A 72,089-nucleotide genomic window follows, 5' to 3' on the forward strand; every position below is an offset into this window, starting at 1 on the left:
CGATGCCACAAAATTATCCGTGAGACATCAGCTGCCATCACTCATTATAATGTTTGTGATATCGTCTGCCACGTTTATCACAAAGCATTGTCAGCAGAAAACCTTCAAGTTGGCTTTCGCAAAACAGGACTGTTCCCCCTAAATAAGGATGCAATTCCCAGGGAAAGTATGTTTCCAGCCCAAGTGTATCATTCAGATGACACTGATGATTCTGATTTAACTGTAGAGGGAGGGCTACAAATTGGACCTGAAAATGAACACACCAGCACTTTTTTTGAAACTGTTGAACAAAAAATAAGATCAGTAAAAAATCAAAAAGCTAAGAAACCAAGGAAAACGGTTAGTAGACTGGTGTCTGGAAAAGAACTTACCAGTAATGAGGTAATGGAGGCCATCAAAAATCATGAACAAAATCAAAAACCTATCTTGAAAAAATCTCAGGAAACACAAAAAGGTAAGCTCGCAGTAAAAAAAGGTAAGCAAATTGTTGCAACAACAGCACCTAGTCCAGTAGCAGGCCCATCTTGTGTTGACAGAGCAGTGGACTGTTCCAGTAACAGCAGTGACAGTGATGAGGCTTCTAATGAAAAATGTTGTGTTTGTCATAGATTCCAACCAAAGGAACTGTCCGGCTGTATTTCTCTGGCATTTGTTAAGTGGGTGCAGTGTGATGGTTTAAAAAATGGCATCCCATGCAAGCACTGGACGCACCTAACATTCTGCACACCTGTAAGGTGTGTCAGAAGGGGTGATAAATTCCTGTGCTGCCATTGCAATAGCAATGAAGAATAGTTGAAGTCCAACGAACGCTTGTAAATATGTTGTGTTGAGTTGTGTTGAAACATTTTTATTATTGTACAGTTGACACTCTTTATATGACTAATTAACATTACAACCCAATTACTCAATTCCATTGGCCTAAATAATAAACTGTGTGAATGACGTCAGAGGTCGAGACCTTACATTCATCTGTCAAAATGGCGGACACTGTAAACATGTTGCCAAAAATACTGTTGTTATGGATTAGATAGCGCGAGTTGCAGGAAATAAATATAGTCCATTTACTAATGAAATATTGGTTTCTTTCAACAAGGTAAGTTATACAATGCTTTAGTGTTTGTTTGTTGCTAATTTTAATACAAAACATTAACACCGCGAATCAACATACATCGAGGATATTATAAATCAAGCACCGTTTTTTCAGCAATTTGCTACTTTTGTGAAAATATTATTTTAAAAACAAACAAACGTCTACATTAAAACCACTAAGAATCGATACAAAATATATTTAATCTAGTCATATAGTGTATATAATTTATATTTACATACTTGTTTGCAGTGTTTTCGTGGAAAAATGGCATAAGACGGTAAGATGTAAAGCTGCAGAAATACATTAAAATCTTATGCCAGAAAGCGTTCACTGCTTCATGACGTTTACGTCACATTGGTACGAGGAAAAGTTGAAGCAATCACAAAGTGCTTTAAATACAATTGATGCTCAAATAAATTATTTTAGACGTCACGTGACCGCTGTGTTGTCATTACAACGTCCATTTTCACAACTATGGACACGATCACCTACCCTATCTCTGCGCTTCCCAGTACTTCCTTGACCTTGACATTATCTGTGACTGACCCCTGAGGAACAGTGACCTCCGATAATATGACATTCAGAACGTTGTGAGTACCTTTATCATTAACAAACACATGTGAATCTATTTTTCCCAGAGACTAGACAACTGAAATTAAAATCTACTGATGTTTGTTGATTTTTTTTAAAACTACACTCTAATAAGTATCAGTATAAAAGTCTCTGTTTCGTGACATCTTTCGGACATAAATGCTCGCTTAAATAACGTGAAAATATTTTACGTGGACTTACCGACCGACAAACCGAACCACAGAGTGAATCCCATATAGACTCAACATAAATCATTCTGTTTGAAAGACCTCTCTCGATTCTTTCAACTGGATGGAGACATATACGATATTAATATAGGATGCTTTTAGTAGACACCTTTTAATATAGTCTTTAGAAACCCACGTTGACTGGCCTGCCATCAGCCCCCCCCCCCCCCCGGCTTCATTACATCGGAGATGGTGGACGCTGAACGTCAGATCAGTATGTTCACGCGTACGGACACTGCGGACAGCGTCACGAGCAGCCTCACCGTGACCTCAATCACGACACCGGAATTCTTCGTGACGCGCTTTCTTAGCGGAACTTATATGAACTTGGGTACAGGTTCATTAAGTTATTCACAGTTTCTGAAAAAAAAACACGTTCAGGCTAGATCAGTTGGTAGAGCGATTGAATTAAAATCTCTTAATATTGTGTGGGATTTAATTATTTTATGGCCGTATTCCCCTTACATCTTATACAAGGACATTCCGCAGTTACTGGCATATGTATGGACACTAATTATTGGTAAAATAACGTTCCCTGGAAACGCGTTAGTAGGATTACCCGTTAAGTTTAGAGGTGCTTTTAAAAAGGATGTCATGTTTTTTGTATGATATTTTTATTCTGTATACGAGATTATCATCCCAACACAGTCTGACATCTGGCAGTTGAAGAACGACACGGTCAACTCGTACACGATCGTGGTTAAATGCTCCGACGGCAAACCACTGGACACTGCATCCGCCACCTTGGTGGTCAGTCTGTCACCGAACAAACAACCGAAAATCCCCCAATCTGCCGCCGTCGCTGTTTCGCAGACGACAACCAATAACGCCTTTATTTTCACTGTCCTATATTCTGATCCCGATTAAGATTACACCGTGAGTTTCACACGGGCCTGATGTCCGATCGTTTGTCCTTTAGACTGTAAGTGTGCAATGTTTTGAAGCCATATACAGCGAATTTATACCATTTCAATAATTCATGTAAAACGTGTCTTCAGTTTTAAAAATATGTTGGCCTTGTTGTTATTCGTCCGTGTTTATAACAAAACATTTAAAATGGAAAACAACGATGATGCTTATTCCATTTGAAACACAATCGATTTAGTGTTTCAATCATACATTTATAACAATTTGGACGTGGCGTCGTATAGTACCAACGAATAAGACGGCGATGATAGTTAATGCCTTTATGAGTAATGATTTGTATCACTTTATCGAAAACGCACTTATGTCAATTAGCGGAAATAACTCGCCTCTTGGAGAAGAGTTTCAATAAATGAAAATATCTTGATCTTATTTTTACTTTGGGGATAACGAAACACTTAATATATTATGATAAATAACCCATCTCCATCGGCTTTTTGGTCCGTTAACGTCTGTGCCGTGATGCGTTTCATATTCGAATTCTAATGTATACTAATGCCTTCAAAATGATATATAAATGAATATATATAAATATATAATGATCATCACTAGCAGCAGCAAAAGCACATTTATCAGTTCAGTCTTCGGTATGACATCCAGGGCATATTGATTTATAACTCAGTGATTTTTTTTGATTTTTTTTCTTACAGCCTGTGCCTTTTGGATTGGGAAAATAAGCGCGATAAACCATGAAATTGGGAAAAATAGCGCGATAAACCATGAAATTGGGAAACAAGATAAATGATTATAAGAACAGAATTAAAATTATTAAAGTATGTTTGACAGCATTTTATAAAGTACTAATTTAATGTGTTCTTACAATGAAGACAATGTTAAGTTAATATCCTTCCACATTCATATTGAACTTGCAATAATCTATATAGATTCTTAAATATACCATTTAATCATAACCTCTTTAACAGTAAGAATTTAATTCAGTATTCTTTTAAATTAAATATCATATGGTGAAAACAATAACACATATTTATAAAAAAAACGCTTTAGTGGTCTTGCTATGTTAATGATGTATTATATGGAGTTAAAATAATTGATTTCATTTCTTTACCTTTCAACATCTTGCACTTCAATGCTATTTCAGTAAACTGTAAAGCGTGACAAACATAATAAAGCAGAATATGCATATGAATCTGATTTTACACAGATCCACTAACATATAAATCATATCATGTTTGTCTCTTTCCATTTTCGAACGATACTCATCTTAAATGCATTAACTTTGTGAGAAACGGTAGACTAACTCCAATTTCCCAACACTGATTTCCGTGATGCATATTCACTGTGAAGATTTGTAATAAAAAGTTGTTGTTTTTATCTCAAACGTTATATTTTGCGTTAATTGACACACGCATTAAATTATTCCGTAATAACCATATGATATCCGTTGTTAATTTGAATGTTGTTTATAATTTTCGCCGCGCATCGCAAATTTCTCGTCTGCTTGCCGCCATCTTGGACGTGTGTAAAAACAGGCGTTTACGATCGGGATACATCGACTATCGTCGGTATCCTCCGCAATATAGAGAGAGATGTGGATAGCAACGTAAAATCGTATTCGGCTAAATTCGCGAAAAATACGTAAGTCAGTTGTTGTTCGGCGACGACTCAGCAACTCGATCGGCACTCGTTCGAAATTATTGCTAAATTACACTGTAATCTTATTGGCTTTATAGGGAAAATTTTGTCTTTTTTTGGGAAATTTTAATCAATTTTTTGGGAAAAAACGTCATTTTTTGCAATTGGGAAGCAGCCGAATATCGGCTGTAATTTCTGGCAAAAAAAATCACTGTAACTTCACCGTCACGTTGGTCAAGAATACTACCTTCGTTTACTATATCTAAAGTTCTTATTGTGACGGTTGTATAAAAATACTCGAATCTTGTGTTTGACATTACAATTTCTTATGTTGAATCCGTATATACCTTCTACTGATTAAAAGAAATCATGTTTCGTATACAAGCTATTAACTAAGGGTAATAAATCACATTTTAACATATGTGTGGTGTTGTTGTTGTTGAACAACTTCGAAGAAGTCAACATAATATTGACGGCATTTTTTAAATATAATGTCCAACAGAAAAAGCTACATGGAGTGATCATTTTTGTTAACTTAACAAGGATTTTACTGAAATGTTAATATATTCGGTTTACTGAATACTTGATAACACATAATAAAGAAAAGTTTATAACTATTAATTATATATGACAAAAATACAATTGGTCTGTGTACTTTGATTTATTGATAACTTATTGTCGATCTTCTTTCAACAGTGTTTGGACTTTTCAATAGTTATATGACATGCCAAGATTAAAAACGTGACAGTCTATAGAATACCATTCAAGATTCAATGTGTATTGCTATGCGGCCCCCGGCCCTTGCAAGTACAACTAGCATCGTATAGTCACGAAATTTCAATACACAGACAATGTATAAGCAAACATACATAGGTTGAATATTATTAAAAGAGAAGAATAATTAATATATTGTTCGATCTCATTTTTAAGAGGGATAAAGCGACGATCAGAAGATTTCTGGTAAAATAGTAACATTAAGACCTCAACTATGGGATTATCGCAAATCGCAATTTAGTTGTTCATTTTGGGTGAAGTTTTCATAACCCATTTTTTCTTTACCCCAAATATTGCTCACGACGACTACGCTTCGATATCTCGTTTCAAAGCAAACGTTCATTGTGAATGTTAATTTGTTTCTTAAATTTAGGATTAGGTAGTTGAGAAAGATATGAACGTCGATCGGCCAGCGATATATAGAGAATAACAGGTAACTGTCCCATCGTTTTGTAATATATCAGGCGAGGCTTAAGCTTAGAAAAATATAACGGCGAAGCTTGCCGAGCCGTTATTTTATTCGTGCCGAGTCTGATATATTATCAAACGATGGGACAGTAACCTGTTTTTCTGTTTATCATACCACATTTTCCTAAATATCTGCAAAACAATCCATTTTTTAAATTTAAAATGTACGGATCCTAGTTGATTTTGCTAATCCGTCTTTTAAACGTTGACATTCATGTAGCAACGGCGTTCGAAGAGACCACAGGCAGCAGTATCATAAGTTTGCCCCCTCCCCCCACGGGACCCTACCCCCCCCCCCCCATCCGAGCTTACCCCAGGGGTTCCAGATTGTTAAATGTACACCTATTGTGTATGGTTTGACTTTACAGCAACGAATATTGACAAAAATTCATAGTTTGAAAAAATAACCCTCGTATAGGTATTATATATACACAAGGTATGAAACGCACTTTATGCCTACTATTGCTGAAATATTGTGGAACACTGGACGTGACCTTTTTCATCGAAAACACACATGTTCCCATGCAGTTGCCGACAAAATGCAACTGGATTCGTTAAAAGACAGTAAATGCAACGAGAAGACACTACTAACCGATCTCCTGCTCGGCTAATAACTTTATTATTAAGAACGCTTAGGCCAAGGATCATGAAACTTCATAGGTACATTGATCATGACTCGTAGATGACCCCTATTGATTTTCAGGTCACGAGGTCAAAGGTAAAGGTGACCCGAAATAGTAAAATGGTTTCCGGATGATAACTCAAGAACGCTTATGCCTAGGATCATGAAACTTCATAGGTACAATGATCATAACTCGCAGATGACCCCTATTGGGGGGGGGGGTATAGTATGAGGGTGTGGTGGTCATTTATTAGATATTCTTTAATTTAAAAAAAAATAATGGGGGGGGGGGGAATTGAGGGGGATTCCGGGGGGGGGGGGCATGATTTGGGTGGAGTCTATAGTGGTATGTCAGGTAAGAGTTGTTTTGTCAAAGTATCAATCGAACCAAATCATAAATATAGAAGTTATGGCAATTTTAGCAAAATTTAATAATTTGACCTTGAGAGTCAAGGTCATTCAAAGGTCAAGGTAAAATTCAACTTGCCATGTACTGTACCCTCATGATAGCATGAAAGTATTTCAAATTTAAAAGCAATAGCCTTAATACTTTAGAAGTAAAGTGGATCTAAACACAAAATGTAACCATATATTCAAAAGTTACTAGGTCAAAAAAAGGTCCATAATACGGTAAAAATTACAACCAGAGTTATGCAACTTGTCCTTTAATGTTCCCTTATGATAGTTTGCGAGTGTTCCAAGTATGAAAGCAATATCTATGATACTTTAGGGGTAAAGTGGACCAAAACACAAAACTTAACCAAATTTTCAAGTATAAAGGGCCCATAATTCCATCAAAATGCCAGTCAGAGTTACATAACTTTGCCTGCACAGTCCCCTTATGATAGTTAGTAAGTGTTGCAAGTATGAAAGCAATAGCTTTAATACTTTCGGAAAAAAGTGGACCTAAACACAATACTTAACCAAATTTTCAATTTTCTAAGAATAAAAAGGGCACATAATTCTGTCAAAAGGCCAGTCAGAGTTACATAACTTTGCCTGCACAGTCCCCTTATGATAGTCAGTAAGTGTTGCAAGTATGAAAGCAATAGCTTTGTTACTTAAGGAATAAAATGGACCTAAACACAAAACTTAACCAAAATTTTCAATTTTCAAAGTATAAAAAGGGCACATAATTCTGTCAAAATGCAAGCCAGAGTTATCTAACTTTGCCTGCCCAGTCCCCTCATGATAGTAAGTAAGTGTACCAAGTTTGAATGCAATAGCATTGATACTTTATGAGAAAAGTGGACCTAAACGCAAAACTTAACCGGACGCCGACGCCAACACCGACGCCAAGGTGATGACAATAGCTCTTTTTTTTTTCAAAAAATAGATGAGCTAAAAAATATATCAGGCAACGTTATATCAGGCAGATATCAATGCGGTGGTATGATAAATAGATAATAATGAGACATGTAAACGTCAAGCCAACTAAACAACGACTATCTGTTACCACATCAACCGACCTGTTTGGTCAGCAAAAGATATTCAATTAAACGTGGACAATTCCATATGGGAAAAAACAGGTTTGAAAACTAGTTGGCGACCTACAGCCATCAGCGATACATTTGGGCAAGAACAGAGCTAACATATATGCGACACTTTACTAGCTTAAAAGCAAAACTTAAGCCAGTGAAAGAAAACGAGGAGTCATTTTATTACATCATTTAATTGCACTAGAGTAACGCACATTGTCGGTTGCTCTTTTTTCAGTTTGTCTGATTGCATCTTAAAATTACTTGATAAAGCACAGAACCACAAATTACTTCCTAATATATGAAATGTATTTCCTTATAGTTGGATATAACATATCTTAAAAGTATGTAAAATTACATATAATTATTTTTGTTATTAGTATACTTATTATTATAATCATTTGAATAATTATGCATCCTTGCATCAGTTATATAGACGTTAATGTTGTTTTAACGGTTAATAATAAAAATGTGTCGCAGAGATACAAATGTCTTGGTAAATATTACAAATTTTCCGTTTAAACAATTCTTATATAGGTTCAACCTAGTTGTATCCAATCAATTGTTTCAGCTTATTGTATACACACAGGACCAGTATCACAAAAAAAACATGGATATGAACAGTATAGTGAGCCACCATGATAAGCTGCTGCCGCCCGCTCAGAAGTTCCCATCGATAGACGAGGATCCGAATATATTTTGAGGATTTTATGAAGAAAAATGGAAATATTATATATCATATTGCATTGTACACAACCAATATCATATGGAATGTCGTTCAGGTCCATTTAAATACTTTGTGAACGTTTTGTTAAATGCTGTTTCTACCTTTGATTATTACCACCTCCACCAGAACAATATCCCTTCATTGATTCACCCCCGATACCACTTCCATCAGTACTATCAGTATTATTCCGCGTCAATGATCCACCCCTGTACCAAGTCCGCTAGTTAAACTTCCCGTGATTGATTGGTATCCGATAATGCTTTCACTAGTTACCCTTCCCGTCACTGATCCGCCGACCTTGAAGGATGACCTTGACATCGACTTTTACCACGCAAAACGTGCAGCTCCATGAGATACACAAGCATGCCAAATTTCAAGTTGCTATGTTCAATAATTAAAAAGTTAAACAAGAGATGTGTTCGTCAGAAACACAATGCCCCCTATTGCGCCAATTTGATAAAAAAAATAAATTTTTTTCTTTGACCTTGAAGGATGACCTTGACCTTCCACCACTCAAAATGTGCAGCTTCATGAGAATGCCGCTTTGAAATAAAAAAAAAATATTGACCTTTGACCTTGAAGGATGACCTTGACCTTGAACTTCCACCACTAAAAATGTGCAGCTTCATGAGATACACATGCATGCCAAATATCAAGTTGCTATCTTCAATATTGAAAAAGTTATGGCCAAAGTTAAAGTTTTCGGACGGACAGACCCCATATATTTGACATTTGACCTTGACCTTCCACCACTAAAAATGTTCAGCTCCATGAGATACACATGCATGCCAAATATCAAGTTGCTATCTTCAATAGTGAAAAAGTTATGGCCAATGTTAAAGTTTTTGGACGGACAGACGCCATATATTAGACATTTGACTTTGAAGGATGACCTTGACCTTCACCTCTCACCACTAAAAATGTGCAGCAGTGTGAGATGCACATGCATGCCAAATATCAAGTTGCTATCTTCAAAACTGAAAAAAGTTATGGCCAATGTTCAAGTTTTCGGACGGACAGATGCCATATATTTGACATTTGACCTGGAAGGATGACCTTGACCTTGACCTTTCAACACTCAAAATGTTCAGCTCCATGAGATATACATGCATGCAAAATATCAAATTGCTATCTTCAATAGTGAAAAAGTTATGGACAATGTTAAAGTTTTTTCAGACGGACGGACAGACTGACTGACATACTGACAGACAGTTCAACTGCTATATGCCTTTGACCTTGAAGAATGACCTTGACCTCGACTTTTTACCACTCAAAACGTGCAGCTCCATGAGATACACAAGCATGCCAAATATCAAGTTGCTATGTTCAATATTAAAAAAGGTAAAAAAATAAAATAATAGTTTACCTTTGACCTTGAAAGATGACCTTGACCTCGACTTTTTACCAAGCAAAACGTGCAGCTTCATGAGATACACAAGCATGCCAAATATCAAGTTGCTAAGTTCAATATTAAACAAGTATCGTTGGAAACGATGGATGCTTCCCGATGATGCGCTTTGTCAATCTATGTGTTAATAGCCACCTAATAAAATCTATAATTAGCCTTGGTGACCTTGACCTTGAACCCAGTGACCTCAAACCTCAGCAAAAGGTAGAGGTCCATGCAAGGTACCTACATGCCAAATATGAAAGAGATCGGTAAAGTAGTGAAGGCCCTATGAGAAACTGTAACAAAAGCGTGACGGAAAATCTATTATTAGCCTCGGTCACCTTGACCTTGAACCCAGTGACCTCAAACCACATCAAAAGGTAGAGATCCATGCAAGGTACCTACATGCCAAATATGAAAGAAATCGGTAAAGTATTGAAGGCGCTATGAGAAACGGTATCAAAAGTGTGAGGGAAAGAAGTAAGGAAGGGAGGAAGAAAGAAAGGACAAACTGGCAACTATATGCTCCGCCGAAATTTTATTTCAGGGAGCATAAAAAGGTAAAAAAATACAATAATAGTTGACCTTTGACCTTGACCTCGACTTTTTACCACGCAAAATGTGCAGCTCCATGAGATACATAAGCATGCCAAATATCAAGTTGCTATGTACAATAATTAAAAAGTTAAAAAATACAATGTTATTTGACCTTTGACCTTGAAGGATGACCTTGACCTCAACTTTTTACCACTCAAAATGTGCAGCTCCATGAGATACACAAGCATGCCAAATATCAAGTTGCTATGTTCAATATTAAAAAAAAAAGTAAAAAATACAATGTTTGATGACCTTTGACCTTGAAGGATGACCTTGACCTCGACTTTTTACCACGGAAAACGTGCAGCTCCATGAGCTACACAAGCATGCCAAATATCAAGTTGTTATGGTCAATATTAAAAAATTTATGACCAAACTTTAACGAAGGTTAAAGTTTTAGGAAAGAAAAAAAACAATGATATTTGACCTTTGACCTTGAAGGATGACCTTGACCTTTATTTTTCACCACTCAAAATGTGCAGCTCCATGAGATACACATGCATGCCAAATATAAAGTGGCTATCTTCAATATTGCAAAAGTTATAAAAGTTTAACCAAGGTTAAAGTTTTGTCACACACACATACAATGACTGACTGACACAATGACAGACAGAAAGACAGACAGGCCAATAACAATATACCCCCGATCTTTCGATCCGGGGGCTTAAAAATGGGGGCTTTTATTAATATTTACCATTATGAAATGATTTTTTTGCAATTTAGCAGCCAGGATAGCGTTGTATCAATGTATAACGCACACAAACTTTTTCATTTGAAATTTGGAGGTAAGAAAAATGCGCGCTATAAAAGACAACATACGGTAGATGTGTCAAAACAGCCCCATGGGTTTTACTAGCAAAACGACCCCTTCTACTTATCAACAAGCACAAAGACCAATTAAAGTATAACCGGCACTGGCACTGAGCGCTGGTTCATCAGTATGAGAATGGGTGTAAACAAAACAGCACAAATAATGAAGCAAATGAGCAATTGTGCAGGAATATCTAGAAAACTTACCAACCATTCAGCCAGGAAACACATGAAGCAGAAACTGTAAGATATTGGATGCTGATCCACTGATATTATGCAGTTAAGCAGTCACAAGAACGTACACAGCATCATAAACTACAGCAACATTTGTCTCAAAACGGAGAAAAAAATGATCAAGTAATTTGTCAGGCACTCAAATTTCGAAAAGCAATTAATCCATTATTTAATCAAACCTATCTCACAACACCATGCAAAACTAAAACATCTTCATTTCAACTTCTTTGTCTCACTCATTACTGTCAGCGTTTCTAAATCCTGCACAAAATCAGCTTCCTGAGGAAGTTTCAGCAACTGCAAATCCAGAAACAGTCGTGTTCCCACTTTGAGTCGACAGGTAGAGGGCTGTTTTTCAGGGCAACCGGGAAAATGATTAAACGTTTACTACAGATATTCATCTCAGATGATGTAAAAACAATCTAATATAAATTCGAATGTAAACATGATGTTAAAATCCTGTTTCATTTTGTTATTGATTTTAATTGTTTCAATTTTTCACATAAAATGTACGCTTTGAAAAAAGTCATTTATAGCTAGTATGTACAAGTACATGCTGAATGTGTTATTATAAAAAATATTGTGCATGTATTTTTAGTGAAGAAGTTATAATTTAAAGTTTTGATTTCTCGCTTCAATTTTTGGGGGGTTAAATTATGTGCGGTTAAAGGTTCTTCTTTATTGTTTACTTTTGAACTATTTTTAATGGGTAAATATGCACATACGCTAGCGGATGTTATTAGGCCGCTTCTTATATGCATATTTTACTACTGTACATTAATAAAATTTAGGGTTTATTTTTAGTTATTTTGTTTATATTTTCTATCAATAGTGACTTATGATATAATGTCATATGAGACTTGTTAAATATGTAGGGTGAAAAGCTTGGAAAGCCATGCCTTTTCTACCCCATATCAGCCTTATCTGATATTGCATGATATCAAAAGTCACCAACCATATATTTTCTATTTACTAACAGCATTTTATATGGATTTGGACAACTACATGTACAATGTTATGTGCATGAGCAGAGAGTGCTTGTACAAATTACAGCATAATTAGGATAAAATTTATGGATTGTCAGTAACTTCACTGATTAATTTATGTTTGTTATAATATTAGCCTTATCTTCACTAAATAAAGATATATAAAATGAGGTTTATCATATGTTCTCTTATCTTCAAAGCACTCTTGACATTAATTTGTTTTTAAGTTGCTGTTTTTATAAATGTTTGAAAAATAATGATGGAATAACGTGAATACTACAGGCACAAGTAATGGTAATAGTGATGCACTACATGTAGATCATCAGAAATGATTTCCAATCATTTCCAGTCATGTGTCTATGACCCTATGGCCGAGAATAAATACTAGTTGGGTTTTTTATGCAATAGAAATAATTTATTTTCTATTTCATTAAATAACGATATTCATGGTATTTTCAATTTTGTTGTTAAATTGTTATTTTCTTATTAGGGGAGAGAAATTCAGGACAGCTTTTAAAAACTGAAGACCCTTCCTGCAGTGTTTAATGGTGCCCCGTTCATGGCATTAAGTGGTACATTGACAAGCAATCTGATGAAGGTGCTGTCAAACATTTTGGGTATCAGCAACCTCATCACAGTTCAAGAAAGCCCTGGTTGTACAAATATTATCCTGAAAAAAATCACAAGTCAAAATCTGGTGACACTAATAAAATGTATGAAGCAATTTTCAAATAAGAATGTGATCACCTTAGACAAGACCCATAAAATTATCAAGTTACACTCCTGTTCATGCCTTTGTACTTCATAAGCCAGGCAGCAGCAAATCTAAAGCATTTGTTTGAATATGAGGATTAAAAACATCTTGCTTTGCAATGTTGTTTTCAAGACAATATAATATTGTTTATATTGTTGAAGGAACACAAATTGAAAATCCAAGAATAAGACTTGTTCATACATCATCTGTTCCTGGCATAGGGTTTGATCCCCCAAGTGAGAATTGGATAATACAAGCACGACAACATCATAACCTGTCCCAATACCTCCAGAAGATAGGGAGAGCAGGTTGAAGAGGTAAAAACAGTACAGCAATACTACATTACCAACAAAGAGACCTTGTACAATATGATAATTATTATGATTAATTAACAATCAATTCACAGATAATGACTAATGAACTCTATTTTAACAATGAATTCAGGGTCCATGTTTTTCAGCATAATGTTTATGTTCATATTTATCATCATTTATTGTAAAATTTGAGTAAATTATGCTTTATGCGATATTGTTCTTGAAGTATGACCGTGTATTGTTAAAAGATGATTAGATACTTAGAACACCTAGTGTTTCATCCAGGCTGTTTTAGCGTGGCGCGGCGCCACGCCGCTTTTTTTAAGCGCCTCGCTGCCCCTTTCAAAGCAAATCAGCGCCACGCTGCCCTTTTCAAAGGCCGCCGCCCTGTTTTCCGCCTTGCTCGACCTTACTGATAACATCTTAATTGCCTCTTAACCAAGCTTCTAAGCCGACTATTATCAGCGAAGATTCGCGCAGTTGTGCATTCGTCATGTGTGAATAACCATGTGTCAATATCAATCGATAATTTCAGTGGCTTTGTAATACTAATCGGTCCGGATACAATCGTGTACAGTTACTTAGGAGACTTGATGAAAACCTCGATGTATTCACGTGGAATTGTGCATTTCATGCATAATTCAGTTATAGCAAAACATTTATTTTTACGTGTAATTATATTTTAAAAAAAACACCAGTTGTATCTGTAAAATATTGATTTGATTTCAATTACAGCAAAACAGTTTTAAGTTAATAACAAGGGCTGTTTGTAAAACATGCATGCCCCCCATATGGGCTGTCCGTTGTAGTGGCAGCAATTGTGTGAATACGATTTTTGTCACTGTGACCTTGACCTTTGACCTAGTGACCTGAAAATCAATAGGGGTCATCTGCCAGTCACGATCAATGTACCTATGAAGTGTCATGATCCTAGGCAAAACCGTTCTTGAGTTATCATCTGAAAATCATTTTACTATTTCCGATCACCGTGACCTTGACCTTTGACCTTGTGACCTCAAAATCAATAGGGGTCATCTGCAAGTCATGATCAATCTACCTATGAAGATTCATGATCCTAGGCGTATGGGTTCTTGAGTTATCATCCGAAAACCATTTTACTATTTCGGGTCACCGTGACCTTGACCTTTGACCTAGTGACCTCAAAATCAATAGGGGTCATCTGCGAGTCATGATCAATCAACCTATGAAGTTTCATGATCCTTGGCGTATGTATTCTTGTGTTATCATCCGGAAACCATTTTACTATTTCGGGTCACCGTGACCTTGACCTTTGACCTAGTGACCTCAAAATCAATAGGGGTCATCTGTAAGTCATGATCAATCTACCCATGAAGTTTCATGATCCTAGGCGTATGCGTTCTTGAGTTATCATTCAAAAACCATTTTACTATTTCTGGTCACCTTGACCTTTGACCTAGTGACCTCAAAATCAATAGGGGTCATCTGCAAGTCATGATCAATGTACCTATGAAGTTTCATGATCCTAGGCCCAAACGTTCTCGAGTTATCGTCTGACAACCACCTGGTGGACGGACCGACCGACAGACCGACATGAGCAAAGCAATATACCCCCTCTTCTTCGAAGGGGGGCATAAAAATTAATTTACAGGGCTTGCACTAAGCGGCGTACGGCCGTATATTACGCCTGATAATTGTTTCCATACACCGATTACAAAACCCCATGACGTCCACTGTACTTCCTGAAAATTGGCCATACGCCGAAAGTAGCAACCCGTGACATATTAAAGCTGTCGATTAAAATAACGCTCCGCCTCCTATCCAATACAATTGGCGCAGGCTCACAGTAGATGTGTGTTGATGAATTGTAGCAGACGACAATCTTAACACGTTTGCTGTTCATGGTTAGGCAGACCGCGCTTAGGCCACAATTAAAATATTGTTGGTTTGCCCTTTACCGACCCTAAATTTTACAGGTGGGTAGGTAGGTAGGAAAATTATTTTATTTTATTTGAGAAATTATATTTGTAATACACTAATAGTCTATGAATATTTAAAACACTGTTATTAAAGCTCTATTGGTTATTGTCGGCTCGGGTACTACTTACATGTATCCCGGGTACCCTTTAGTATACTTACATGTACCCCGGGTACAGTTAATATACTTAATATTTAAGTCGATATTAGACTGTACCCGAGGAGTATTTCCTCCCCAAATCCGATGTTGTAAAACGCGCTTTCGATTAGCTTAAACAAACTTCTCTTTAAAAAATTGCATCAACATGCTTTTTGAGTATGAGTTTCGATAATATAGAAGGCCATTTTACAGAAAATTTATATAAATGTCAATATAATTAAAATTTGAAAAAAAATAGCCAACAACGACCGATTTAGCGTCAAATTTCCCGGGTACGATTAAGTATATTTATCGTACCCGGGGTACAAGTAAGTATACTTAAGAGTACCCGGGGTACATGTATTAAGTAGTACCCGAGCCGACAATGACCAATCGAGCGTTATTAAAGCACTGTTGCAGTGTACGAAGCCCTATGTAGCTTTACATTATCTTGTTTGCTGTTTCTTGCATATATCAATATCAAAAGTATGCTGGTGTGTTATAACATCAAATATGTGTTCATTATGATATGATGTTAATTGCTCAAATGCATTTGTCATTATTTAACTGCCAGACAGCTTTTATTTTTAACTTCAACCTTTCCCTTGAATTGGGCTTAATAAGCATGCAACAAGCATTGAAAGAGTGTAGAAAGACAGCCCAAAGCCTTGAATGGAAAAATTCAGACATGGATAAAGACCGTCACATTTTACAGGCCAGACTTGCCTACCAGGAGAAACAATTCACAGGCCAGTTGAAATTTTTACAGGCCTCAATTTCAAGTGTTTGACCGGTTAGTGCATAGTCTCTGCATGGCAAAGTAAATTCACGGAAAGGCAAACTGAACATAAGCATTAGTTCTTCTTGAATGCTCTGAGCTTTAATGAGTACATTCGTACAGCTCAGAAGGTCAATAGCTGGGAGTTGTATTATTGCAAATAACATTAGCATGAAAACTTGATTTGGGGAAATAAATTGAGCGTGTTAGTTTCAGTTTGTGGATATATTAACGCTTTAAACATATATACTTGAGTGTTGTCGATGCATTTAGCTAAGAGACATTAATATATTAAATAAGTTTACCTTTAAATATCCATTTCACTAACATGCCATTACAGTAAACTGTTTAGAGTGGCAAACATAATAAAGCAGAATATGCACATGAATCTGATTAAACACAGATCCACTTGCATATAAATCTAATCATGTTTGTCTTTTATTTTGCATTTTCGAACGATAATCCTGTAACTGTTAGATGTATTTTTCTATGGGAGTAGACTGCATTTCAATTTTCAAACACTTGTTCTGTGACATTCAGTTCATACATTTTCAAAAAAAAGAGTTTTATTTGTATCTAAAACGTATGCTTCATCATAGAATGACTCTTTTTACTAATTATATGATGTCCGTCGTAAATTCGATAGTTATTATTTAATAAGACTACTTTCGCGAACCAATAGTTAAGAATGATGTCGTTCGGCCATTTTCACGGAACACCGCCGATCGCGATGCTGGTTATAGACGCTTGCATTACTGTGTATTCTGGGGTTATGAAATTCCAACTATCGGAGCAACCTAGATTGGTCAGGGGCGATAAGAATGGACAGGGATATAAATATGCGCACAAATAAATATTGCAGTCGGCTCTTTTATGATCGGCGAAAAAACGAAAAAAAAAATACGTTTTCAGAAATCGCAATAAAAATTTTTGGGTCGGGGGGTAAAAAGTGGGTCGGTCGGTAAAGGGCAAACAAACTTAATTTTAATTTAGGCCTTAATTGGAGCACATGCTTGTTTATTGTAACCATGTTTTGATTACAATAACGTGTGATTGTCTGCAAAGAAGTTGATACCCGTCTTGGACCCTGTTTGGCCAAAAGTTGTTAATTGTTGTAACAGTAGTAGGCCTGCACCATTGGTTCAATTAAGAACATTATGACCCGTTTGTAACTTGTCAAAATATGTTAATTGGCAAACACAGATATGAATTTAACAAAAATATTGAACTTGTACCTCTTATCATTAGTGTTTAGAATGTCGCAACGTACGCTTTCCGATTTTGGCATTCCACTTTCGAGGAAACGTAAATTAGAAATTGAGAGAAGGATAATGTAAAATTCTGTAAAAAACAACAACAAACAAATGAAAACAATGTCATTACGCAGAACTTTCTGACTATTCAACAAAGTGTTAGTGTTTGTGAATCTCCATTTAAGATGCATATAAAGGACTTGTTTGTGCCATGTGTGTAACGTTTTAAATATAAATAATAATAAGAGGGTAACTCATTTAACAGTATTCTAAGACTTCTTTGAAAAGCTATAGTTTGTATAAGATATATATCCTATGGTGTTTAATCTTGTTTTTTTGTTACTACATGAAAATATAAAACACATAATAAAACACATAATAAAATATACATTCTGGATTTTGTTGGTTTAATTATTCAACAATAAATTTCACAACTATACATACAATGTTTGTGTGTAACAAAGCTTGTTATTAAGTCACTATACAGATAAATGTGTGCCCTTTTTTTGGATGTCGCGCGCTAAAGTGCCCTTTTTTGAAATTTTGCACCACGCCCCTTTTCCTTCCTGTATAAAACACTAACACCTCTAAGCAACAGTAATAAATATCATATGTAAGTGTTTTGAGCCTCTTAGGGAACTCTGATGTACCATGGGTCTAGAAAAACAAGACTCATCATTTAGTTCATGATGATCTTGCAATATATTATATTGCAAGTTTATGTCTGACAAACTTTTTTTGAGACTAAATAAAAGAAAAAAATAAATATAACAGTCAATCTTTCTTTAAAGGCTTTTGGTTTACATATGTTTAAAATTTTCAGGTTGATCCGGCTCCGTTTACCACAATGCAGCATCTGTTTGGTAACAGAAAGAAGAAGGTTGACTCTGTCACACCATCCGGCATAGACGCTCTTCAAAGTGAAGAGACTCTGAAGGCATTATTTCAGGCTTGCCCCGGCGCGTCCTTCAGCTTTTTTTCCTGTATGTTCCCGGGGCAAAGGAACCCTCTACAGGTTAAAAAAGATTCCTTGCCATTCATGGCCATGAGCTTTTACAGGGAAGATAGTATAGAAATGTCACACATTGAAGTCCTTAGCACAGAGGACAACCTGATTGTTAATACTAAGTTAACAAAAGATCAGGTAGTTGCTCTGTACAACAAGACTAAGACCCAGAACATTTCACCACCATGGTATAATAATAGGTGAGGTCGCATAACAGCCTCAAAAGCCCATTAAGTCTTGACTTTGAGGGACACAATATGCAGAGACAACCTGGCCATGCAGGTAATAAGGTATAGGTCATACAACATAAGCAACAAGGACAGCATCAAGTGGGGACTTGAACATGCATCTCAACTTTGAGTATGTGCAGTCAGGTTTCATCATGCATCTCAACTTTCAGTATGTGCAGTCAGGTTTCATGGTGTATCAGACACATGCCTTCTTTGGTCCTTCAGGTAATAGTTATTAGTGCAGCTGTTGCGGAACATGAGAGATTAAGTGTCCCTATAAGCACCATGGATCCACAATACAAGAGGCTGCAATATTTATAATTTTGTATTGATGACAACACGCAACTAAGAATATCAGTGAAACTGATGGATGCTCCCCGATGATGCACTTTGTCAATCTATGTGTTAATAACCACCTAAACAAATCTATTATCAGCCTCAGTGACCTTGACCCCAGTAACCTCAAATTTCTTCAAAAGGTAGAGGTTTATGCAAGGTACGTACATGTCAAATATGTAAGAGATCAGTAAATTAGTGAAGGCGCTATGAGATACTGTAACAAAAGTGTGACTGAAAAATGTAGTATTAGCCTCGGTGACCTTGACCCCAGTGACCTCAAATCTCATCAAAAGGTAGAGGTCCATGCAAGGTACCTACATGCCAAATATGAAAGCGATTGCTAAAGTATTGAAGGCGCTATGAGAAACGGTAGCAAAAGTTTGACGGAAGGAAGTGTATTACTAGCCTCGGTGACCTTGACCCCATTGACCTCAAACCTCATTAAAAGGTAGAGGTCCATTCAAGGTACCTACATGCCAAATATGAAAGCGATTGGTAAAGTATTGAAGGCGCTATGAGAAACGGTAGCAAAAGTGTGACAGAAGAAAGTGTATTACTAGCCTCTGTGACCTTGACCCCAGTGACCTCAAACCTCATCAAAAGGTAGAGGTCCATGCAAGGTACCTACAAGCCAAATATGATAGCAATTGGTAAAGTATTGAAGGCGCTATGAGAAACGGTAGCAAAATTGTGACGGAAGGTAGTGCATTACTAGCCTCAGTGACCTTGACCTTGACCCCAGTGACCTCAAACCTTATCAAAAGGTAGAGGTCCATGCAAGGTACCTACATGCCAAACATAAAAGCGATTGGTAAAGTATTGAAGTCGCTATGAGAAATGGTAGCAAAAGTGTGACGGAAGGAAGGAAGGAAGTAAGGAATAACGGAAATACAAACTGGCAACTATATGCCCCACCAAAAATATTTTCGGGGAGCATAAAAACTGAACATGAGTACTATATGCAAGTACAGTTCCAACTGTTTGTGTACAAGGCCCAATTTTGTGACTTTGTCATCATGACACAGCCAGCCACTGGAAACTCTATGCTAATCGTACACATCTTTAGGGAAAACACTTTTATTGCAAACCTTGCAAAATGTTTTCGAGAATTTGTGCAGAATCGCCTTTTGCCGGAAGTAGTGCCTTCCAGCATAAATTCCAAGTTATTAACTATACTTGTTTTCTTTATTTTTTGTTGTTGTTTTTTTTAAATTAAAAGCGTATTACAAAATTCTAGCTACAGCTGTATAAATATAGCAGTGTAAAGGTATTTCTTAGAAATCCTTTGTCATGATAAAAGCACGCAAAAAGTATACTTCACAATGTTAATTGCTAAATTAAATTTCGTAGCACAGAGATCATTGATCTACTTTTTTTTTGATTAAAGTGTCATAATGCTTTTGAACAAAATATATAACAAGCAAATTTGAATAATTGATATCCCCCTGTCAATTACATTTTGTTTATGGATGGGTGCAAATCCCAGAATATATGGTATAGTCCTTAAAAACAATTTAGTGTAGGGTAATTGTTTTTGTGCACTGCAAATTTCCTCATTGATATCTTAACATCCTTGAAGTTTCATTTGGAAGTCTTGAAGTGTATCTGATATACATTGTATGGCCTTGAAAAGTAACATCATACAAAAAAAGAAATATTAGTGTCTTATTGTATTTCTATTACATCTAAAATACATCTAACAAAGTATATAACTATAGTTAATATGATCTTGTTTTTCTAATTTAAATTATTATAAAGAGTTTTTATAAAGATAAAACTACATGATTTTGCCCTATCCAAATGTCGCCAGCCCTATTTCCAAAACGGTGAAAAAAGCACTGCATACATTCAGAGCGGTGCGATGTACCGCCCTGCCAGCACGGATCAGGAGGATCAACCTGCCATTTGAAAAAGAAACATAAAAATGATGACGACTTTCTTCCATGTGGCAGCAGTACTTCGGAAGTGTACATGAACTTATCAAATGGAATTAAAAGTAAGGACACAATTGACATATTAAACAATGCCATGAACGGCGAAGTTAGCGAAAAAGTCTCAACAGAAGTGCCTATTAAACTAAAAGGAGGCGAGTTATATTTAATTGACACTGACGTATTACCAAACAGAAAAGATGCTTTTTATGACAGATACTTTTGGAAACATGACGGGACGAAGCAAGAAATGCGGACCAACCTAAAGTTTTCAAATCAATTTACAAGATTAGGGACAAGCAAAATGATAAAGGTATTTCTACGGCGTTTCAAAGACACACTTACAAATTAATTAATTCTGACAGATTCATGTTGATTCAGTATTTAGGTGACGAAACTAAAGTAAAACCAACTCCACATGGAAATAGTAAATCTTCAACAACGGAATTTGTACCAACATAGCCATCAGTAATAGACCAAATTAAGTAAGCAATTGAAAACAATTAGAAATCTAAGAAAATATTCATCAAAATCTGCCACTCTTCTAACATGAAATATTATTTTTAAGAAGAAGCAGGTATGTAGTTAATTTGTATGCAATACAATAGGTTTCTAAAGGTGTTCCATATACTGTAAATTGGGAAATATAGAAAATATATGTGTAAAAGAATAAACTGTTTATGCCTGTATGCTTAGGTGTAATAATAGTCCTTTCAGCCTGTTTTCCTGTTTTCAATTGATTTTTTTTAATTTCTTACAAACCCATATTTTGTACGCACACAGTCATGTACACATCAACATTATTGCAGAAACCACTCAATATAAATGTATTCAAATCTGCAATGTACACATGGACAAACCTCCATTATTCCATGCACACACATTTATCCAAACAAGCAATGCACGCATGGACAAACAAATCAACATTCATCCATGCATGAATTGAATTGGATTGACAAAATTTATTATGTATATTATAATTGCAAACAAAATATGCACACTCAAGATAGTGACTCGCAGTTAACCCTTTTAGCACTGGAACTGAATTTTAAAGGCCTTTGCAAACAGTTTGGATCAAGATCACAAAACCAAGAAGGCAGAAACTAGATCTCCGGTGAATGAGATGAATGCCCTTCCTGCAATCACAGACAATCTTGATATAAGTGACATTGTTGCAAGTAAAAAACAAAGTCTTGTATTTGATCATGTGACATTTGGAACCAGTTACACGCTAGGCAAACAGGTAGCATTTGATTAGGCTAGGCCCTAAAATTATTAAAAGTTCAACAGTTTCAAGTAATGGAAAAACTGCAGAAATCGGTTACATCAGAACATGAAAATCTGAAAAGGCATCAGAAAAGACACAACTCTTTTCGCAATTGGAAAAACCTCATGATTTGCCTTCACATGAAACAAGAAGAAAACTTCATGAAGCAAAAATTATTATTAAACAAGAATGAATCATCATTGACTACATTGACTACAAGAAGTCACAGTGAAAATTATGTGAAAACAACACACGCAATCACATGACAGGAAGATGGACACTAAAATAATTGATGATGTAAACAAATCTCATCTAAACTCAGAAGAGCATGTTAAGCAACTTTTATATGTTAAGCAACTTTTATGCAAAAAAAATTGAAAGTAAACATCTGTGTAGTTCAAAGCAAAAACAGTCAAACTATTTCAAACGCAGTCTCAAAAAGTGAATAGCAATTACAGCGCCGTAGCCACGCTGACGCATGCCATGCAGTTGCCTTGGCTAAAATTTGCAATGTTGAGAAAAAAGGGAAAATTATGTCAAAGAATAAATTTATATAAGAAATTGAGGAAATTTAATGTATTTTAGGCATTATGATATTCACAAACAAATATTATCATTTAGAACAATTGGTTATGTTAGGCAAATAATTATTTCAATTTAATAACTTCAATTGATGCCAAAATGGCTCATCAAAATGATTTGGAAAATCGGTATATTAAACAAAGCGGCACTATGTACACTTCGATGCTATAATCATGGTGGACATCGGCACGTACCGAGCTAGAATCGGGTGTTTTACGGCTAAGTCTGGGACTATTTTGGACCTAGATACACTTTGAGTGGTTGGTGTTTTCGGCTTTATTCTCCTCTTTATTGATATTAAGCTTGCCCGTTAGTTCTTGTACATGTGAGCGGAGTTTTAGCGAATTGTGAAGGCTTAAAGCATGGACACATTCTACTATGAAAAAGAAACAGCTTAATGGAATCGCTTTAATATTTGTGCATAAACACATTCCAGTTGATCAACAAGAGATGTGTTTGTCAGAAACACAATGCCCCCTTTTGCGCCGCTTTGAAGCCATAAATTTGACCTTAAAGGATGACCTTGACCTTTGACCACTCAAAATTTGCAGCTCCATGAGATACATATGCATGCCAAATATCAAGTTGCTATCTTCAATATTGCAAAAGTTATGAAGAAGGTTAAAGTTTTGGTTTAAGTTTTTAATTTTTTTTTTATTTTTACATTTGACCTTAAAGGATGACCTTGACCTTTTACCACTCAAAATGTGCAGCTCCATGAGATACACATGCATGCTGAATATCAAGTTGCTATCTTGAATATTGCAAATGTTATGACCAAGGTTAAAGTTTTGGTTTAAGTTTTGGGACACACACACTCACACACATACAATGACAGACAGGCCAAAAACAATATTCCCCCGATCTTTCGATCCGGGGGCATAAAAACAAATTATTTAAATGTGAGATTCGACTGGAGACACGAGAGTTGAATGAGCGTTCAATATGATTAATATTTAAAAGTTGAAGAATAATAAAACATATTAAGACAGTGAACAAGTTTTTCACAATTCAGAAACATTATTCGCTAAGATATTTGATAGATCAGTTTTCTTCATATTATAAAGTAGATATATATTATTTTAGTATTTCAATACTAAATATATAAAGCACATTCTATTATCCATATACATATTATGTTCAAGAAATGCCCTCAATGTTGGTTGCCTGAAGCAGGACACATCAGCCAACGAAGTGGCTTATACATCGCCATTAGGCAGACATGTGAATGTTGCTACTCACGGCGGTGGTAGTCACAGCCAAAAGTGCAAGACATTCCAGCTGGGAATCTGCTTCTCAGTGCAGCATTACTGTTTGCTGGCTGCACACCTACAATAGTGCTGAGACTTCTTTCATTTATGAATGTATTTTGCATTTCTGTGAGCAGTACATTCTTCAAGCATCAGCGATCATTCCCGTGGCCAGCTGTGGTGGCTGTTTGGCTAGATCATACATCCACTGCCCTGACTGCCATTAATGAAGAGGGCAGGAGTGTCACACTAGCTGGTGATGGAAGATGTGACAGCCCTGGACACTACCCTAAATATGCAAAGTATACCTTTATTGACATGGCAACTGGGCATGTTATTGGCCTTCATTTAGTGCAGGTTAGACATTGGTCTTAGTTCAATGTATTATACCAGGTATTCATTTATTAAATTTAATTATAGATAATTATATCTCTTGCTTCTGTGATTCCATATTTCAGTGCCACATACCAGGCAAATTCTAAATATATAAATGATGAATGTCAAAACTAGATCATACTTTACATACACAGAAAACAAGAACACAAGTGGTTTATTAGACATATATCATGCATATTGTTCTGTTTGTGAAACCGCATATTATTTTTGATCAAAAATAAATTTGTTATAAATTGACATTAAGAGCAACAAAGTGGCGTTAAGCTACCACATGGAGCTAGAAGGTTTGAAGAGAGGCTTTGCAGCCTAACGAGAGGAAGGAATACAAATCAAAGAGATTGTTACAGATCGCCACATGCAAATTAAAAACTGGTTGAAAGATAACCATCGCAACATCAAGGCATGTGACATGTACTGTGCAGCCCATGATGTCATTAGGCGCGAAAAACCTGATTGAACTGAATTTATTTACAAGCATTTGTACTTTATGGGTGCAAAGAATATATTGGACATCCTGACATAACAGGATGGCTATATAGAGAATCTGCTGTGTATTAAGGGTGCACACGCTGCTGTCAAGATTTTGTCTTAATGCTAAAGGCCAATTTAAATAATGATTAACGTTTGGTCATGTAGGCTTGTTAAAAGCAATTTGATAATGTCACAATTTTTATATTAATGCACATATGTGAATGTGCTTTTAATCCCATTTGAGATTATTATAATATGCATTTTTTTTTAATTTGCTATTAATTAATTGTGACTCTACGGACTGAATGAGATCATGGAACAAAAATTCCAAATGAGTGAAATCTTGAAAGGACGAGTGAATTTCCCTAAAGCTCTCGTCCAACAGGATGTGTGAAAAAAGACCTTGACCTTTGACCTAATGACCCAAAAATGGGTGTGGCGTGTAGAACTCATCAAGGTGCTTCTACATATGAAGTTTCAAAGTTGTAGGTGAAAGCACTTTGATTTTAGAGCCAATGTTATGGTTTTATCACGGCGGACGGCAGACGCCGGACGACGAGCTGGCTATGACAATACCTTGGGTTTTCTCCGAAAACAGCCGACTTGATAAAATCATTTTCTTAAAGCATATCTATTCCGAAAGTAGAACGCAAATGAACCGGAAATTGTAATTGTAAATTTCATACAGCAGGTGGGCATGGTTATGCGAGACTGTGTCCCGAGTAAATATTGGCTTTAAGGTGTAAACTTTTCGCGTCCATGTTGACAGGGAACCATCCCACTGCATGCACTATAGTATTGATTTTTAAAGAATTATTTAACTGCAAAATACGTTTTTAAACCAGTCTGAATTTCGTCTGAAAAATGTCTGACATACAAGTGTTCGTTAAAGGGTGATATTTAAACATCCGTTCTTTTGTAATCAGCTGGCATGAATAACTGAGTAAGCAGCATTTTAGCAGTGATATAGGAAACTTTATTAGTCATATCAGCCCTTTGCAATCTTTATTTCATACATATTTGAAGAACAAGTGCATGTGTTTGCAGGACGAGTGAAAATTTTAATACACAATTACAATGCATGACAAGTGCAGTCTAGAAATATTTTTGTCCCCTGGAGATGGAGGAGATTGCCAGCCACTTCAATATAGAGCCAGAGGATCAACAACTACAATGGGAAGATTTTTGCCAACTGATGAACTCCAAGAAGAAGGATCAGAGGACCATGGACAGCATCATCAAGGACTTCAAGAGAGAAGATACCAGCCTCATCACACCGAACTCATTCATCTACAAGCAACTGAGCACCGCCTTGTACTTCCACTGTCTACTGCCAAGGCAGAGAGAGTACTTTCAAAGTTTAAATTAATAAAGACAGCTCACAGGTCCTCCCTCAAGACAGCAAATTTGACCAAATCATTAACATTAAATTGAATTGTAGTGAGGAAATGTTTGAGGGAATCCTGCAAGCTGTGGCCAAAGACTTTATGGGTGCAAAGAAAAGACGGTTTTTAAATATTGATCCATGAAGAGGTTATGTGGCACTCTCGGATGTGATTGTTATTGTGTCCTTATTGACTTTTGTGTTTTTTGTCAGGGTACTGTACTACATGTATAATGTATTTATTTATTCAATATTGAATAATTATCAAAGTATGAGAATAGGTGTATATTTCTGTTTGTCTTCAGATCTTCATTTTGTCTTCATCTTGATTTTCATTCTTTTTCTCATATTTCAATTATCCAAAATACAACACTAGAATAGTAATATATTTATTAATTCATTACACAAAATGAGGAACAGCATACAATTGGTGAAAATATCAAATGCATTAATGTTTACAATTCATTAGAATATAGTATAATCAAAGCATATACTTAAGTATATTTATAATCGAATGCCCTATTTTCCAAAACTACGCGTGAAATGTGCCCTCTTTGGGGAAGCTCCCCTCAATTTTGAAAAGCTGGCTGGAGCACTGAATTAACTTTGGAAGAGCCTTGACTGGTTCTACTATGGACAAGGAAAGGAGATACCCATATTTTACGCTTGAGAAAGGCATTCAGGGGGGCATGCATAAGTGTGTTTTCACTATGGGAAGTGGCACACCAAGCTGTAGCAAGCTGGCATGGCCGGCCCTGATGGCACTGCTGTGTTAACCATTCACAAGAGTTTGTCAGATCCGTTGAATCACATTATTAAACCTGAAACATGTAAGACACTTGTGAACTCTTACTTTGATTTTTTATACGCGAAAGCATTAATAGAAGTTAAATGTAGTATGATAAAGAACAAATGCTATGGATGTCATAAAGACCATCCGTCGTAGTTGCAGCATGATTGTTTGATGCATGATTTATGGGATGATGACGAGCATGCGTACGATTTGTATTTCAATGATATAGTAGAGTCAGTGAACGAAAAGAACATTCTTCTTGCATGGGAAGATATGGTTCAAGGACTCAACCTAAGTAATTCTTTGATTGAGCTGTATAAGAAAGTCATTTCGAGCAAGGACTTTTTACAGATGATGAAACGGATTTATGGAAAAGAAAAATGCACAAAAAGATTCAAACAATATTGCATGCAGAAAGCCGCCTTTTTTAGCAGAAATAAAAGACCTGTTGGCTTGAAAATTTGTTAGTGTCAATTCGAACTTTGTGCGAATGAGAATGGAGCAACCAAAAAAAGGTGATGAGTCTGATGGGAATTTGATTTATGAGCAAACCAAATCGGAACTGTTTAATGTAGAACATGGACTATCTGTATGTTCAAGGACTAGTAAATGCCATTTAATGGTAGTAAAATGGATTGGCATAATTCTGATGTTTATTACAACTGCGTTTCCCGGTTACGTGTTGAAGAGAGCTTCCTCATCCTAAACGAGAACGACGGAAAATTGGAAGCAATCAATGTGTATGAATCTCAAACAGTTTGATCTTACTCAAAATGTGTATTTAACTGTGTGCAAACAACAGAGATATACGTTAATAGACATAAGGAAGTTTGTGAATGGAACAACTTCCATACTCAGTATCCACTTGAATATGTTTCAATGGAGCACTTTCAAGTGATATGTATCTTTGATTGATGATGCCATTACTAATGAATAAATGCTGTACATTTATATATAGAATGTGTTATATTTTGTCATATTGATGTTGTACATGTAGTATGTTGTATTTGTGTGTTTTGATGTAATATGATGCGAATAAAACTATTATTGTCAGATATTGCATATGTTTGCTTTATTTAAAGAATGGTTTGTTATTATATTAACAACACTGCGTTTACTTTTAGGAATGGATGCATCGCAAAACAAGAGCACCGCCTTGCGGGTGCAGACCGCTCATATATTTTCTTTTTAAAGGTGAAGGGACTCTCATTTTCAATCACAAAGGAGGGAGGGGTGGAGTGAAGAGGGGTGCATTGTGTGGGGGTGTGGACATTTATTACATTATGTTCCAAAAATGCAAAAAAAAGGGAAAAAAAAATTCGGGGGGTGGGGGGGGGGTGGTGGGAGGTGGTGAGGGGGTGGGGATTCATGGGTGCGATGGTTGGAGGGTATTTCAAACATAAAATAATAAAAATAAGCAATAGCTTTGATACTTAAGGAATAAAATGGACCTAAACACAAAACTTAACCAAAATTTTCAATTTTCTAAGTATAAAAAAAGCACATAATTCTGTCAAAATGCACGCCAGAGTTATCTAACTTTGCCTGCCCAGTCCCCTCATGTTATTAAGTAAGTGTACCAAGTTTGAATGCAATAGCATTGATACTTTCTGAAAAAAGTGGACCGAAACGCAAAACTTAACCAAAATTTTCAATTTTCTGAGTATAAAAAAAGCACTCCAGCCTGACAGTTAAATAATGACTATGAAAACTTAACCACCTGAGCAATTGCATAAGCAGTTCAGAACAATGCCGAAGACAATTGCAAGAAAACATCAGTAGCCGTTTTGATGAAAAGTGGATGGTAGCTGTCTTACACGCGCACCTCTGCCTCAACCATCTCACACGCGCACCTCCGCCTCAACCGCCTTCAAAATGGCTGCGAGTTTCTTACTTTTAACCTACTTACTCACTGGCCTGAAGTGCATAAAACAGGAGACCATCAAGGGCTGTCCGGAAGCAAAAGGACTTTTAAATTAAATAACAGTGGACAATTGTATTGCTGACTGGTTCATATAAGTACATGCATGTCCAATAAGCAGTTGAACAACCTGATAGTCCAACTTCAAAATGATCATACTGTCATTAGTTTTTTGGACACTCAGAGATTGAAACAACACAACACAGACTAGAAAATCTGTCTTCCAAGGGCATTGAAGTTCAAAGCTACTATGACAAACTGAAGTCAAGTGCACTACTTGTGGTGAGTGGGGTCACTGTGACTCTTCATCGTGAGCCTGCCCCAAAGGTACAGGTGGTAGGAACCCTTCATCAAGTGTGTAAAAGGGGTCAACTAAGAACTTAGAGCATGACAGCGTAGGTTACGTCTTTGATCAGTTGTTTGCAACAAGAGAGCAACAAGCAAATTCGTTGAATTGATATTCCCCGATATAGCTTCTGGCATTTTTTTGTGCCTTACCAGCCATGCCAGCACTGATTGCCACCATGCCAGGCACTCCAGTCGCACCAGGCAGTCCACCTGACCCAGGCACTCCAGTGAAAGGCACTCCAGCCGCCCCAGGCACTCCAGTGACAGGCACTCCAGCCGCCCAGGCACTCCAGCGACAGGCACTCCAGCCGCCCCAGGCACTCCAGTAATATTTTTCAATGAAATCCGCCAAAGCACTTCCAAGATATGGATCCGGACACAAAAGTTCAGGACGGACGGAATGACAGATGGACGAATGGCAAACAACGCGAAAACAATATCCCTCCGCCTATGGCGAGGGATAATGAAGATCAAAAGCGGGGCAAATGCGGGAGGTTTTGGAAAATAATCCAAGGTAGCAGTCATAAATGACAGACAAATTCCTTGATCACTTTTATTTCAAATGATTGACTGCTACCTGCAATACATAATGATTGATGATTAGTTAAATAATGACTATGAAAACTTAACCACCAGAGCAATTGCATAAGCAGTTCAGAACAATGCCGAAGACAATTGCAAGAAAACATCAGTAGCCGTTTTGATGAAAAGTGGATGGTAACTGTCTTACACGCGCACCTCTGCCTCAACCATTTCACACGCGCACCTCCGCCTCAACCGCCTTCAAAATGGCTGCGAGTTTCTTACTTTTAACCTATTTACTCACTGGCCTGAAGTGCATAAAACAGGAGACCATCAAGGGCTGTCCGGAAGCAAAAGGACTTTTAAATTAAATAACAGTGGACAATTGTATTGCTGACTGGTTCATATAAGTACATGCATGTCCAATAAGCAGTTGAACAACCTGATAGTCCAACTTCAAAATGATCATACTGTGATTAGTTTTGTGAACACTCAGATTGAAACAACACAACACAGACTAGAAAATCTGTCTTCCAAGGGCATTGAAGTTCAAAGCAACTATGACAAACTGAAGTCAAGTGCACTACTTGTGGTGAGTGGGGTCACTGTGACTCTTCATCGTGAGCCTGCCCCAAAGGTACAGGTGGTAGGAACCCTGCGTCAAGTGTGTAAAAGGGGTCAACTAAGAACTTAGAGCATGACAGTGTAGGTTACGTCTTTGATCACTTGTTTGCAACAAGAGAGCAACAAGCAAATTCATTGAATTAATATTCCCCGAAATAGCTTCTGGCATTTTTTTGTGCCTTACCAGCCATGCCAGGCACGCCAGCACTGATTGCCACCATGCCAGGCAATCCAGTCGCACCAGGCAGTCCATCCGACCCAGGCACTCCAGCTGCCCCAGGCACTCCAGTGAAAGGCACTCCAGCCGCCCCAGGCACTCCAGTGACAGGCACTCCAGCTGCCCAGGCACTCCAGCGACAGACACTCCAGCCGCTCCAGGCACTCCAGTAATATTTTTCCATGAAATCCGCCAAAGCACTTCCAAGATATGGCTCCGGACACAAAAGTTCCGGACGGACATAATGATTGATGATTAGTTAAATAATGACTATGAAAACTTAACCACCTGAGCAATTGCATAAGCAGTTCAGAACAATGCCGAAGACAATTGCAAGAAAACATCAGTAGCCGTTTTGATGAAAAGTGGATGGTAACACTGCAGCTTTTGAGGATGAAAACTTAACCACCTGTATACCCCTCGGTCTCATGTGGGAAAAGTGTAGAATATGCAAGTAAAGTTATGCATCTTAAAAAAAAATATTAGTGTACATGCTATTGTCAAATAATGATGGGAAATTGGGTGAAATATTTGGGTTTTCTTTATGTACGAAATATTGACAAGTATATCAGTGGCGAGTATGCATGACGGTCAAAAGATTAAATATTTGGACCTGGTGTATGAAGCCTTAGGCTGTATTTGCATTATTTATTTTTTGTACCACAACGCTCATTAACGTGTGCATACTTGAATAGTGACTTCTCCAGTAGGTTGAAATTCAGCCAATCAGGAACAAGCACGTATAGAACACTGACCAATGGGATTCATAATTGAGTTTCACGGGCCAGATGTTAGAGGGAAACAAGACAGTTAGCGTTTAGACTTGGAGTCGTACGGATCGAGAAAGACACAATCATGTAGCAATCACAACGTATTTGTATAACTGAAAATATTAAGTATGTTAGACATTAAATTGGACTAGAAACTGATATGTGGTGTTGTTGAATATTTTATCCTATATTATGCAGAGAAATTAACATAAATAGAGAGGGACCGACTTGTCCCATGCGCGGCACGAGAAAATGGTAGTTAATGCAAAACTCGTCATCTTGACATTATGCGCATGACGAGATATCGAATGATAGGCTACACACTAGTAATTTAAGAGATTGAACATTGTTAGTAACTATGTGTCGTCCATGAACTATGAACGATTACGTGACACCATATTTTGTTTTACTTCAAAATATTTCTTCACAATTATTAAATGAAACATCGACATCGAGAATTCTTAAAAGATTGGACAGACTAATCAACATCAAGAAGTCTAAAAAGATTGGACAGACTTGAAGACAATGTATTCAGGATTCGAAAGGCTCTGAAAGAAGAAAGCAAATATATGTAGAAAGGACATGCCTACACTTTCTTAAGAATAGTGATACATGTACTACACTGTACTGTTCACAAGGGAAGCAACCCTTAAAAAAAAAATTCTTTGCCAAGATAACAAGAATATTCTCCCTTGTAAAGAATATGCATTTTACGACACCGGTACACACCGATCTTACAGACAATTAACGTAGTGACATCATCTCTATGTATAGAAAGATATTTTTTAAAATATCAGTTAAGTACTTTACATATACATCACTTTAACATTTTCTGTTTTATGGTGGCAACACACAAGTTTTTGTCAGGTATTATGGCTTTGTATAATGTTTAAAAATCAATAATCTTGAGTTTTCCTGTTATTCTAGTCAGTTATTTTTGTATTGAAATTGCCTACAATTATGTTTACATGTATTTTGAACGATTCGAGTCTTTATGATTTGAGCATTTTGTATTATTTCATTATTTTTCAAAGTACTGAGCAGAATAATATATAATTGTCAGGACAAGTTGCTTTTTGGTCAGTACAAGTGAAATTATGGTCTACTTGTCCGACTGGACAAGTGGCTTCAAAAGTTAATGTCGAGCCCTGGGCTGAATCTGAAATGGATTCAATACAAGAAATAGTGCTACAGAGAGCTCGGGAACTTAAAAGGTTTAAAGCTGGGAACGCCAGTGAAACCGCTTCATATGTGGACTTAGAAGGGGGAAATCCCCGACCACAACAGATCCAGCTTAATACAGACTCGGGAAACCCCGATACGTAACCCGCTGTATTTGGTACTGACGGGGAGGAGGCTGCGGACGTGCGTATTACGTCACAGGATGTGCATTCTACACTGGGAAACCAAAATTCAGAACCAGAGGCAAATCATGATGGAAATGCATCACAGTCCATAAACTGTCCATAATGGAGGAAAGAATGACAGTCCGAGGAGCAAAGTATGGATATTCTTTCTCGACTTGTTTTTAGTGTTTCTGCATTACAAAATACTATAGAAACAAAAGCTACAACTAACATTTCGTCAAAGGAAGTTACTGACGATAGCGATCGTGAGGACGTCAACGATTTGGACGCACTTATGGCCTCCAAACAAACAGATCAAACTGAAACCGTAAGTGTCAAGTTTCTTAGAGATTCAGGAGTGCTACGCTGAAAAAGTGCAATTCGGACCAGCGGTGAGTGAAAAACTCGGCGATCTCATGAATAATGCCATTGATGGGCCTCTTCATGATAAAGCTTTCAAATTGCTGGAAGAGAAACACCAAACCCCCAGCAATCCATACGGTCCCTAAAGTCAACAAGGAACTGTGGCAGGCTTTCAAGACAGCTAGACCTGCTGATCTAGCTATGCAAGCATGCCAGAAGTACATGGCATTGGCCATGGTTCCAATTATTAAAACTCTGGACATTTTTGTTAACAATGGGGATAAAGATGAAGTGAAATAGCTTACAAAAGATTCATATCGCATCTTAAGGCACAAGGAACTGCACAGGTTTTGGTTCTGGTGACTGCCTATGAACAAGGGACAATGACGCTGGAAGCACATAATGCAGCCGCAATTCTTGAGGCCATCATGGATTCAGGTGTGCAGATTGACCATGAGGATTCTTTCCCCCCATCTCCCTTCGTATCCAAATCTGCCACTGCGGCAGTCACTACGCAGTCACATAATGCTGTGCTTATCCATGGCACTATCAGGGCTTAACACTAACTATTTTTCAACTAGCCCATTCGGGCTTGTAAATGCAGAACCTACTAGCCCTGACCAATCTTTCATATGCCCTGACCCAAGTATATCAAAACCTTTATATTTATCATTCAACTTGTATTTTCTTGTGCGTAGAGATGCGCAATTATGATTCAATAATTCTTATTAGCTTTCCTAATTAATGCTAATGAATTCAATATTTATCTACTTAAGACATCTATTTTAATCTTCACACAATTTTGGAAGATCTTTTCTTATCTGAGGAACCCCCATTCCTACCAGTAAAGCCAAACCTTTTTTACATAGATTGCCGCAGTTACCGTCTGACAACAAATGGTAAGTGAATCTTAGGTTTCGCAAAATAACATGTTACGGTAGTTGTAACAATTGTACATGGTTAACTCTCTACTAAAAGCCGGGATCGACCATTAATATTAGTTTTGCTAATTGAATTGCGTAAAAAAGATTGTCAAAACACTTCTAATCGATCAAACAAATTACAATTATTTAAAATTGATAAATAACTAATAATTTTATAGTAACTTTGTGTTAATGTCGAGTTGCCTTCATCCACCCCGGACGATCCTGGGCGATCCCGGCTTTTAGATTATAACGTATTTTTATCGAGAAAACACGTCACTACGAGGAAACCAATCAAAAACCGTATATAGCGGAATTCCGTTTAAAAATAGGTACTGACGTGTTTTACCAGGAAACTGCCGGGGATTTTCTGAATTATCGGCCTGTTTTTGATTGCAATGAGGGGGTTCCAAATCTATTTTGAGATACGATCCGTTTGTTGTCTCCGACTTCACTCTGCGATTTAATTGTCATCTGATCGTACTGTATTAAGATTGTTGCATCTTTGAAAAGCTTATTTAAAATGCAGTTTATTGATATAGAACACATTATCTCTCCCAAAATACACACGACCGGTCGGGCATGTTCCTGGAACATTGGCTAGCCCGGACCTTAGGGTACAGGCAGTGAATGTCGTTCGGACGTGCCTTAGTGTTAAGCCCTGACTATGATACCACTGACATCTGCAAGTGAAGAGATTTACCAACTGTTCCAACTTCCATCGCTGCAACCTGGTTCCGACCCAAAACCATCAAAACGGAAATTGACATCACATAGGTAAGATGCGTTTTATTAATTTATAAGCATGCGTAATTTATAAACTTGATTAAGGAAACAATATAAAGGGACATAATGTACTTTATTTGACTGTGATTCTCATTTAATCCCCCCATCCCCCAATGCTTTATGGAAATTTGCTAATTAAAAGTACTTGCGACCGAAAACAGAAATCTCAATCCAACTAAAGTCATCCAACTGTAGTCACGCGCAAAACTTTAACAAGAGCACCGCCTTGCGGGTGCAGACCGCTCATCTATTTTCTTTTTAAAGGTGAAGGGACTCTCATTTTCAATCACAAAGGAGGGAGGAGTGGAGTGAAGAGGGGTGTATAGTGTGGGGTTGTGGACATTTATTACACTATCTTCCAAAAAAGCGAAAAAAAAAAAAAAAAAAAAAAAAAATGGGGGGGGGGGGTATAGTGTGAGGGTGTGGTGATAATTTGTGAGATGATCTTAAAAAAAAAAAAAAAAAAAAAAATCAAAAAAAAAAAAATTTGGGGGGTGGGGTGGGGTGGGGGGGGGTGGGGTGGGGGTATAGTGTGAGGGTGTGGTGGTCATTTGTGAGATGATCTTAAAAAAAAAAAAAAAAAAAAAAAATTAAAAAAAATTGGGGGGGGGGGGGTATAGTGTGAGGGTGTGGTGATAATTTGTGAGATGATCTTAAAAAAAAAAAAAAAAAATCAAAAAAAAAAAAATTGGGGGGTGGGGTGGGGTGGGGGGGTGGGGTGGGGGTATAGTGTGAGGGTGTGGTGGTCATTTGTGAGATGATCTTAAAAAAAAAAAAATTAAAAAAAATTGGGGGGGGGGAGGGGGGGAGGGGGGGGAGGGGGGGGAGGGCACGGGGGATGGTTTGGGTGAAGTCTATAGTGGTATGTCAGGTAAGAGTAGTTTCATCAAAGTATCAATCAAATCTAATCATAAATAAAGAAGTTATGGCAATTTTAGCAAAATTTAATAATTTGACCTTGAGAGTCAAGGTCATTCAAAGGTCAAAGTAAAATTCAAGTTGCCAGGTACAGTAACCTCATGATAGCATGTAAGTATTTGAAGTTTGAAAGCAATAGCCTTGATACTTCGAGTGGATCGAAACACAAAATTTAACCATATATTAAAAGTTACTAAGTCAAAAAGGGCCATAATTCCGTAACAATGACAACCAGAGTTATGCAACTTGTCCTTTTACTGTACCCTTATGATAGTTTGTGAGTGTTCCAAGTATGAAAGCAGTATCTATGATACTTTAGGGGTAAAGTGACCAAAACATAAATCTTAACCAAATTTTCAATTTTCTAAGTATAAAGGGCCCATAATTCCGTCCAAATGCCAGTATGAGTTACATAACTTTGCCTGCACCGTCCCCTTATGATAGTTCATAAATCTTGCAAGTATGAAAGCAATAGCTTTGATACTGTAGGAATAAAGTGGACCTAAACACAAAACTTAATCATATTTTCGATTTTCTAAGTATAAAAAGGGCACATAATTCTGTCAAAATGCCAGTCAGAGTTACATTACTTTGCCTGCACAGTCCCCTTATGATAGTTAGTAAGTGTTGCAAGTATGAAAGCAATAGCTTTGATGCTTAAGGAATAAAATGGACCTAAACACAAAACTTAACCAAAATTGTCAATTTTCTAAGTATAAAAAGGGCACATAATTCTGTCAAAATGCATGCCAGAGTTATCTAACTTTGCCTGCCCAGTCCCCTCATGATAGTTAGTAAGTGTACCAAGTTTGAATGCAATAGCATTGATACTTACTGAGAAAAGTGGAACTAAACGCAAAACTTAACCAAAATTTTCCATTTTTTAAGTATAAAAAGGGCACATAATTCTGTCAAAATGCACGCCAGAGTTATCTAACTTTGCCTGCCTAGTCCCCTCATGATAGTAAGTAAGTGTACCAAGTTTGAATGCAATAGCATTGATACTTTCTGAGAAAAGTGGACCTAAACGCAAAACTTAACCGGACGCCGACGCCAACGCCAACGCCAACGCCAACGCCGACGCCGACGCCAAGGTGATGACAATAGCTCATAATTTTTTTTCAAAAAATAGATGAGCTAATAAAAACTATTCGTGAGAAAATAAGTAACACTTCTTTTTCAGGTCTTTTTTCAGCTTTTTGGGAAGATAGCCCATGGCTTTGAAATTGAGAATTTTATCAGCATTTTCTAGAAATTAGGAAAATAAATTGGGATTTAAAACTACATGAATCAGTTCAGTATCTTTTATCACAAACACCACCATGATCAACAGTTTTCCACATAATACATTGTAAGCTCACACAAAGTCTTCAGTCACATTAGGCACCATTTAATTAGGAGGCGCTTCATGTTCTTCTGAAGAACTACTGCTTTCAACTTATTGAATATCAGACAGCACTTTGCTTTCGGAAATCAACGATGACGATGCAAAAGAGTCACTTGATATTAAATTACTATCATTAACAATGGTAGGAGTTTCAATGGGAAGACTTGTACTTCTTGACGATGTTTGTTTATTTAATGACGCTTGCTTAACAAAATCAACAGTTGCCATTTTTCCGCCAGAGTTTTGCAATCACAAAACGCTGAATTTCATCGCAAATATAATAAGCGCCTGCCTTCTCAAAATAAAATGCACTTTTTAAAAAGTTTACTTTTTTTGCATTTTTACTTAAAAGTGTATTTTTTCTGCACTTTTTTCATAATTAAGTTTTTATAAAATTTATAATATTATTATTATTTGTTAACACCATTCAGTATGTTATATTGAAATATTCACAATTAAATATAATATGCTAAGTGTGCTGTTTATTATTCAATAAATATCAGATAAGATCAGGATCAGATAAGAGATCCATTAGCATCATAAACACTTATCCCTCTATCAGTGCTCCATCTAGCCCAAACAAAGGGGTGTTTATAGACTTTTGATTGGTTCTGGCACCATCTATTTGAAAACAAACCACTTTTGATTGGTTAGAGCACAGCAAGTTATTTGGAGCACAGGAAGTTATTTTTTGTAAACAATTTGGTTTCAGCAACTTAAATTATTGAGCAACATTAAGACTTAGGCCTAAATTAAAATTAAGTTTGTTTGCCCTTTACCGACCGACCCACTTTTTACCCCCCGACCCAAAAATATTTATTGCGATTTCTGAAAACGTATTTTTTTTTTTTTCGTTTTCTTTCGCCGATCATAAAAGAGCCGACTGCAATAGTGTGTGTGTTGTTGTAGGTTATTTACAGGTCGTTCCCACGTCTTCATGACTACATTTGGTATCGACCTGCCCCTGTGATGTTTCAGGGGAGACAATCTCAAGATAAATTCTTGTCTGGACGCAGCTTTGCCGAGGGAGTGCAGCAAGCAGCTCTGCCTTTATGGCCACTCTCGTCACCGGCCATCGTCTTCAACCCCGAGACGGTTTCCCCAGTGCGTTGAGCGCACTGAGTACCGCCGCCCCGGGTCCACTCTCTAGGGCCACACCCTCGATGTTCTGATGCCAACACCAGGTCCACCCCGTACGTCCTCCACACTGGTAAGCTCCCTGTCCCGCTCTCTCCAGTCCCTCTCTTGGAAAGTATAGTGTGAAAGCCACACTACCTCCTAGGCCCTTGCATACAGAGTGGCTCGGGCCCCCGGTCTTCAAGATCCTGGAGATAGCCAACCCCCGTCGATGTACCAGTCCCTCTCTTGGAAAGTATAGTGTGAAAGCCACACTACCTCCTTGACCCTTGCAAACAGATTGGCTCGGGCCCCCGGTCTTCAAGGTCCTGTATCAGCGGTTGACGAGACCACTGTATCTTCGGGGAGACAGCGAACATAGCAGTATAGAACACGTCCGGCTCGAGGGTGGCGGACTCAGCTGGATTAGCAGAGCCGCCCGCAGAAGTTCCCTCTATAAGGAAATATGTACAGGTGAGAAGATCTTCTGCGGGTGACTCTCGCCTCGGTCGCGACGCGCACGCTCCAGCTGAGGCCGACTGCAATATTTATTCGTGCGAGTATTTATATCCCTGTCCATTATTATCGCCCCTGACCGATCTAGGTCGCTCCGATGGTTGGAATTTCATATGCCCCAGAATAGACAGTAATCAGGCTGTCAAGTGACCTTTTTTCAAAAAGTAGGAAAAAATAGGAACTACTTTTGCAAGAAAAGTAGGAAAAAAGTAGGAAAAAGTAGGAACTTTTCCCTCAAAAGTAGGAATACATAATACTAATTTTTTAGACACAGGTCCAGGAAACATAGCTTGAAACAGAGCAGGAGTGCCATCACATGTTCTGTATGGATACCCACTTGAAGCTACCTTAAAGGGATCTTTTCACGCTTTGGTAAATTGACAAAATTGAAAAAAGTTGTTTCAGATTCGTAAGTTTTCGTTTTAGTTATGATATTTGTGAGGAAACAGTAATACTGAACATTAACCATGCTCTAATATAGCCATTATATGCATCTTTTGACGATTTTAAAACCTAAAAATTATAAAGCGTTGCAACGCGAAACGATTGAATAATTTGGAGAGTTCTGTTTTTGTCGTTAAATTTTGTGAAACTACGAAGAGTGCTTATATAAGGTATAAAATACGTCAATAATGTGTACTTGTCGGAATAGCTCAGTAGGCTAAAGCGTTTTTACTTCAGGACTCTGACGGACTCCAGGGGTCACTGGTTCGAAACCTGCTCCGGGCAATGTTCTTTTCCTTTTTTTTTTTTTTTCTTGATTTTTTACTGGAGCTTTTACGATCCAATGTTTACATTTATCAATATAAAGCATTTAATGAATAAGTTAAACAAATGCCAAAATCTGTGAAAAGGCCCCTTTAAGGCCCCAGAAGATTTCAGCCTTTTGTACCTGTTCCTTGTGTGATGGATGTACTTGCATACAGATAGATTTATCCCCACCACCCTGAGAGCTGCTTGGCTTTGGGGCACTTCCAAACAAACGCTTTTGTGAATTATCATGCATGTATTTCATGTTTTGCTTGTGTTTTTCATCCATCTGCATGACTTATCAGTTGATTAGCACCAGAATTACTACAAGATGGACTTCATTCAGACAGTACAAGATCTTGCAAACTAATTGCAAGTATCTCTCTTGCACCATGATCCAAGTGTTTTTCCACTGTTGTCCAACTTCTCCATCCATGAAGAGTTAAACTTTGTTTTCCCACTAGGCATTTTAGCACTTATAGTGTATCTATGATAATTAAGTTTCAAACAAAGCTACCCTGATAAAGAAGTAATTAGATGCTGTTCATTTTGGTGTATCATCAAATAAGTGGTTAGAGGTCTTCTGTGTATCGATATAAAAATGGTAATATATTGTGCATGTTATATCCTTAAGTATGCCAAATATCAAGTTGCTATCTTCAATATTGCAAAAGTTATGGCCCATATTAAAGTTTTCGGACGGACACACAGACAGACAGACAGACGGACTGACAGTACAACTGCTATATGCCACCCTACCGGGAGCATAAAAATGTATCAGGGCATTTAGGCTCTGTGCATTTATCTTTAATTACTAAACATGATGTACCTATGATATCAATAGAACATCATATCTGTGGTCATGTAATACAGAATTTATTACATTATATTTGTAAATGATGAAAACTCGGCAAAGCATCATTTCATCTTTTTCCAATAACTTGTGTAATAAATTCCATTTTACATAACCACTCATACAATACATGTATCTCAATATCTCTACATTCCAAACAGCAATATCATGTAAACATGCATAAGATTTGGTCAAATTGTTGTCAATGGAAACAAAATAAAACTGGAATAAACAATGCTCTTGCATCACTGGGAACTGTGTAAGGTAGTGAAGTCTGCTGTGTACAAATGCTAAGGAAGTAAACAAGGCACTATTGTTACTTCAAAAAAACTTGTCAATAATTTTAAAAAATACATAAGAAATAAATATCTATGCTTCCTGAAGAGGTACTAGCAGACAGTCAGCATGGGTTGTCAGGTCTCATCTAGATGAATGCACATTAACAGGGATACAGTCATGCCATAGATTCATTCATCCTGCAAGTTTACTAAATAAACTCTTTAAAAAAAAATTCTCCATTGAAAATAAAAAAGTAGGAATAGTAGGAAGATTTGGTAAAAAAATAGGAAAAAGTAGGAACCTGATGAAAAAGTAGGAAATAGTAGGAAAAAGTAGGAAAAAGTATGACCGCTTGACAGCCTGAGTAATGCAAGCGTCTAAAACCAGCAACGCGATCGGCAGTGTTCCGTGAAAATGGCCGAACGACATCATACTTAACTATTGGTTCGCGAAAGTAGTCGGACATATACGAGTTTACGTGGTCGCACACATGTTGTTAACGTGATCCAAGATGGCGGACAATTAAAAGAAATAACGATGCTCTGCGAGGACAAATGACTATCGAATTTACGACGGACATCATATAATTAATATGGATTAATGAAAAGAGCGTGTCATTCTACGATGGAGCATACGTTTTAGATACAAATAAAACTCTCTTTTTTGGAAATGTATGAACTGAACGTCACAGAACAAGTGTTTGAAAATTGCAGTCTACTCGCAAAGAAAAATACATCTAACAGTTACAGGATTATCGTTCGAAAATGCAAAATAAAAGACAAACATGATTTGATTTATATGCAAGTGGATCTGTGTTTAATCAGATTCATGTGCATATTCTGCTTTATTATGTTTGCCACTCTAAACAGTTTACTGTAATGGCATGTTAGTGAAATGGATATGTAAAGGTAAACTTATTTAATATATTAATGTCTCTTAGGTAAATACATTGACAACACTCAAGTATATATGTTTAAAGCTTTAATATATCCACAAACTGAAACTAACACCCTTAATTTATTTCCCCAAATCAAGTTTTCATGCTTATGGTAGTTGAAATAATACAACTCCCAGCTATTGACCCTCTGAGCTGTACGTATGTACTCATAAAAGCTCAGAGCATTCAAGAAGAACTTATAATGCTTATGTTCAGTTTGCCCTTTTATGAATTTACTTTGCCATGCCTAGACTATGCTCTAACCGGTCAAACACTTAAAATTGAGGCCTGTAAAAATTCCAACTGGCCTGTAATTTGTTTCTCCTGGTAGGCAAGTATGGCCTGTAAAATGTGACGTTTTTTGGCCATGTCTGAATTTTTCCATTAAAGGCTTTGGGCTGTCTTTCTACACTCCTACACTCCTTCAATGCTTGTTGCATGCTAATTAAGCCCAATTTAAGGGAAAGGTTTAAGTTAAAAATAAAAGCTGCCTGGCAGTTAAATAACGACAAATGCATTTGAGCAATTAACATCATATAATGAACACATATTTGATGTAATAACACACAAGCATGCATTTAATATTAATATATGCAAGAAACAGCAAACAAGATAATGTTAAGCTACATAGGGTTTCGTACACTGCAACAGTGCTTTAAAAACAGTGTTTTAAATATTCATAGACTATTAGTGTATTAAAAATATAAAATCTCAAATAAAATAAAATAATTTTCCTACCTACCTACCCAACTGTAAAATTAAGGGTCGGTAAAGGGCAAACCAACAATATTTTAATTGTGGCCTTATAATCAGCACCTATCGATTCAGCTTCCGGTCGCCATAAACGCAAAGAAAAAATTGTAAACAAAGATAAAACCGCCATATAAAAAGAAAACGAAGAAAACAGACGAAACAGAGAGGGCCGACCATTACAACATCACCTAAACACTACGCTGTATTGTCCCTTGCCCGTCCATTGATTCTTTTTTTTTTCTTTTCGTAATTTTCTATAAACTTGTAGCATTTTGGACGTCATTTGGTATTCGGAATTACTTTTGGCTCTTTCATCATATAAATTAAAAATTACCAAATGACTAATTAACCATCTTTATTTACTTATATATACTATATTGGGTTGTTTACCGGTGCGGTGCCTACATTTAATGCTTTACACGTACTGTGAACTGTGCTAATTAAAAATCATTGTGATATTCACACACATTACATTTAGGATTGCCACTAAACCAGCATTATTCCTTTCTTTTTAATTTCTTTTCAAACAATCTTGTGTAAACCACTCAAAGTGTCGTCTCACAAAAGATCATCCAACAAACCATCCAAGGGGCAGTGTCAAAACCTGACCCCTTTACTGGGGGAGGCACGTTCAGGGTCGGATAGGCATCACCTATCCCACAACACCATGCCCTTTAAGTGCCTCCTCCAGTCAGCTGGAAGTGTAGCCCCCATCATGTTCTTTCTCACCATTTTCCAACTGGCCTAATGTTTGGCGGGGGTACTCCCCGGACTAGTTGAGCGGACGGTGCCCTTGGCGTCTAGCTGCATGCTATTGCAGCTCAAGTCCGCTCAAGCGCTTGCCACCCTTCTTTCTAGGGGTACTTTTTTCCTTGGTAATGTCGCAGTCCGGGCCTTATCCCCCGTCGAACATGAGGACGGTTCACGGTCATAAAGCAGGGATCCTGGAAAGCCAGGACTTGATGGAACTTCAGACATCTCTTTCTTTCAAACCTGCGATCCCTATTTCTGATATTCTCATCACCAATTTGGAAAGGGTTGAACCTTATCGCCCTACCCCATCTGGCTTTCCGAGACTGGTCAAAATCTCTTTCTTAACGTCCATACCAGTCCCAAATAAAAAATTTGTCAAGGACACTAGTATAGCCCTCGACATTCGTCCCTGCCCTGTCACACCTGCCTGTTATTTTAATTGCCAGGGCTTTGGACATGTAGCCAGCAGGGGTAAATGCTCAAATATCACCTCTTGCTGCCGCTGTGCTGGCGCTACTTGCCAAAGAAGGTGAACAAACAAATTTCGTTTGTGCGCCAACTGTGACGACCAGCACTCCGCATCCTACCAGAGGTGCCCCTCCTATAAGAGGGCTATCCATATAGCCACCTTTGCCAATTTTTATGGGGTCACCTGGTCCGAGGCGGAGAGCAGGCTACTTGCACCTGACACTGTGAGCCACAGTGTGGGCGCCCAAAACACCATCATCACAACCAGTTCCGCTTTTTCACCTAAACATTCCTCTCCCGGTACTATCTCGCCCCAAGCCGGGAGGACATGCACCATAGTTGAGGGGCTAGCGGGTTAGAGTACCCCCCCTCAGCCTATTAATAGAGAACCCTCCCCAAAGGTTACTTTTGTGGAACCGGTACTCAATCATAACCTGACATACACACCACCCCCCCTGTATCGCCTATCCAGGGGGATTCACCCACACAGAGACGCCCTCCTGTGGCTACCAGGGTGTCCTCCCCGTCCAACATGTTGATCGACGGTGCTAGCGACACCACCTGTAGTGGCCTTACACTGTCTGACGACTCTATGTTTGATGTGACGGGGAGAGACTCTCTGGTGTCGGTGCACTCCAATATATTGGAGAATCTTACTATCTCTGGTGTCTGTGAAATAGAGGAGGAACCCCGAATTAGTGTCCCCCCTAACCGTCCCAGAATGGTCGCCTCCCAGACATCCCCAATGAGCTCCCCTACCGACAACACCAGCAGACGTAACTCGTTTGCTGGGGACTCATTTATCAAAATCAAGGATCCGCCAGCAACAGGTCCCACATATAGGAAAATATATCTCACGAGCTGGCAGATCTGGTTGCTGAGATACTAAAAGACCAGAAAAGGCCCACTGGGAGTCGTGTTATATCCTACATCTATAACAAAATTGATGCTCGATTAAAAAAATGCAGAGAATCACTAGCAAAGGTCATCCCCCATGATAAATCCCTAACTAATAAAATCCATTCTGGAACTGGGGATCTTCCAATAGTAGCAGATCCAGGATGCCCCCCCCCCCCCCCCCCCCCCCCCCCCCCCCCCCCCCGGCCAGCGGTACCCTCTCCGTTAATAAGAAACATGTTCGACTTACCAGGACTCCCGCGAAACTCAAAGAGGCCTGTGCAGGCCATAAACTAGGAGTTAAATCTCCTCATCATAAATTAAATCAGTTTAAACGCAAGTTAATTTCACACCACTATGGACAGTAACCTGCAAATCATTTCATTCAATGGTACCTCCTATGCCTACAGGAAACCAAATTTTCCAATAGTACTGTAAAACATATACCTGGGTATAACTGTGAATTTAAGAATTTTGTTAATTTAAACCATAATATTGCCGGTGGCCTTGTTTTGGGCGAAAATAGGAATTTTAGATCTTTTCACCAACCATTCAACACCTACAATTGCTATATTTTAATGTGATTTACATAAATATACATTTAATCAAAGGTTAGTAGCATGATACCAGCTGGCATCATAGGTTAAAAAAAATAAAAATTGAAGGGGGAATTTTTAGCTGAAATAAGGGAAAAAAAGTATACTTTTTTCATGGGGGAAGCCAGTGATATTCGGCAGTAAAAAAAGTGCAAAACGAGGGCCCTGCCCTGGATGATGTGAATGAAGTGCTCATGATACTGAAGGCTGATGAGAAATGGGGGCCATGTATTTCAAACAGAAGCAGTGTTCGACACTTACTAATCTGAGTAAGGAGTCCAAGGACTCCTAACTTTTGAAATTTAGGAGTCCGGACAAATTTCAAGGAGTCCAACAATTAAAACACTTTTTTATATCATATTTTTGGCCATTAACACATGTCAATCCATGAAATGTTAAATGTTTATTGTATATTTGTTTTTAGATCGAAGTTGTAAGAGACTGCCGTTCAATATTTGTTATATCACATTGCAATATTTAACGCATTCCTAAGTTAATCATTAAAATTCATCGTAAGATTTCAACATATACTATTTGCTGTTATGCATTATGAATGCTTGTTTAACCTCAACATTAGGGTTAAAAATCATTATCGGAGCATTCTGCTTTGTTAGTGTAATAATAACTAAACCATATCGAAAGGGTGTTAACAACCCTGTATTTCCCATGGCTTTATATATATTCTTTATAATATTTCCACGAACGTGAAAATTGGGAAACACAATACAATTCTAATTTTATTGTAATTTCTTCATAGGGTTTTTACACCATAAAAAAACATGTTTAGACAATATTTTGCATGCAAATCACAATTTCCACGAGGATTACACCCTGTTGTCATCATCAGTCTCTTAAGTAACTTGCCACGATTTTATCGTGGAGGAGTACACAGTAGGAACCGATTAGTGTGGTTGGTATGACAATGCCTACAGACTGCAATAAACCACTGAAATCATCGATATTGATAGTGACATGGGTCATTCACGCTCAAATAATTCACAACCAGTCTGATCTTCAATACCTTGGGGCCATAAAACATACAATGTGTAAAAAAAATTGGGTATTAATTGTGATGATTGTTATAGTAATGAGAAACTGTTCGGCGAAGCTAATTTCCTACAGCAAAAATATCAGTGAAAAAAAACGACCACAACCGTTTCATAGTTTGCATGTTCCCCTATTACTACACGCACAGACAGTGACAGGGAACCAAAATAAATATTTCAGATTCTTTTGTTTTTGTCCATGTGTTCAAGCAAAATGATGTGGGGCACATTTTTCAGACCCACAAAAGTTCGGACATTCTGATCTTGCGAAACAATAAGGAAATCAACTGATTTTTTTTAATTCCAAGATGATTTTGAAGGAGTTCAACGGACTCCCCTGACGCAAAAACAAGGAGTCTGAGTCTCATTTTAATGAAGGAGTCTCGGACTCCCGATAGTGTCAAACGCCGAGTAGAAGAGAAAGCAGTTCAGAGGAAAGGGTCATGAAGTAGGTCGAAGAATTGAGAGACAATAAATTATAGAAGAAAAATAGATGTGTTTGTCAGAAACACAATGCCCCCTATTGCGCCTCTTTGAAATTAAATTTCAACATATCATTTGAGAGACTTCCAAATTATCTCCCTTTTAAAGTTTATTACTTCCCTTGGATTGTATTTTTTTTACTTTTGACCTTGAAGGATGACCTTGACCTTTCACCACTCAAAATGCGTAGCTATTTGAGATACAAATGCATGCCAAATATCAAGTTGCTATCTTCAATATTCAAAAAGTTATGACCAAACTTAAGCAAAGGTTAAAGTTTTGGTAAAAGTTTTAGGACACACACAACAGGGCTCACGCAGGGCTCAAATTTTAGGGAGAAGTGACTTCTCCCTGGACACTGATTTAGGGAGAAGTGAGGAGACTTGAGGGAGAAGTGGAGAGACTTGGACACAAGGGTTTGCATGTAGGGCGTTACAACACACATATATGCGTATCACATTATTGAAGTATACCACTGTTGTACACATTATTTAAAATTTCTTTTGTGTATCTTAATTTTTCCAGCAGTTCTAATTTACTAAGTAATAATAGACACAACAGATAAATAACTAAAATTTTACTAGCTCTATATTCAATCTATTTTGATGTAAATATCATATCATACTGACTAAAGTATTTCAATGATAATATGTTTATGAAGCAGCAGATACAGCACAGACACCGAGTACTTAAACAAACGCCACTCGCCGCGGTGTTCATTTTACGGTGTTCATTTACCAAACGACCCCCGCGATGGGTGTTCAGATCAAATATTCGCGGGGGCCATTTTCCATAAGGTGGACACCCGAATCACCGCGGACCCATAATATCTACCGCGGTGTTCATCGTGTTCGCTAAAAATAAAATAATTAAATATAAACGTAAATTATTGATTCCTTTTTATTTAAAGCGATAATGAATACATGTAAATATAGTCTATTTTTATGTACATGCTGGTCGAAGGATATTTTAAGTATTTAATGTGATATGCGCATCTAACAATATATGCAATGTTTATAGGTGTCTATCGCAACCGTCCGTTATTTTCTGGTGTTGTCACTTCACATAAACTTATATGTATTAACGAAGCATCAACATTCTAAAATGATATCCCGGAAAAATAAAAAAATCATATTCATATGACACAAAGACACAAATTTGTTTTACGGATCATTTTGGCGGCTTAGAGGACTGGACTGTCATGAAAAATATCGAATATTATATGTTTTTTAAAAACAACTGGAAGCAAGACGAGTTGTAGATAATTGGTCAGTTACCACATTTTAACTGAATATTTTGACCAGTTTCCTTTTTTCAGCTCAATTCAACAGTAAAAAATGCGCATAATATCAGTCTAAAACATATTGGCGACAATAAAATGCCACATGACAGATATTTAATAAAATGCTGTTTTAGCAAAAGCAGTACATGTATGATGTATCCATACATATATGCTAATAAATACGCTAATAAATGCTGTTGTAGGTTCTCAACATATGTTGCCACAATGTCAACAACACATTGAGACAAACTGTGAAAAATAAAGCTCAACACCTCCTGTTTTTTTTTTATAGTTTGCCTTCTGGAGACAAACTGTTTTCAAAAAGGTGTTGACACTGTACTCAACACCCACTGTACTCAACACCCAATGTACTCAACACCCACTGTACATATATGATCTGCTGTTGTACTATTTGTTCTAAAAAGCATCGTGTTTCCGGCCGCCATGTTGGCTGTTTGTAAATAAAGAATATATTAAAGCTTCTGAAATTAACCGCCAAAGTTACAGGAAAACAGAGAGGCCCTGCAAGAACAGAGAAATCCAAATCCACTACACTACCGCTATTGATTCCTTGCCCGTTCATGACTAATTTTTTTTCTTTTTCGTAAATTCTTTAATAGCACTATTTCGGACGTCATTTGGTTTTCGGAAACTTTTTTCTTGGTTTTATATTACAGTATATAGCAACTACCAAATGACTTAACATAGCATTATTATTTATTTATATAAACTTTTTGGGTTATTTACCGGTGCGGTGCGTGTTATTTATGCTATACTGTCAGGTTATTAACGGCAATTAGATTAAATTTATATATATTGGTTGATTGTCCCAGGATTGCGTTTGTAGTGATTATTCTTTCTTTATACCTTGTCGATTTCTTTTTCTCATTCAATTCCTACAATGTCCTTTCACAACAAAACATCCAAGGGGCAGAGCAAGAACCTGGCCCCTTTACTAGGGGAGGCACTTTCAGGGTTAGATTCCCATCATCTTACAGGGCTCGAAATTAACACTCGCACACTCGCAAAATGCGAGTGAAAAATATTAATTGCGAGTTAAGTTTTAAGCCACTAGTATTTTTTTGCGAGTAATGAAATAGTGGGGAAAAAACTAGTAATATAAATGCACTTGACGTCATGAACGCTAAACCGTAGGTCAATTTATAGAACGTCTGAATACCTGTATGCGGAAGCGCGCACCTTCCCCTGGTATACTTATAGTACAGATACGCGGATAGTATTGGAACAAAGAACGTGAAACAGTTGACTATTCACATTTGCTCATTGAACTTGAACAGACATGGCATCGAAGCCAAACATAATTAGTTTCTATTTGCCTGCAGACGGAAATAAAAATACGAAAGATAAAGTAAAGTTAACCGTTGATTTGTATTTTGGTGACGTCGCACTCAACACACGATATCATAGCTGATTTTTTTCAATATTTGAAAACCCATTACAAATATGCCGAACTGACACTTACACTTTGTTTTCTGACTGAACACGACACACTTATATTTGAAAACAATATGGTCCAAGGAACTGATATATTTGTATGATTGCAGAAATAAAATGTGTATGTTAAGTACTTTTTATTTTGTTTTAATAGTACTAAATTATTGTCCAAACGTTTGTATGTTTCCTGCAAAATTTGCGAGAATGTTTTTGATTTTGCGAGTTGGTATTAAAGCAGCTCGCAATGTTTTGCAAGTAGAAAAAAACGTTAATTTCGAGCCCTGTCTTACTCACAACATCATGCCCTTTAAGTGCCTCCTCCAGTCAGTTGGAAGCGTAGGCCCCATTATGTCTTTTTTCACTATTTTTCAACTGGCTTCGTGTTTGGCTAAGGAGCTCCCTGGACTCGTTGAGTGGACTGTGCCTCTTGCGTCCGGTTGCATTTTACTGCAACTCAAGTCCGCTCAGGCGCTTGCCACCCTACTCTCTAGGGGGACTTTCCACCTTGGCAGCGTCGCAGTCCGGGCCTTATCACCTTCAAACATGAGGTCAGTTTCAGGTTTCATAGCAGGGATCCCGGAAAGTCAGGAACTCATGGAACTTCAAGGAAATCTTATATTTAGCCCTGCGATTCCCCTTTCCGAACTCTCTATAACTAACTTGGAAAGGGTTAACCCCTATCGCCCTGCGCCCCCTGGCTTTCCGAGACTGGTCAAAATAACTTTCCTTACGTCTATCCCAGTCCCTAACAAAATCCTTGTGAAGGGCACGAATATTGCCCTTGACATTCGTCCCTGCCCGGTCCAACCTGCCCGGTGTTTTAACTGCCAGGGTTTTGGACACATAGCCAGCAGGGGTAAATGCTCCAGCATCACTACCTGTTGCCGCTGCGCCGGAACTACTTGCCAGAGAAGGTGCACCAACATAACACGTTGGTGCGCCAACTGTGGCGGCCCGCACTCTGCTTCCTACCAGGGGTGCCCCTCCTATAAGAAGGCTGTCTCCTTAGCCACCTTCGCTCATTTTTATGGGGTCACCTGGTCCGAGGCGGAGAGCAGGCTATTTATGCCTGACACTGCGAGCCACAGCGTGGGCGCCCGTAACACAATCAACACAACCGGTTCCAAGTCATCAACCAAACATGCCTCTGCCGGTATTATCACGCCCCAAACTGAGAGGTCATGTCCTTTAGTTGAGGGGCTAGTGGGTAAGAGTACCCCCCCTCAACCTTTAAATAGGGAATCCCCCCCTAAGGTTACTATTGTGGAACCGGTAACCAAACACACACCCGATTTATGCACCACCCCCCCTGTATCGCCTATCCAGGGGGATCCACCCACTCAGAGACGCCTTCCTGTGGCTACCAGGGTGTCCTCCCCGTCCACCACGTTGACCGACGGTGCTAGCGACACCACCTGTAGTGGTCCTACACTGTCGGACGACTCTATGTTTGATATCACGGGGAGAGACTCTCTGGTGTCAGTGCACTCCAGTATATTGGAGAACCTTTCTATCTCTGGTATCTGTGAAATAGAGGAGGAACCCCGAGTTAGTGTCCCCCCTAACCGTCCCAGAATGGTCGACTCCCAGACATCCCCAATGAGCTCCCCTTTCGACAACACCAGCAGACGTAACTCGTTTGCTGGGGACTCATTTATTAAAATCAAGGATCCGCCAGCAACAGGTCCCACATATAGGAAAATATATCTCAGCGAGCTGGCGGATCTGGTTGCTGAGATAATAAAGGACCAGAAAAGGCCCACTGGGAGTCGAGTTACATCTTACATTTATAACAAAATTGATTCTCGATTCAAAAATTGCAGAGAATCAATAACAAAGGTTATCCCCCCTGATAAAATTTTAACTAATAAAATCCATCCTGGAACTGGGGATCCTCCAATAGTAGTAGCAGATCTAGGATGCCCCCCTGGCCAGCGGTACCCTCCCCGCAAATAAGAAACACGTTCGGCTTGCCAGGACCCCCGCGAAACTCAAAGGGGCCTGTGCAGGCCACAAACTAGGAGTTAAATCTCCTCACCACTCAATAAATCAGATTAAACGCAAGTTAATTTCGCACCACTATGGACAGTAACCTGCAAATAATTTCATTCAATGTTGGTGGTCTTTCCGCCAACAAATTTACTGAATTAAAATATTTTATTGACTGCAACCCTAATACCCATATCATATGTTTACAGGAAACTAAATTTTCAAATATTTCTGTAAAACAAATACCAGGGTATAACTGCGAATTTAAGAATTATGTTACTTCAAACCAAAATATTGCTGGTGGTCTTGCCATATATATTAAAAATACAATTAATTATGAACACCTGGGAGTGAACAACCAATTTAAATCTGATGGTAGCACTGCTATTGAGGCATTAGCAATTAAATTGGTTATTGACAAGAACCGGCCTCTTATCCTGGTCAACTTATATTCAAGAGGATGTGATCTTGAAACCCTGAACGGCCTCTTTAAGGAATTAAGGACCATTAAAGGACCCTTTGATGTAATATTCACAGGCGACTTTAATGCACATCACCCTGCTTGGGGTTCTATAAATTCAGATGCAGAAGGTCGGGCGGTAATAGAATGGTTGGACGAGCAAGATCTTATACTGCTCAATGACGGTTCTCCAACCAGGCTTAACCCCACTGGTTTAAACTCCCACATTGACCTTACTGCTGTTAATGCCAGGATAGCAAGTGCGTCTGCATGGGCAACTGTTAAAGATACCATGGGATCTGATCACCTCCCACAACAGGTTACCCTGCTCAACTTTATTGCACAGGGAACTGAGGCCCAATGCTCAGGGGAGCAAAAGTTTTTATTGGAAAAAGCTAATTGGGCTCAGTTTAGGGACCTCTGCTCAGATCTCTCCCTTGCAGATGTTCACTCCCAGGATCCAAATCTGTTTTGTATTAATTTAACCAGCAGGATACTGTCCATAGCGGAATGTGGCATACCGGTCTCCTCCGGCAAGGTCAAAGCCAGAAATAGGGTCCCGTGGTGGAATGAGGCGTGCTCCAATGCGGTACAGGATCGTAAAAATGCTTTAAAAATCCTTAAAAAGAACCCCGCTGAGCATAATCTTCTTAATTATAGGTCCCTCGAAAATCAGGCAAAGCGGGTTATTTTGGACGCAAAAACTCAAAATTGGAAAGAATTCTGTGATTCAGCTATCATTAATAAGAAAAATACTAGGGATTTTTGGCAAAAAATTCACAGAATTAAAGGAAATTCATTCACCCCTGTACCGCTACTTAAATACAAAGGCGAAATTGCCACTACCCCAAGGGACAAGGCTCAATTTTTGGTACGACATTTCCAATCTGTCTCCAGTGACTCAAACCTTCCCGTTGAAACTCTGAATTATCAAAAGCGGTTTGAGACTGAGCACCGAAATATTTTAAATGAGCCTGGGGATAATAGCACGCCTCTCAATTTACCTTTCACTATTACAGAATTATTAAGTGCCATTAACAGCAGGAGCAACACCGCCACGGGGCCTGACAAAATAGCATATTTAATGTTTAAAAATATGCCAGCCATAACTCTAAAAATCTGGCTTAACCTATTCAATCAGGTGTATAGGACAGGCAGGATACCACCCGAGTGGAAGCAGGCCACAGTGATTCCAATTCCTAAACCTGGTAAAGACAAAAATGATCCAAACTCATATCGACCAATAAGTCTAACATCACATGCAGGTAAATTACTAGAAATAATGGTCAAAAATAGATTAGAACACTTATTGGAATCAAATAACATACTAAACCCCTTCCAGTCTGGCTTTAGGAAGGGGCGATCTACTCTTGATCAGCTAGCTAGATTAAAACATGATATTCTTTCTGCAAAAAATCAAGGGCAATCAGTATTAGCAATTTTTTTGGACCTTCAGGCCGCCTTTGATTTAACATGGACCTTCTGCATACTAAAAAAGCTAGCTGACTATGGAATCACTGGATACTGTTTCCACTACCTCAGAGCATTCCTAGAGGGCCGTAAAATCCAGGTCAGGGTCGATGGGGAGTTATCAGAGGTAGCCATAACTGACCACGGAACCCCTCAGGGGTCCGTAATATCCCCAACTCTGTTCTCCCTCATCGTAAACGGTCTACCTGATGCCGTAAAAGACTCAGGAATGGTTATCTCCCAGTTTGCCGATGACTCAGGCACTTGGTTAAAGGGGTCTAACATGTTACGCCTGCAAAAGAGGGCTCAAGCAGGCTTAGACTCCATATGGAAATGGGCAATTGAATGGGGATTCAAAATTTCTCCAACCAAAACAGTAGGAGTACTATTTGGCGAACAATTTCAGCACTCTTTGGACTTAAATTTAGGCGGCACCAAAATTATCTTTGAAAAAGTGGTGAAATTTCTAGGTATGTACCTAGATAAACAGTTAACTTTTACTCACCACTTCAAATATTTGGCAGAAAGGTGCGAAAGGGACCTAAATTTAATGAGAATGTTAAGAGGCACAGGTTTCGGATCAGATAAAAATAGCCTCTTAACACTCTACAAGTCCCTTATACGTCCAAAGCTAGATTATGGAGCCCAAATCTATGCATTTGCTAAGCCAAACGCCCTAAAAATGGTTGATGCCATTCAACACAAGGCCCTAAGGATAGCTCTGAGAGCCCTAAACTGTACACCGGGTGCACTGCTAGAGGAGTAGGCCGGTGTGTTACCTCTTGACTTGCGTAGAAAACAACAGTCCCTCAATTTCTGGGCCAGGGTTAAGTCTCGGCATGGTTCAAACCCCGTAAACAAACTTGTCGGGACTGGCACCTTCGTCAAGGGGAAAATACTTAAGCATAAGCATGTCGCCCTACCTTTTGGTGCGAGTATTAGGACCCTGGTTGAGGATGCCGGTCTCGACAAGGTACATGTAGCAGACCTGAGGCCCTCCAAGGCCCCCCCCTGGACGCTTGGATCCATTGATGTTGACCTATCACTCTCTAATAAAATAACGAAAACTGACTTGCCACAACTCATCAAGTCAGAAGCTCTCTCTCTTATAGATAATATGTATGCTGAGCATCTAAAAATCTACACTGACGGCTCCAAATGCCCTAACTCTGGTTTGGTAGCCAACTCTTTTGTAATCCCTTCAAAAAACATTAGTAAAACGCACAGGCTCAGCAACAATCTCTCTATTTTTACAGCAGAACTTTTGGCAATTAAATTCTCTCTGTGCTGGATATTGGTCAATAAACCTACTAAAACTGCGATTTTATCAGACTCAATGTCATCTCTTGAGTCCATAAAAAACAGAAATAGCAGATCTAGGCCTGATATTTTAGCTAGCATTTTGGAACTTCATCAACAGTGCCTAGATAAATCTTTAAAGGTCACATTAGTATGGTGTCCAGCACATGTCAACATCAGTGGGAATGAACAGGCCGACAGGGGGGCCAAAGAGGGCCTCTTGAGGGGGGCCGTAGATGTTGGGGAACCCCTGGCACCTTCTGAGATCTACTCCCTGACAAAGAAATTTGTTTTGGGCGAGTGGAATCTCCGGACCGACAATTTGTCTTCCCGTCGACATACTTTTACTAGACCTGCGAAAACCCTCAGGCCGCCTGACAGATACTCAGCAAGCATTGTGCTTGACAGAGCCATCACGCGCCTGAGGATGGGAACCACCCTATTACCCGGTGGCGCAGGAAAGTATGTCCTCGGAATAGACCCTGCATGTCCTAGGTGCCAGGAACCTCTCACTGCGCCCCACATGCTGCTACACTGTCCTAACCATAAGGCGCAGAGGGACCACCTTGAAGCTGCATTGCACTCCCATGGACTAGTTTTTAACCTTACCAACGTGCTAGACCCCAAGGGAGCAGCTAGGGGCCCGGTCTTCTCTGCCCTCGCCAAATACTTACTAGATTGTCAAATAACTGACAAAATCTAGGTCATTGGGGGAGGGAGAGCAGCCAACACCCACCTAATTATACAGTCTTGTGACTGTTTTCTTTTAAAAATGTGTAATCTCTGCACAAACCTGATGTAATCAAATAATTGTGTTGGATTTGTGTCGCTTTTACACAACCTTTATTTTAGTTTTTAATGGGTTTATTGTTCTACCCCGCCCTTTCTAAATCAGGCCAATGGCATTGACCTGGTCTTCTTTATTTTAATACATTTTTTATGAGAGCATGACGTTAGTCCACCATTTACATTTTTCAGTTTTTTAATATAATCATATTTTATGGCATTTCTTACTACAAGAAAGGACGAGGCTGTCCAGTAACCTGGGATTGTTGGCTGCATTGCACCCCCTCCCTTCCTCTTTGACACCCCACCCTTTCCCCTTCAAACTCGAAGAACCATGTCGGACTGGAGTGCACGGTGCAGGGCCTTATACCATTATAAACACCTATTTAGCCCTATCTAGGACAAAGTATTGTCGACCTTGTTGAAAGTACTAATCTTGTACCTTGGAGTACATTAAGGATTATTATAACTGCTATCTTGTGTAGCAATTTCCTTATTTTTGTGAAAACTGCTATTTTATATAGCAAATTGCCTTAATTTTATTATTATTGCATTAACTCATGTTAAAATTGCTACTTTTATAGCAAATATCCTAATTGTTATATTAAATTGCTACTTTATATAGCAAATTGCCTCGGTTTTACTGTCTAATTGTCATTTTGGATACCATATAAGGTACTTTAGTATTATTTCCTCCAATGTTATCATCAGTATACTAATAATATTGGATAGATTAGAGCTTTTTGGGTTTATTTTAACGTATCTAGGTAATATTTGGTCTTTTTACCATTTTACATCTTACCATTATCAATTTTCCTTCAATAGTATACAAACTATTTTTCATTTACCGTGCACTCCCTCTGGTCCAGGGGAAACAACCATTGTAGACTTCATCATCACAATTACCTCCCTTAGTACAACTGAGTGACACCACCCCTGCTGGCTCTTCTTTTCCCCCACCCACATCGGCCTACACTTCCATAAAATCTCTCCTTCTTTCAACCCTCCAGGGTGGCAACATGTATTTTAAATATATAAATGCATATAGTCCTGTACATATTGTAAATAATGTACATCTTGTACAAATTTAGCTGTCTTTGACTTATTTTTAACTGTAAAGTACATTGTCTTACCCTTAATTTTTATGTGGCCCTATGAAGGTGACCGTTTGGAGACACGTAAGTTATTGCCCTTAACATATAAGGGTTTATTACTAAACCCACTTTTAAATATTGTTTTAATGCCACTCTGGGGGGATCTCTCTTTTCCATAGCCCAATCCTACTTAAGTTCCATACAGACAGGGTCTTATGTTGGAGCATTACGGCTATATTCCCTGTCTGCAAGTGCTCAACATTGAGCCACATACATGAACTTGTACTCATTAATTTTTTATCAACTCAATACTCAATTGCAATATTAATATATAATTGAGAGTTACACACTCTATGTGATATCATATATTGTCTCTTTTTTTTCCTTTCCTTCTCATATAATTGCATTTGCACATGCAACTTAACTCTACATTTGAGAGCTGTTAAATCAGGCTCTGGCATCCCTATTAATAAATGTTCTTAGATATAAACATATCTCTCTTATGATTAGATCTTGTTGTTTGGCGTTTAGTTTAAACTTTAAACATACACATAAAAATGGTACTTGACTATGCATGTAAACATATTGTGGCAATGTTCAACCACTTTGTGATCTGGAAAACCCTCAAATATTATTATTTTGTTACACAAACATATTACACATCTGTGTATTCCTTTTTCTATAATTAATATATTAAAATAGTCCTATTTGGATTCAAATTTTTAAACCACAGATCACAAAGTCTAAAGACTCCAACAAACCCATTGCAGTATATACTGAACAGTGGGTCTGGTAATGATGCTGCCACATACAACAGTATGTGTGTTTTCACCATCTTTACTTATAAAAATTGGGCTATTCTTTCTCTCTCTCCTCCTTAAAAAACAATACAAAGAATAACATACAATAACAACATCATATGAATGATATAAATTAATAATAAGTACAGTAACGTAACAAAAACATAGTAATCTAATACTATAAAACAACTCCAAGTTCTTTTGGATTAACTCATTCTTTTTCTTTCATTTATATTTTTGCATATAAACCATTATTGTTTACTTTTTCTTAAAAGTACAAAGTCAGCCGTGGGAAAATCTATTTTAAAACGGATTGACCTACTGGCAATCCTTAATAAGAAATTTCGGCCAATCAGCGCCATCGTTATATAAGCGCATCAACCAATTAAAACGCCGCTTTTTTAACCGCGTTAGGCCTATTCACTGTATAGCACTGCGTCTTTTTAACGCTTCATATAAAGGTTATATATTTTTAAACCAATAGATTTTTATTAAGGCACCGCACCAACACTGCAAAGTTTTATATTTATACCAATGGTACAGCCCAGTAAAATCGGGCTGTCCATTTTATAGCCGTTTTCGGCTTTTTATGCAGAGTTCTATGTTAAGCAGTGTGCTCGGGCAATGGTTTTTAACCGAAGTCCTGAGGGTAAATAACCCCATTAGTCAGACTATTTGTTCACGAGACCTTGTGATAATTTCAGACTTGCAATTGCATACGAGTATGGATATTTACGTGCGGCTTGGATATATTTTAATATATGTATTTGTTTTAGTTGTAATATTATAATAGTGTGCTTGGAATACTGTGATAATGTTGCGGCAGCTGACAAGACAAGACTCGTACTACCTTGTGAGGTACCATTGCGACGGCAAGCTACAGATTCGCACATCAGGGTTTTTCCAGACAACCGATGAGGTAAGCACTCACTCAGAAATCGCTTATTCAAAGTACTACTATACTACATGTACATGTACTATATCGATATTCCTCTGTTATGATCCGATTGATATTCTCATAAAGGACTCGACTTTCATTGTATGACGAGATTGATGTTGATTGAAATTTGAAATTGATATGAACTGCATGGTACTTACTAAATTACGTCACGATACACATTTCATGAATGAAAAAATAATAAAACGGTTACGTTCTTGAGCGACTTGCATCGTAAGGTACATGAACGACGTCTGATGACGTTAAATAAGAAGGGCATCATATTGTCCCTTCTTACGTTGTTTTAATATCGTGATGATACAATTAGGCACTGATCTGTATTAAGAACATCCGCATACTGTGAAACCATTATTAATCGTCAGGCATTAATTTTCATAAATTTCGTCAGTCGGCTGATCGGCGAATTTAAGATCCTAACGAACAATCATGCTCTATGTTTGAACAAAAACAAACACTAAGTTGAACAATATTTTAAAACTTTACCGTAGACATGAGGCATTAAATTACAACATAATCCATGCACACATTCACTGCTGTTTCGTAATTTAGATTAATCCGGTTTTGACACAAAGGGATGTAGATTACACAAGGTACTTAACTGACACGTTACACTTCTTTAAAACGCGTATGCAGTACAGCTGTATCTAATGCGTTGACTTCATTTATGTAGAATGGTAATGAATTAGCGCTAATTGTTTATAACTTTATTACGCATTAGGTGCATTGTGTTTTTCAGGGGTGTTGCATAATAGCCATCACGCAGCGAATGCCGATGAAAGACAATAAACCAAATGAAAAGATGACGATGTGTGATCAATAGATTAAGACTAATTGGCAATTGGCTTCGTTGTTGCAAACACTCGTTAACGGTTATTCGATCCCACTTGTCCGCTAATCATAACAATGAACGTGTGAATGGCATACATTAAGAGGGTCCATTACTGTCCCTTGATAACAAAAGACTAGTTAATTGGCATGTGACAAACAGGCCCCACCTCCTGCAGTGATTCTCAAGTGTGTTCCCGCATTCTTACCACGATTTTTCGCACTTGCGATTAATCGCGAATATGTATTACACACAAATCGGATATTGACTGACGCATTTTTTTTTATTAAAAATCAGAAATCGGCGAATTTAAGTGCTGACGAAATAGTCATTTTTATAAAAAAGACAAAATTTTGTGCTGTCGAAAATAAATGGTTTCACAGTATGTATTAATTACAATACAATTATAGTATGGATTAATATATAATTGTATTATGACAAGTGTCTCTACTCTGTCGTACGTTATTGAAACTGAATGTGCATTACCTACATATAATACAGTTTATTCCGCCAGAATATGCAGAATAAAGAACATAATAAAAAAGCAAGACATGTTTGAAGGAACATTCGTGATACATTCACATAAAATCAATAGCATGATTTTACAGACGCTAGATATACAAGCCGATTACTTTAATGTACGTGGGTCGTGTTCTGAGAAAACTGCACATAATGTAGTGCGTAAAGTGTCGTCCCAGATTAGCCTGTGCAGTCCGCTTTTTAGTTTCATTGAAGTCACTCTTACCGAAAAGTTTAAGCGGAAAGTGTCGTCCCTGGTTAGTCTGTGCGGGCGTCAGAGGCTAACCTGCGACGACACTTTACGCACATGCATTAAGCCCAGTTTTCTCAGAACAAGAATAAATATATCTTGATATAAATATACAGGTCGACAAGCTAGCATAGTTATACCGAAATTAACAATCCAACAACTGCTTGAAAATACTGTGAATTTACATGGAGGACCTGCACAGCATGCTTCCCAAGATTAACACCTCATGCGACATGACTACGGCTGCATTTATGTCACTTCTTAACAGCAACATATGAAACCATCTACAGTTGGAAGACTGAATGTAAATTATGTAAATACTGTATGTATTAGATATTCACAGTGCTTATCAGGGTAGATATGACATTTTGAAAAAAAGTCAAACATGTATATTGTTAGAAATGCAATCATGTAATTATGTAAATTCTGCAAAAAACACAAATTTGTTTGAAACCATATTTTGAATAGGATTGTTGTCTTACTTTACCTTACTTAGCTTTCACAGTTTAAATACTAAACAAGGTTTCATATGTATAAGATATATTTATACGTATGAAGTGCATTTTAAATAAATACCGAATATATTGTTGTTGTTATTACGTACATGCATGTATATACAGGATTCTATGTATTAAATACTGCAATGTTATAGGCTAAGGGGAAGACGCAGGAAAAACAACAACAAACAATTAAATCAACATGAACGAAAGTAACAAGTTGTAATCAAATATTGATAACATGATATGTAGATTTATAACCGGTAACATCAATTTATAAAATCTTACTAACTTGAAAACGAACGATGACAAGGGCTACGTAAGAAAGTAAATATTGATTAGATCAATATAAAATGTCTTATCTTACATCAGATATTGGTCACAACTCGCCATGCAAAGCATTGATAACCAGCGAAAATGTCAGCAGAAGAAGCATAAAAAGTTACAAACGAACAAAACAAACTCTAACAAAAATACCGCATGAAAGAGAATGATATAGAAATAAGTATACTAGACATCCCTAATTTTGGAAATAAATTGATCCAATTTAGAAGGATGAGAGAGTCCACTAGGCATAAATGGGTTAACTAGGGTTGAATGTCATCATTCGGTTTTGCGTTCATTTCTGAATCATAATAGAAAATTTCATCCAGTTACCAATTGCAAATGGAGACATGTTAATCTATATGTCCCAGTGCATATTGAAATCTTCAGCAATGTTAGCTCATTTGTCAAAATCACCACCATTATTTCAAGCATATAAATCTACTATGGCACTGTAATCCATCTAAAACATCCATGCCATGAATTTTTCATAGTTTCCAATTTTAAATGAACGTCTCACACTTATGAACGGTTAAACTGAAATGGTCGTTAGCGGGTGATGACCCGCTTTTGCACACGGTCCAATATCATTGGTTGATGTCACTATTTCAGTTTACACAGCATGTCATGAGAATGTGTAATGAGTTTTTTTTTAACATTTCAGTTTTGTTAATCGTATTGTCAACACAGTTCATTTTGTAATGCATTAATAGTTATCAAATGTTAATACTATTGAATAACATACGCGCTAATTTTAAGTTATGAACAAATTAACATTTGTAAAATGAACTGTCCCAAATTGAGTATACGGAGCATTCCATGTAACATTAATGGGTGTATTCAGTATATTCATAACTAAGCCGTATTGCATTATCGTATTATTGGAAAAAAGTTTTATGGAGACAATGCAAAGCAAATATCATTATATGAACTTCATAGCGTTATTATAGCGTTTGTTAGAGGGACTATGGCAACGAAAAAAAAATTCCAATTTTAATTTCAAATATTTAATAAATGTGCTAAGCAAATACATATTTGTTGGAGAACCACATGTAGTAAAAGACAACAAGAGAAATTCGGTAAACACCAAGAAAAGGGCCAAACAAACAAAAACCAATTCATGAAATCTTTTGTATGTCAAAATGCCTCAAACATTTCATGTGAAATATACCCAGTTTAAACCGTGGATATATACACTTGCATTATATTATTATTTTCATTTGCCAAAGCCCTTTAAAATTTTCAAAATAAATAGCTCGATTCCGGCTCCCTGAAAATGAGATTTTTGTTTGTGGCAGTTGGTGTTTTCTCTGGGTTATATGCACCCCCCCACACACACATACCGCATAAGATCACATCATAGTTAAAAAAAATAGTAAAAAAAGTAGATTGATCATTCACAATTGATCACAGTATTCCTTAGTCTAGGCTAAGTAGATATAGTTTATTTAGAGTGCTGGTACATGCACTGATTCCACACATAATGCAGCCTCATGTCGGAATCGCCTCATTTATTCGGACTCACGGAACAGAGTTCGGCTGGCGGTCACCATACCGGACCGGTGGAGTTTCTCCCAAATCATGGAATGCCCGATTATGCTAAAAAGCTAATAACGTCAATTTAAATGAATAAAACGCAATTACACTACAATTAAATATCTATATGATTGCGCATCAAAATGAGATCTCATTTCAGTGCGAAGTAAAGTCGACGATTCCAGATCAACTGGCCATGGAAGGGTGGACTTCTCCATTGAATAAGAGATCGTGGCCGGTATAATAATTCTTCGCGATCGAAATCCCACCAACTGGACGGAATACCGGGGGGTGTGGAAAGTAAGTAATTTGCATAGTGTTTGTAAATTATTGTACAATCAGGCATCATTTACATCAAATGTCCCTGTGCACCTAGCTACTGTAATTCAGTCAATAAATTGTCTACTGGGTTATGAGGCCAGAGCGGGTGAGAATGTATGGCTTGGCATAAATCGGGCCTGGCAATAACTGAGGATAGAACCAGCGATCACTGGATTTGTATTCCATTAATATACAAGCTAAGGAATCTGGCTTGATTGTGAAGAATTTTAGTAATAATAACTTTTGCTTGTTTTAATCTTATGAATCACTGTGTGATTATGTAGGCACATTCGAGAAGGAGAACAGGCCGCCAAAAGAGGGTCAACCATCCTCTTTAACAGCCACCTGCAGCATGCAGAAATGCTCCCCACCTGCAGCTGTCACCACGGAGCCATGTTCCAGTGGCATATCGAACGGGAATGTACTGTAAGTTCACAAAGCTGGATAAACTATGTCTGTCTTCCGTTGTAATAAAGGCAAGTTAGTGTGATGAAGTTTCGTAAAACATGGACAACTGTGCAAAATTTAACACTTTGTAAATTTCCCTTGTTTTATTTCTGTGGAAAAAATACATTAAATATGGTTTACTAATTGTAGAAATATGTTTCTTTCAATATCAATAATTTTCTAACAGATACGAGATACTCTTGGAGTCGGATGTTTCAACAGGAGTGACACCAGAGAAAAACAGAGGTGATTATATGCCATTTGAATACTAATTAAAACAATACATGTATTATTAAATGTTAAGTAATTGATACCACGCTTTTAATAAGAAATCACCATAATCAAAACAGAACTTGTTTAAAAACAAGAGGGCCAAGATGTCCCTAGTTTGCTCACCCTATTTATTATGCGATTTTGCTCATTATCAAACTTTACTCAGATCTTGTAGCCATATAGCTTCGATTAAGAATGCTTGGGAAATGTGAATGCAAGAGTGTTAAAAAACCAAATGTGGACGGACAAACATGCAACAGACAACGACCAACCCCAAAACCTCACCTGAGCAATCAGGTGAGCTAAAAAGTGTGTGTTTTTTTGCACATAACTGAGACCTTTTCCAACTTGTCTGAGATATCAATTAAACCAAAGTCTTGACTAAGTTTCACGATATCACAAGGTTTCTCTATACTCATATAATAAAAACTGTCCCACTCCCCTGGCGATCATGTTTTTAGACCAATCGAGAACATCTTCGACCACATCTGACATATATACTAAACCAGTGTTCTCACCAAGTTTTATGATGATTGGGCAAAAATTGTGACTTCAAGAGTGTTCACAAGCTTTTTTTACTATCTAAATATAAGAAAAATGCGCCAGCCCCCACCCCTGGCAGCCATGTTTTTCAACCAACATGTCATTAAGACAAACATTTTGACAAGTTTCATGAAGATTGTGCATGAAATGTGACTTCTACAGTGTTTAAAAGGTTTTTCTTATTTTTGACCTACTGACCTAGTTTTTGACCCAGCATGACCAAGTTTCGAACTCGATCAAAGTATCATTCGGACAAATCTTCTGACCAGGTTTAATGAAGATCGGACAAGAAATGTGGCCTCTAGAGTGTTTTCAAGCCAAATGTGGACGATAAATGGACGGTGTTTCACAATTTATGAGAAATGTACGCAAACAAGTATTCGGTTGATTAAAACAACGTAATCCGTAAAAAAAGTTGTAATGCTACTATAGGGCACGAACGGCATCGTATAAGAAAATACGTTTAACAACAATAGGGTAATTGATATTACGAAAAAATTTCATCTAATTTACAAAGCCATTTAATATCCGTCATGCACTTCGTTTGTAATAGGGCTTTGTTACCATTGTCACTTTCATTTTATAATAAGTTGTATTATTTCATTTATTTTTGTTCTTTTACAAAAAGCATACTTCCAATGCATAAACTAAACTATATTTGCACTATTTCCAAAAAAATATAGGTGTCGTTTTTTCCGAGATTCTTTTCGGTTTAATGACTGAACATGAGGCCTTATCACAATGCTATACGTTACTGTAACTCGTACTTTGCCAACTGGTAAATCTTCAGTTTCATGTCGCTATGTTTTTGAAACAACATTTAGGCTTGTCAATTTTCGTTGCATTTTGTCTGTACTTAACAGATTTGCGAAGTGGTGGAAACTTTTCCCCCTTGACCACTCACTAAACAATCTGCTAGGAATGTCCCCTGTAGCCTTGCCCTTCATTGCGACCCAAACTGGAGCCACTTTAAAACAGTGGTCGATGTATCTGTTGAATTGCTCAACAGTCATTTCTTTTCCCCAGAATTCTTGAGACTCGCTTGCAGTTCATCTTTTGTTCGCAGACCTTCCTTTGCCATGTATCGTTTCATATTTGTATCATTGTTGTTCAAGAAATCGGTAAACTAATCATCATTCTTATTTTAGACTGCCGTCGGCAAGACTGTGGCACAAGTTATGAGTTGGAGACCTCATACTTCCGTTATCTCCCAGAACCAGCGCAAGAAGCCTCCTCAACGTCAACGGAGTTAGTTCAACTTGGAGCGATTTCTGTGCCACCTGGTACAGATTCTCGTGTACCCGAAACGCCGGAACCATTGTTAGAGGCGACGTCATCTTCAACGCCTCCCGTTGAAAAAACTGTTGTGGGAGAGGTTCATAGGCAGTGGATGTCTGGAGGCACGTTCGTTCGTTCAATGGGACCGACTTCAGAGCAGGTTGTTCCTCTACCACTCCCTGTTGGAGCTACATATGTGCCGCCTTCCGTTGAAGAGACTGTTGTGAGAGAGGTTCTAGGGCCGTGGATGTCTCTGTTAGCAGAGCCACTATCTGTCACTCCAACGGGAGCAGCAGTATTGTTGGATCTGTCAACGACGCCAACTCCAACCCGGACATCATTCCTGGCAACGCGGCCGACCCAAACCAGATCAATGACGTCGATCCTGAATCAGATTATTGAAATGCAAAAGACCAATTTGCGAGAGCAGGAAAAGCTCCGGCGGCAGGTCGAGTTCTTGACTAGAGGTTACGCGTTGCTGCTGCTGGAGATGGCCTCAATGAAAGACCTGATGTCGTCCATTGTCATGGGATTGTACAATAATGCTGCTACTTCAACAATACAGCCTACAGTGGCGCAGGCCACAATAGAGTAGCCCATGATGGCACAGCCCATCGCTGCACAGTCCACAACTGCGCAGCCCACATATGTGCAGTCCACATATGTGCAGCCCACATATGCACAACCCACAGCTTCGCAGCCCACATATCCTCCTCGTCCTGAAAGTGAGGCTATTGCCTTTAATGCCTTACTTTCAGACGAGGAGGTAAGGATGATTTGACAAGCTTCCCATGGCCCGGGTAATTTCGTTGCTCGCCTGACAAAACGGCTGTACCCTTAACGGTTTACTGCTGCCAACGTGAGGCTCCACTTCAACTACCATGGTGGCGGCTGGGACAAAAAACAGGCACTGAGCCCTAGACGGAAGAGCGCCATAAGAATGTATGTTATTCATCACTTCACAAGCATGAGCGACGAACAGAATTGGGGACACGAAGGCATCATCAAAATGAATGAACTACTACGCCGCCCAGCAAGACGAATGAGATATATATATATATATATTGCATCACATCGAAATCTTAGTAGTGTTCTTTCCAATTACAAAGATGCCACTAATACAGGTTGTGGAACAGACAACTGTAATTACATGTATATAATGCTTGCATTATTTTAGTTTATTAATGCATTATAAATGTTTATCTGAACTGAAAACTGTGTTACCAATTAAATTTATGCTTCAAATGCGTCATGTGCATACATATATATATATACACATCTCTTGTATGTAATTTATCAAGAACAGAAAAAGTATTGGTTTATGTTTTACATTAACAAAATAATAAGTCGAATAAAAATTACCACACGTTTTATAATTGATTTATTATACGTCACTCGGCATGAAATATCCGGGAAGTTTAAACGAGTGCGTACGAAGCAAACATCAAACAAACATTAAAATAAAACATAACGATTGTTAGAATAACTCAGTTCATATAAACTGGCCAACAAGCAAAACTGTGACGATATACATGTTGTACCTACCATTTTCATACGCAACTTACTACTATCTGCAAAAGAATGTGTAAGGCAAAATGACAATATGTGTAGAACGTTATATTGCATGTGTAAACAAGTTGACGTATGTATATTATTATTCAGTTCTGATTATTTATTTTTGAATTCAGAAATAAATGTTTCTTGCGGTCAATTAATAATAATAATATGTGTATTTGCATATAAATTTCTGTCGTTTGGCTAGAATAACCGACGTTCTTACATTGTAGTAATCCGAAAGCAAAAATTAGTATGGAGTTTAGGCGAATTGAGTACTCTTCCTTTGGAGATGCAAACATGTTGCAAAGTAGTAGACTATGTAAATAGTATTTGGATCGACCCATCCTTTTGTAAATTATTTTATAACGTAGTAAAAAAAAATTCACTGTGTTCCACTGTGAATCTTGGTACAATTTACATGTATATCTTCTCGAAGATTACATGTATACATGAAACGTAGGATCATCGGCCTCCACCGCGATCCAACGCGAACAAGGTGAATCGCGGTGAATCACCGCGGAGATCATTTTGATAACATTCGCGATGATCAAGCCCGATTGCGGGTGACACTGGGTGATAATGTGCGCTAAATCACGGTGAATTTTCACCCCAAAAAAATAATGTCCACCGCGTGTCGGTGATTTAGGCAAAAATCGCTCGCTGCGTAGTGTATTTGACATTTGACCCTGAAGGATGACCTTCACCTTCACCTTTCACCACTCAAAATGTGCAGCTCCATGAGATGCACATGCATGCCAAATATCAAGTTTCTATCTTCAATAGTGAAAAAGTTATGACTAATGTTTAAGTTTCGGACAGACAGACGCCATTTATTTGACATTTGAAGTTGAAGGATAACCTTGACCTTGACCTTTCACCACTCAAAATGTTAAGCTCCATGAGATACACATGCATGCCAAATATCAAGTTGCTATCTTCAATAGTGAAAAAGTTATGGCCAACGTTAAAGTTTTTTTCGGACGGACGGACAGACTGACACGCACACATACACACATACTGACATACTGACTGACGGACAGTTCAACTGCTATATGCCACCCTACCGGGGGCATAAAAATATAGCCTGAATTCAACTCTGCGCGTTTCAATATTAGTTTCTGCGAGGCTATTTTATTTTTTAAATAATTTGTTTTTACATTTTAAAAAACCTGCATTGTTAGTTATTTCACCTTCACCAATTAAGGGTAATCTTTTTAAGCAAGATTATGGTTTTGCAAAAAGTGATAAGAGGCGCGATCGCTATCTCAATATTAGACAATGCCACCAGTTGAGATTACAAGAGTAAATTGGTATGCATTTGACATTATTGTGTAGATAAGATGTATGGTTGATTACTGAGTCAGTTAATTATTAGTAAAAGTTTATTGTTGATTCATCAACTTCATTAAGTCGTTTTTAGATTTCACATACGAGCGTTTGATTATTATAATTATCCATAAAGTAGTTCCTTTGTGACAGCCATATTTTTAAAACGTGTATTCAAAAAAACAACATTTTTTTATAAATATGTCAAGCACGTACACTTAACAAAAAAACACTTTATTTATTTGTTTAATGCATAACATATAATTTCTGTACATAATTTATAACAAGGGCTGTTTGTAAAACATGCATGCCCCCTATATGGGCTGTCAGTTGTAGAGGCAGCCATTGTGTGAATACGTTTTTGTCACTGTGACCTTGGCCTTTGACCTAGTGACCTGAAAATCAATAGGGGTCATCTGCCAGTCATGATCAATGTACCTATGAAGTTTCATTATCCTAGGCGTAATCATTCTTGAGTAATCATCCGGAAACCATTTTAATATTTTTCTGGTCACCGTGACCTTGACCTAGTGACCTCAAAATCAATAGGGGTCATCTGTGAGTCATGATCAATGTACCTATGAAGTTTCATGATCCTAGACCTAAGCTTCATGAGTTATCATCCGGAAACCATCTGGTGGACGGACATACGGACGGACATACGGACCGACATGTGCAAAACAATATACCCCCTCTCAGAGCTCCAGATAAGGTTTTGTGAAATTCTAAACGTTACTACCAGATTTTCAAAAATAATTCTTAACTCTGAAATTTTATTCTTAACGTTACTACTAAGTTTTGGAGAATAATTCTTAACTTTTCTTAATGACCTAAAAATAAATAATAATGGTTATTTTCAAGCAAAAAAATCAAAACAAACATACTAGCAACTTAATTTAAACGAGTTCAACAGTGTCTATTCAGTATTATACAATTTTATTTTTCAAATACCTTCATATGCCCAAACTGTGCTTAGATTGCATGCCTTCAATGAATTTTTACATATTTTACAATTAAAACGGGTCTCCCCTTCAATCTTTTCAACGAATGACCACAGAAATTGTCCCTTCCACTCGTTCAATGTTTTTTTGTTTGGACCCGGCGTGTCGCGTTTTTATAGCTTTTACGACTGTTTCGGCAACTGAACATCTTATAAGATCTTTTCCATAATGTCTTTCTTAACATTCAACTTCGGCTCACTTTGCGTACAATATGTTAAAAGCGTGTTTTTGCACGCTTTGCAGTTTTTTAGGACGCTCTCTGGGCGCCGCCATTGTTTTTTGACAGAAGGACTGTACACGCCGCTTTTATTGGAAAAAATGCGCTTTGTTAAACAAACCCTATAACCATTTTATATAAGCACCGAAAAGATCTTTAATACGCGAAAAGAACTCAATAAATATCAATACGAACCAATGTAAAAATAATATTCGTAACTTGATTTTGTTATTCTTAATGGTACGACAAGATTTTAAAATAAATAGGTAACGGACTTTAAAATAATTCGTAATTACGAAAATACCTCCCTTATCTGGAGCTCTGCCCTCTTCTTCCAAGGAGGGCGTAATAAAGAACTGAATAACAATCATTTGTTTATTATCTGTTTGTTTTGTCTGCAGATCACGGTGGGTAACAGATACCAAGTTAAGTGGGGAAACGCCAGACAGGTTACCCAAGCAGTCGTTCTGGCGACGAGTTTGCAAAATGACATAAAAGCCCGGGAGACTAAAGAGGTACAGATCAGTCGGAATCCCTCAGTGGCCGTGGGCGCTCCAGCCGCGTCGACTAATCCACCAGCAAAACGACGCAGGGTTGAAAAGAACGAAAAAGGGAAGGAGTTGGCGCATATGTTTGCTGTAGGCCAGGGACAGGTGACAGGGCTGATCGGTCCAGTGGGAGTGCTTGCCCATGTTGCGCTGACAGCAACGGTGTCCTTGGAAGTGTCCGCCACGCTTGCGCTGACCATGTCCTTGGAAGTACCTGTCGCGGTTGCGCCGTCTGCTGTACTGGTGACTGCGCCTGCCCGGATTGTACCCACTCCTACTACGCCGTCTGGCCCGTCAGTGGAAGTCCCCCGCCGCGGTTGCGTCGACCGTGTCCATGGAGGTACCCGCCGCTGTTGCACCGTCTGCTTTTTCCGGTGACTGCGTCCGCCCTGATTGCACCCGCTCCTACCACGCCGTCTGGCCGGTCAGTGGAAGTTCCCTCCGCTTTGACCACGCCCTCTGTTCATTGGAAGTGCCAGGATCAACACTGACCGTACGCAGGCCCACCATCAGGTTCCAGCGTCAAACTTATGACACAGTGGCGGCGATCCTGACAGGGGTCCAGGCCTTGCTAGTCGCCCAAAATGGAAGATTTGACGCACATGCGATCATGATACAGGACCTGCACAGTGATGTGCGGGACCTTCGCCACCAGCTGAATGCAGCACAAGCCCTCAACCGCCGTGCAGTGTCGTCAGAACCGTCGACAGTGGTAGATCTGTCTACCCTAGGACTACCGGAAGAAGAGGTCCGGAGAATCCACGGGGAGAGCCACAACGCGGGCCACTTCGCATGCCTGCTTGTGAAGCGAGTGTTCCCCGAGCTCTTTGGGCCCAGAAATCTTCGCTCTCTCTACAATTGGCATGGCGGTGGCCAGAATAATTAGTTGACACTGGACGAACCCCGGAGGGAAGCTGTTCGCAATGCGGTATTGGCCTATCACGCGGATGTGCGGGGTGTCGAGCCATTACAGGATCGGGTCGTTATAAAGGTGAACGAGATGTTGCGGAGAAAAGACAGGAGGCTGCTGGCAAGAAGGGAGCTCAACATCGACACGCCACTGTTGGATGGGTTCATGTCCTACATGAACAGTGAAAACATGTAAACTAATGGGTTGTGTGATGAGTGATGTAAATAGTGACTGTGTGTATGTATATTCGTGTATATTCTTGTATATATTTGTTATTTTGTGTATATATTTATCGTTCATTCATTTATATAAACATGTATATAAAACATGTATATAAAACATAATTTTGTTTTCTATTTGCCTTCTTCGAAAGATGAATTATTCAAAGTTTATCGTTGGGTGATCATGATATGATGCAATGTACGCGTAAAGCCACACATAAAGGACCATCACAACTGTATTAGAATTAAACATAGCGTTTATTTCATTAAATTGAAATTAAATCGATTGAGCGACCTGAGTACAAATGTACTCACATATTATACAAATGTAGCATAATGGGAGCTGCGTGATTACATGCAGTCGTTTTTTTTAAATTTAAACTGTATGTCAACTTCATAAGTTTCAAATTAAAATGAACTAGAAATGGCGCAGCAGAGGCCGACGCGTATCCCCACCCCGCATGTTTGACCCACCGGCGCCCCAGGGTTGGTAATGGGGCCATGCATAATTGAGATTGACCGTATTGTCATAAGAGAGATTCAGTATAAATTTGAAGTAAATCGGTGTAGAAAATGAAGAAGTTAATGTAAAATAACCTAAAACAAGAGCTGTCAGAGGACAGCGCGCTCGACTATTCAAGTGCTTGACAGTATAACGTAAGCCATCTAATATATAACGTGGGGTGTGGTAATTTATTAGATGATGTTTAAAAAAAAATAAAAAAAATTGGGGAATGGGGGGTGGGGTGGGGTGGGAAGGGATTCTGGGTAGGGGCGTGGGGTATGCTTGGGTGGAATCCATTGTGGTATTCAGGTAAGTGTTGTTTTGTCAAAGTAATAACAAAATGTGATCATAAATAAAGAAGTTATGGCAATTTAAGCAAGATGTTCAATTATCTAAGTGTAAAAGGGGTCATAATTATGTCAAAATGCTTGATACAGTGGTATGGTCTTGTTAATAAGTTAGGGTCATGTT

This window comes from Dreissena polymorpha, chromosome 5 (assembly GCF_020536995.1).
Source record: "Dreissena polymorpha isolate Duluth1 chromosome 5, UMN_Dpol_1.0, whole genome shotgun sequence".
Taxonomy (NCBI): domain Eukaryota; kingdom Metazoa; phylum Mollusca; class Bivalvia; order Myida; family Dreissenidae; genus Dreissena; species Dreissena polymorpha.